The following is a 72,089-nucleotide window of genomic DNA, read 5'->3' as shown; positions in this document are numbered from 1 at the left end:
CCAGTGGTATCAATGTTCATGTACTCCTGAGCAAGAGTGGGATTTTTATGTGACTAAGAATTGCTATTGTAATTATAAATTCAATGATGATATGGATCCTTGAGATGTAGATCTGGGAGAACTGCTCAAAGAGAGAACAGAGGTTAGCAAAACACATTGTTCTGTTACTTATAAAAATTAAGGACAGTCCAATTAAACAGTGCAAAATGTATAAAGTTCAACAGGTAGGAAATGAATGCATGCAAAAAATCAGTGAAATCCAAGTAAGATCTGTTGATTTTATTGTGTCAATGTTAATTTCTTGGATTTGGTAATGTACTATAGTTAAGTAAGATGTTACCTTTGGGGGAAGCTGGGTGATCAGTACATGTGACCTCTCTTTACTATTTTTGCAATTTTTTATTAGTCTAATTTTCTGAAATAAGAAGTTTTAACAAAAGAGTCAACGCTTTATGACTAAAGCACAGACAAAAGATTTGCAGAATGGTGAAATCGGGGGGCAGTGTGCTTTAAATTTATGGGAAATAAGAGGAAATGTTACTTAGTGTTGTGAATGTTAAGTCTGCAGAACTCTTTAGAACTCTTTAGGAGATAGAAGGGGCTGAAAACAGGTATAAGAAACAGGTATAAGAAAGGCATAGACAAGTTCACAGGTGATTAATTAATGATTTACATATAAAGGCAAAAGTGCTGTTTGGACTGTAACTCATAATTCTGTTGATGACATTTAACAATAAAATATGCCACTAGAAGAAAATACTGAGATCAGGTGTCCGGTATGGCAATATTATCCAAAATGGAAAAATAAGGTTCAGTGTGGAATGTCCTCTGGAGTCAGGAGTCTGGATTTGAATCCACACGCTGACAGCTACTAAATTATTTCACTTTTCTGAGCTTGGTTTTCTCACTGAAAATGGAGAAAATAGTGGCATCTACATTGTAAGTTTCACATGAAGAGTAAATGAAGGAACACACATAAATCAGAGTTTTTCACACTATTATGCTAAAGAACCATTTAAAAAATTTCTAAACTGTCATAAACCAATACTTTTGTAAAATAGAATAAAAATGAATTATGGAAAAATTAAAAAAGACAAATGACAAGCCTGGGTTTTTTGTTATTAGATCCATAGATATGAAATTACGCTCTCAAATTGCTATGAATTTTAACTCTTAGTCTCAAATTCTGTTCTTAACTTGCTGTGGGCTGGTGACAAATAGACACGTTAGTGGGAAGCACTGAAAAAGAGTCTTTAGCTCAGAACTTGGCTCTAATAATTAAACCTACCAACAGTCTCCTTGTAGACTATTTAGACTTAGTCTTGTCTTTTTCCAGTTTCCCCTAAAAACCAAAATAAAGCAGATTCTCCCCCTCCTTTGAGTATTTGCTTGTTTTTGATCAAGCCTCATATCCTTAGTTGCTAACATTTCTTTCCCATGGAAGAAAGTCTCACTCTCAGAGGTCAATTCCCTTGTCAGTCTGGCTTTTTCAGTGCCTACAGTTGGGCCTGAGGAAGTACTATTTAAAAATATTCTCAAAATGTAAAATATTGGCTTTAAGAGCTGAGTCAGGGAAATCTGTGCACTGGAGCTCTACAAAAGACAGCACTTAATAGGGAGTTGGCATCTGGAAATTCTTTATTGTATAAGTCCATGTTGAAAATTTACGTGTATGAATAAGGCAGCATGGCACACAGCTAGACATGCTAAATTTTAAGTCTGTGTCTTTTACTTGTGGTTGTGACTTTGAATTTATTTCTTCTTGAGTGCTCAGGTTCGCTTTTGTATTCCTTGGGGAGAGAAAAATCATGCTTGCAGGGAACTCTGTTTAATGATTTTAAAAGTTCTATTGAAGGTTTAATTAAAACTTGAAAAATAAGAAATTGTTGGGAATCCAACAAAAATAGAATATTTGAGTTGTGTACATTTTCAAAGGCATTTATTAAGATAGGGGAATCGAAGACAAGTGGCTTGGTTGCAATATGATAGGTATATATTCACAATGCTTTGTTTATTTTGCCATTTGTTGATAAAATATTAATAAATATTGAGCACAGTTCCATCAAAAGTCTTTAAAATGTAAGTTCTTTAACTATGTGAAAAGCTATTTACACCTTAGCCAATAAAAGAACTGGAGAAGGGTTGCTTAGTTTGGAGTTTTTGAAACTGTGTTTATTTGTTGATTGACATCTGAAGAGCAGACTTTTGCTTGTGTGTGTTATGAAACTGCCTCAGCACTGCAAACTTGGAATTTCCTAATTAGCTACCAAAAATGCCATAGTTTTCCTGAATGTGTAGTGTTTTATAGTTTTGTTTTTCTGGGTATTATTTGTATTTTATAGTAGTTTGGTCAACAAGTGATTTGAAATTGCATTATGCTCTCATAAATCACAAATACCTTCTACTTCTATTTTTAATTCATGTTAATCTGTTAATATGAGCTTGTTGATTATAAGTATCATCAAGTAAAAACACTTTAAACTGAGAAATTTTATTATTTACCCTGAAAATAATAATTTTGTTTTTGGTATCATTTGAAATTAGATTACTTTTGAATAATTTTAGCAAGAGAGTTTTTCCTTAGTATGATTTGATATTATATTATATAATCCAAAGTTATTGTCCTGCACACTTTGCAAGTGTCTTCATAGTAATTTAAAGGACTAAATAAGTGTGAACATTTATAAAAGTAGACTTATTCTTTTAAGTTGAAATTTGCTCAAAGTAAGTGCAAAAGTTTTTGACAAGTTGACATACAAGAAGAAACAGAAAGATAAAACTAAAAGATGGTATTCATGTATTACAAAAATCAGTTTATATTTTAAAATCATATTTGAGACAAAGAAGAAATACATAATAAAAGATAGACTTTTATTGGGGGAAAAAACTCAGGCAATCATTTGAAATCATAAAAGTCTTTGATTCAGATAGCACATAATTTAGGAATGACTTAGTGGTGAAAAAGGAGCTTCTTGCTTGTTTGGCTTGCCCCTAGGTGGTGATAAAAGTGCTGCAGAGTAAAAATGACAAGACAGAAAGACAGATGTAAGCAGGATACTCAGTTCTTTCAGAAGATCCTGGTTTTGAGTCTTAGGGTTAAATTGACTCAAGTTATCTGCTCTTTTTCATATTTTTGCTCATATGAACAAGGATAGTGCTTTTTAAGAGCCTTATGTCTGGGTATTTTCCTGACTCCTTCTCTTCTCCTGCCTTCTGTCGCCCATGAAATCTGGCACAAATACAGACTGTGGAACCTATTTTCTGAACTATCATCGACTCACCAAACTTCAATTTTGTTAGAGGTCTATAGGAATAATAAAGGCTTCTCAGACTAGGCTCTATTCAGAATTGTTAAATGAGGGATTATACTGCATATTCAATCCTATGCTTACAGACATAAAAAGGAACCTGCTAAATAATTACATATCTTGATTATCACATCACAAGTTACACCAAGGCTTCATATTCCTTTGAAGATGTATCATTCAGCTGGAAATCCTATGAGAACTGAGGAAACTGATTTTCAACACGTGTTGCCAAAATTGAATACTATTTCCTTTTTTAACAAGTAAAAGTTTCTCAAGGAAAACCACTCTATTATTTTTTTGTTGTTATTTTTGAATTCAGATGCATTTCCATCTTGTATTTTCAACATAGCATGTTGGCTGAGGTTTTTCTGTTAGTGATAAGCCTGACATATCATTTATGAGACTAACAAAATTTTAGGTACTCAGTCACCTAAAATCTAACCTAAAAAAATTTAATATCCATTTTGGATAAAGAGACAAAATTGCAAGTCCTATTCAATCTGAAGAAAAATAATCCAACATTTTAGCAAATATTCACCAACATTCTGAAAATGAAAAATATTTATTTGATGTCTATCTTTAACAAGAAAACATAGGCAACAAAATGTTGACTCTATATTTGCTATTCTGATATTGTATTAATTATTGCTTGTTCTAAGATAAAGCGATTATTAACGAGTAAAGGAATTGTAGCTCATGGCCACTGTGTTATTTGTTAAAAGCACAAGCTGAAACAAAGTTGCTGCACGCAGGCATGTAGGCTGTACACTGCACAACCCCAGGGAGCACCATTTCTATGGACTACAATGTAAATGGCACTCCCTGGATTTGGATGGCACCTTGAGCTGGCGTTCTGCACAGAATGACCAGTGAGATGCTTGTTTCTCAGAAAAGGCTGTAGAGATATTTTCTGTTAATCAGATATAAATTTGTTAGGTGGAGTAGCCCAATTTCTTGAGATTAGCTGTTCTGTATAACAGGAGCCAGAATTTACCATTACCATTTCTACTTCCACAGACACTAATTGAGCATGGAGTGTGTGCCTGGCATTGTGTTAAGTAATTTACATTTTTCTTATTTAATCCTCACAATAATATTATGAGGAAATTGAGGTTGGATAGATAACGAACTTGTTCAAGGTAATACAACTGATAGGTTGAAGGAATTAGAACTCACCCAGGTTTCCCTGACATAGAGGCAGGAGCTTGTAATACATAGATACCATGATACCACCATGGTGCATTAAACAGTTCCAGTTGGCCTGCACTGAAGTTTGTACCATGGTCAGTAAATACCTGAACTTGTTACTTTGTCTGAAACTTGAGTACTTTTATTTTGGGAATGTTATAAAGAATATCAAACTTCAGAAACTTCCTGATAAATACAAAAAAATTCTTGTCTCTAGATGTCAGAACAAGATTTTCAGGCAGTGGATGATTTCTCAGTGGTATATTTTTGAGAATTCTTCCTCCTTTTCCCCATTTGTTTATTCTTCTTAGATTCAAACTGTAGAAAGGGTCTCTGGCTGACAATTAAAACATGCATTTATTGAAAGGTAATTGGGATCTCATGAAAGTGCTATGAAGAGCAAAGAACCAGACCCAGAGAATGCTCAGAAAAAAAAAAGACGTTATGCAGCCAGTATCATAGCCAAAACTGGCCCTGCAAACAATTGAGGGCAGACCCCACAGCTAATAATAGTTTTTATCAAGTGACATTTAGATGGTGATGCCCACGGCTGTGACTAGAATGAAGCATGTGCAGCACTTGTCTTGGGCTCAGAATTTAAGAGGATCCCCAAACTCAGTACTTAAGCCAAATAATATTTTAATGAAACATTAAAAAAATCGAAATCAATGCAATAATTCATCATGAACAAAATATCAAAATTTTAAATGAAGAAGGGATGACGATATAATAAAGTGACTTTGTACTTTGAGTAAGAGATGTCATATTCCTTTGTGGTATAGGCACCATTCATTTCAGTGTCAGAAAAGTAGTATCACAATGGAATCTCTGAGCATATTATTCTCAGGGCCTTAGAACCTGCAAAACATGACCTCTAGCAAATCATCTTACATCAGCACTTCAGTGTGAGATAATATACGACATACCCCATCTCCTTTATAATTTAGTCATTTGAGTTATCATTTGCTGCAAATCACTGTTTTGCTCATAAAGGAGAGTAAATAAGAGCAAAAAAAAGGGCTTTGAAATAAGTTTTCTTTTTAACTCTGTTAAAATGACGTCCTTTATTTCATGTGGTAGCATATGGTCTTGATTCTCTTAGTGCAGTTCAAGAAGTAGCCTGTATGTAGATCACTTTAATAACGTGCTGCTAGTTTCATTTGGTACTGAGCACTTTCTTGCACCGAGTGCGTGCTCAGTATTTTTAAATGTTTGTCAAATGACTATAAAGCAGAGAAAAACCAAAAATAATATGGTTGTTATTTATATGACATTTACACGATACTGAAAAAACTTGATTTCTGAAAATTATACTTATGAAAGTATAGAGTCAAAATACAAGCTAATATATAGCATCATAATGATATTTTGCACTTACAGAAAAATACAGGAGATTTTAAGTAATTTGTATTTTCCCTATACATATTATAGATACCTATAACTTATTTAATTAATTTAACTTTGTGTTGTAATATAAGATTAGAAGTTATTTATATTGATATTGCCTGTGCATGCCAACAAAAACAACATCTTAACAATAGAATTACAGATACAAACTACATATATTGACTTTTCTGATGAAATTTATCATTACCTTTGGGATTGTTTCATTAAACCATAACACTTGGGATCTGTATGTATCTTTTATGGAAGGAATTGAAAACCCTTTGCAAATGTTGAGTATCATTTTGGATACCAGTGACAAATGACGCTTTATAGTAATTGATCTTCATAGAAGTAGGTTTAGTTGCTGTGTTATTCTGGCACTTATTATAGTTCTTTACAGATGTTTTTTTTAGCATCATTATCAATTAAATGTCACCAAACCTAATATCTAGTAGCTAGTTAGTTTTTTAAAAGAAAAATCCCAGATGTTCTGCATGATGGCTACCTTCTAAATTGATTTCCCCATAAAATACATTCAGGAGAGAAGATTAACAAAGGTTGATAGCTTATGAACAGTTTGAATTCCACTGACAGTATTTTATTCTTCAATGCTCTCTGTTAAAGGATGAGAACACCACTCAAATACATTAGAAAGAAAGCTAAGTTTTATAATTATTAGTTTCTATGCAAGAGGGAACTTTTTTTTTTTTTTGGTAGAATACACTCTCTATGAACAAAGCAAAGAGTGACCTTATAGTGGGTTTTGAGGAAGTATGGAGTTTAGGTACTGCTGACATTAAGAAGTACTGAAGGGAATCCATGACTGGTAGACTTGGGTGAGTTTAAAACTGTTCTGTGGGGCTTCCCTGGTGGCACAGTGGTTGAGAGTCCGCCTGCTGATGCAGGGGACATGGGTTCATGCCCTGGTCCGGGAAGATCCCACATGCTGCGGAGCGGCTGGGCCCGTGAGCCATGGCCACTGAGCCTGCGTGTCTGGAGCCTGTGCTCTGCAATGGGAGAGGCCACAACAGTGAGAGGCCCGCGTACCAAAAAAAAAAAAAAACAAACTGTTCTGTGGTTAGTAATTTATGACTTGAAAAAGGCCAAAGAACAGTTAGTCATGTGTACCTTTTTTGAATTTGGAAAAGAGAAACTTTTAATTCTCACTCCATACTCAATTTAAGATAAAAAACAGTTTAATGTCATACATATCTAATTTTTGATTGCATTTGATCAGTTGAGAGAGTTCTAGGAAATGAATGTTGTGCAACAAAATTTGAGGCATGCAGTGACAGATGGCACAGAACATTAGTGTACCAATTAAGGTTTTTGGCTACATGCAGCTGGAACCAATGCTAGGTATTTCAGGGGGGAGAAGGGAGAATCGATTGGAAGGATATCACGGATCACAGAATCAAGGGGAGGTTCGAAGACTATGCTTGAAAAATAGTCAGAGACCAAGGCAGTTTCAGAGGTGTCAAGATGCTGGATGTGAAAGGCACAAAGTTATTTTCTAGCAGGGACAATCTGTCTAGGATGAGATTGCTTCCAAGACCACTGCCACCGAATCAAGACATTCATTCTTTCATATGTTTAATCAGCAGATATTTATTGAGAACCCACTACATGCTAGGTTCTGTTTCTAGGTACTAGAAATACAGTAGTCACTGTTCCCTTGAAATTTACACTCTGAGGAGGGAGACATGATAAATAAAGAAGTAAATATATGTCAGGTGATAATAAATACAACGGGGAAAATATGTTCTGTCCCTGAGTGTAAAAGGGTTATGAAGTGTCAGGAGTTGGAGACACTGAGCTGCAATTTGATACAGGATATTCAAGGTGGCTCCCGCAGATTGTGTGGCATTTTTTTGCAGAGAACTGAAGAAAAATATAGAAAGTCATGTGAATGTATGGAGGAAGAGTGTTCCAGACTGAGAAAATAACAAATGCAAAGGCTGTAAGACACAAATGTGTTTGAGGAACAGCAAGGAAGTCAATGCGGTTGGAACAGCTAGGGATTGGGAGAGTGGGGAGAGAGAAGGTCAGAGACCAATAAGGGTGGGGTAGGGATTAGAAGGACTGGGTTAGAGGGACTTTGAAATGCATTCTAAAGACCCTAGCATTTATTTATTTTTCTCTAGCTTTATTAAGAAATAATTAACATATAACATTATATAAGTTTAAAGTATACAACATAGTCATTTGATATATGTATATATTGTGAAATGATTACTACAATAAGTTTAGCTAACACCCATCACCTCACAGTTACTGTTTTTTTTCTTGTGATAAGAATTTTTAAGATCTACTCTCTTAGCAACTTTAAACTATATAAGAGAGTATCGTTAACTATGGTCACCAAGCTGTGTATTACATCCCCAGGATTTATCTTATAACTAGAAATTTGTTCCTTTAGAACATTTTCATCTTATATCACAAATTTGGGAATGATATTCCACCACACCTATGTAATTGGCACAATAGGGAATTCTCCAAAACTAGGAAGAGGAGTTAGATACTGTGTGGACAAAAACACTAACACATGTGTACTAGAGTCAGCAATTACAAAGTTGTTTTAGCTTGTCATGGGTCCTAAAAGCATATGGTATGTGTAGCCACAAATTCTTCTCATCCTTTATGACTCTTTCCACGGTGACTTTGCGAGGAGATTTTTTTCCTTTGCTCCTTGAATCTGAGCATATGAGATTGCTTCATTCAATGGGACATTAATAAATACATCACAACAAGTGGGTTGGAAAGTACTTGTACATTGGGACTTCCATCGTTGCTGCTTTTGGGACCCTGAAAGCACAGTTATGTGAATAAGCTCAGGTTAGCCTGCTGGATAGTGAGAGACTCATAGCGCAGTTAACCAACCCATCACTCCACTGACAGCCAGCCAGATGACAGACATGGGGAGAGGCCATCCTAGATCATTTAACTCCCAATCAGTTTGCCAGCTGGATCCAGATATGTGAGAGAGCTTAGTAGAGATCAGTGGAACTGGCTTAGCCAACCCACAAAATTATAAACTAAATAAAATGTTTGTTGTTTTATGCCACAAAGTTTTGGCGTGGTTTGTTATATAGGAAAAGCTTACTGATGATCTGTAGATTCAAGGAAATTCCAATCAAGATTACAAGTTATGGGCTTCCCTGGTGGCGCAGTGGTTGAGGGTCCGCCTGCCGATGCAGGGGACATGGGTTCGTGCCCCGGTCCGGGAGGGTCCCACATGACGTGGAGCGGCTGGGTCCATGAGCCATGGCCACTGAGCTTGCACGTCCGGAGCCTGTGCTCCACAGCGGGAGAGGCCACAGCAGTGAGAGGCCCGCGTACCGCAAAAAAAAAAAAAAAAAAAAAAAAAAAAAAAAGATTACAAGTTATTTTATGGATATTGACAAAGTGTTCTAAAGTTTATATGGTGGGGCAAAAGACCTAGAATAGCCAACAAAATATTGAAGGAGAAAAACAAAGCCAGAGGACTGACAATATCCAAACTCAAGGCTTACAATAAAGTAACAGTAATGAAGACAGTGTGTCTTGGTGATATTGGTAGTGATGAAAGAACAGAGAAATAGATCAATGGAACAGAATAGAGAGCTCAGAAATAGACACACACAAATATAGTTGATCTTTTACAAAGGAACAAAAGAAATAAACAATGGAGAAAAGATAGCCTTTTCAACAAATAGTGATGGACATCCACATGTTGGAAGATTTAAATAGACATTTCTCCGAGGAAGACATACAGATGGCCAAGAGGCACATGAAAAGATACTCAACATCACTAATTATTAGAGAAATGCAAATCAAAACTACAATGAGGTATCACCTCAAACTGGTTAGAATGGGCATCATCAAAAAATCTACAAACAATAAATGATGGAGAGGATGTGGAGAAAAGGGAACCCTCCTACACTGTTGATGGGAATGTTAATTGGTACAGCCACTATGGAGAACAGCATGGAGGTTCCTTAAAAACTAAAAATAGGGCTTCCCTGGTGGCGCAGTGGTTGAGAGTCCGCCTGCCGATGCAGGGGACACGGGTTTGTGCCCTGGTCTGGGAAGATCCCACGTGCTGCGTGGAGTGGCTGGGCCCACGAGCCATGGCCGCTGAGCCTGTGTGTCTGGAGCCTGTGGTCCACAACGGGAGAGGCCACAGCAGTGAGAGGCCCGCGTACCGCAAAAAAACCCCAGAAAACTAAAAATAGAGCTACCAGCAATCTCACTCCTGGGCATATATCTGGAGAAAACCATAATTCGAAAAGATACATGTACCCCAATGCTCATTGCAGCACTGTTTACAATAGCCAGGACATGGAAGCATTCTAAATGACCATTGACAGAGGAATGGATAAAGAAGATGTGGCACATACACACAATGGAATATTACTCAGCCATAAAAAATGAAATAATGCCATATGCAGTGACATGGATGGACCTAGAGATTGTCATACTGAGTGAAGTGAGTCAGAGAAAGACAAAAATCGTATAATATTGCTTTTATGTGGAATCTAAAAAAGTGGTACAAATGAACTTATTTACAAAACAGAAATAGAGTCACAGATATAGAAGACAAATGTATGGTTACCAAGGGGGAAAGGTGGGGGAGGGATAAATTGGGAGATTAGGATTGACACATACACACTGCTGTATATAAAGTAGATAACCTACTGTATAGCACTGGGAACTCTACTCAGTACTCTGTAATGACCTATATAGGAATAGAATCTAAAAAAGAGTGGATATATGTATATGTGTAATGGATTCACTTTGCTGTACAGCAGAAACTAACACAACATTGTAAATCAACTATACTCCAATAAAAATTAATTTAAAAGAGAAATAACCAGTGGAGAAAGATAGCCTTTTCAACAAATAGTGATGGAAAGCCACATGCAGAAAAATGAATCTGGGCACAGACTTTATGCCCATCACAAAAATTAACTCAAAATGGATCAGCCACCTAAATGTAAAACACAAAATGATAAAACTTACATAGCATAGAATAGGAAAAATATCTAGGTAACTTTGGGTATGGCTATGACTTTTTAGATGCAACACCAAAGGAACTATCCATGAAACAGTTGATAAGCTGGACTTCATTAAAATCAAAAACTTCTGCTCTGTGAAAGACAATGTCAAGGGAATGAAAAGACAAGTCACAGACTGGGAGAAAATATTTGCAAAAGACATATTTGATAAAGAACTGTTATCCAGAATGTACAAAGAACTCTTAAAACTCGACAATAAGAAAACTAACAACCCAATTAAAAAATGACCCAAAGACCTTATCAGACACTTCACCAAAGAAGATATACAGATGGCAAATGAATGTATGAAAAGATGTTCAATGTCATATGTCATCAGGGAAACAATGAGATACCACTACATGCCGATTAGAGTGGCCAAAATCCAGAACACTGACAACACCAAATACTGGCGAGAATGTGGAGCAACAGGAACTCTTATTTACTGCTCGTGGAAATGCAAAGTGGTAGGGCCCCTTTGGCAGATAGTTGGGCAATGTCTTTTTTTCTTTAATGTTTATTGATTTATTGATTTTACATCTTTATTAGAGTATAATTGCTTTACAATGGTGTGTTAGTTTCTGCTGCATAACAAAGTGAATCAGCTATGCGTATACATATATCCCCATATCCCCTCCCTCTTGCATCTCCCTCCCACCCTCCCTATCCCACCCCTCTAGGTGGTCACAAAGCACGGAGCTGATCTCCCTGTGCTATGCGGCTGCTTCCCACTAGCTATCTATTTTACATTTGGTATTGTATATATATCAAAGTTTGGCAGTTTCTTGCAAATCTAACCATATTTTTACTGAACAATCCAGCAATCATGCTCCTTGATGTTTACACAAAGGAGTTGGAAAGTTATGTCCACACAGAAACCTGCACATGGATGTTCATAGCCGCTTTATTTATAATTGCCAAAACTTGGGCGTAACCAAGATGTTCTTCAATAGGTGAATAAATAAATGTTGGTACATTCAGACAACGGAGTATGATTCGGCACTGAAAAGAAATGAATTATCAAGCCATGAAAAAACATGGAGGGAGTTTAAATGCATGTTACTAAGTGAAAGAAGCTGATCTGAAAAATCTACAACAGTTTGATTCCAACTATATGACACTCTGGAAAAGGCAAAACTGTGGAGACAGTAAAAGGATCCTGGTTTCCAGGGGTTAGCAGGGAAAGCAGGATGAATAGGTACATCAAAAAGGGTTAAAACAGTGTAACTATTCTGTATGAGACTACAGTGGTGGACATTTGTCATTATACATTTGTTAAAACCCATAGAATGTACAGCACCAAGAGTGAACCTTAATGTAAATATGGACTTTGGGTGATAATAATGTAATAATGTGTCAGTGTAGGTTCACAGATTGTAACAAACCACTGTGGTGGCAGAGTTGGTAGTGAGGAAGGCTGTGTGTATGGAGGGGCAGGATATTGGGTCATAATAATATGTCAGTGTAGGTTCACAGATTGTAACAAACCACAGTGGTGGCAGAGTTGGTAGTGAGAAAGGCTGTATGTATGGAGGGGCAGGGTGTAAATGGGAACTCTGTACTTTATGCTCAATTTTGCTGTGAACCAAAAACTGCTCTAAAGTTTTTTATATTAAAACTAAGGTAATAAATATTCAAAGTTAAAAATGAAAACAAAAAGCTAACTGTACTTGCTTTTACTTACAAATTACAAAATATCTGTGACTAAAGATCTTAGTAACCTAACCGTAGACATGGTTGTGTAAATTATTAATAGAAGCAAGATACTCGTTTTCAACTTGAAGAAAGAATGTGATAACAGGTCTTGGTTGAAAGAACAGAGAAAAAGCATGTTTATTTATTTGCAAACATCATTGTGTCCGATACCAAAAAGGAAGACCCATAGACTCTTGATTGGAGGGATGATGCCTCATCTTTTTTTTTTTTTTTTTTTTGCGGTACGCGGGCCTCTCACCGTTGTGGCCTCTCCCGTTGCAGAGCATAGGCTCCAGACGCACAGGCTCGGCGGCCATGGCTCACCGGCCTAGCCACTCCGCGGCATATGGGATCTTCCCGGACCGGGGCACGAACCTGTGTCCCCTGCATCGGCAGGTGAACTCTCAACCACTGCGCCACCAGGGAAGCCTGATGATGCCTCATCTTTAAAAAAGAAGAGAGGGGCTTCCCTGGTAGCACAGTGGTTAAGAATCCACCTGCCAGTGCAGGGGACACTGGTTCGAGCCCTGGTCTGGGAAGATCCCACATGCCGCGGGAGCACCTAAGCCCGTGAGCCACAACTGCTTGAGCCCACATGCCACAACTACTGAAGCCCGTGTGCCTGGAGCCTGTGCTCCACAACAAGAGAAGCCACCACAATGAGAAGCCTGCGCACTGCAGCAAAGAGTAGCCCCTGCTCGCCGCAACTAGAGAAAGCCCACGCGCAACAATGAAGACCCAACACAGCCAAAAATGAATCAATAAATAATTTTTTAAAAAAGAAGAGAATAAAATATTCAAGGCCTTGGGATAGCAAAATAAACCCACTTTGGATTTTTACCCATTAGCAGCGCTGGACAGGCCATTAGGCAGAGGTTCTGTGGCCAGAAGGTCCGGTTTAATTCTTTCCTCCCCTCCCCTTCCCCAGAACAAATTCCCCAAATAAACATTACCTCACATGCTCCCAGAAGTGACTGATACTACCTCTGGGCTATTTTCATTCTGAAGAATTCACCTGGACGTGTCTGTGAATGGATGAACACGTTGACAATCATCATACTATAAACTCATCAATTATAAAAAACAATTTAATATAATTTTATAATAAAATATCCTAAGTGATTTTTTAAAAGCAATTAAACAATTTATTTGAGGGAGTTCTGTTTTGAAGATTAGGAAAAGTAGTATTAGAAGAAATTGCTTCCAGAAATTCTGAAGTGTTCACTCTCAAAGAGTCATAAGATCAAAGGGCACAGGGCTGCTAAAATAATCCAGAGATTATTCCAGAGTGTCTCTTGGAAAATTGAAGCATAAATGCCTTTGCTGGTGAGTTTGATAGAGGAAAGACATTATCTTATGGTGCCAGCTTCAAAGTGAAATTTGTTTCATATTTATGAAATTAAAGTGGTCAGTATTTTATTTTTTCCAGCTTTATTGAGTTTTAATTGACAAATAAAATTGTAACTTGATTGTGGGACTCCTTTCACAGTGTATGAGTATTTTAAATCATGATTCAATTTATGACAAATCTGTTAGGTTATGTGGCTACAAAATGTTCTGTTGTTATTATGTGTATATATGTGTATATATTATATGTGCATATTTTATGTAACATGCTATATCATATAAATGTGCTCTCCATTCCAATTTTTTTCTCTGTTATCCATTTTACTGTGCACATTTTCCTCTTTATAGGAGGTAGTTCTTCTTTATAGAGTCGAAATATGAACTGTGCCCCGCCCTTCCGCAAGTCAAGCAATTTAGGATTTATCCAAAGACAGTTTCCACTTGTTTTTGAAAAGCAAAACTAGAAACTGTGTATAATGTTCCCGCAACAGAGATGGCTAAGCAGCTCAGAGGTGTTTGGGCTAATATTCTGCCTAATGCAGTCTTCCTGTTATCAGCCCATCATCAGCTCATCATCCTTTCAATAATGTAATATAAGTGGCTAAACCCCTTAGAGCTGATTGTATCACAAAGGGATTACCCCAGTCCCATTCTGGGAATTAAACCTACAAAGGGCAGACAGCTGGGCCGCCTGCATCAATTTGACATCAGTTATTTGCTACGTACATTAGTACAATCTGCTGCCACAGGACAGAATTGTAAACATTCTAGCTGTAGTCTCAAGACCCAGTTTTTAAAATATTAACATCCTTCAGTAGGCTTTAAGAACTCAATAATATAGTGAAATTCATAGTAACTGAAGATGTAGAAGGAAAACTCAGTGAAGCTGGAAAGGCTCTGGATTCTGCAAGACAAGTGTTTGTGACTCTGAAAATTACAGGCACTGAGTTGAAACCTTGACAAAGAACAGAAAGTGTCCTCTAATCACTCAACAGTGATGCATTTTCCCCCACTCAGCTTCTTAAGAACTTTTTCCTTCCTGTTAATTACCTTACCATTTGGAAAACTTGATTGCATTTGAAATGGGAATTGCAGTAAACAGTGTCACTATTTTTACTTGTGTTTCCTGGTTGTCTTATACAACCAGTTGAACAAAAATTCATGTATTAAAGGGTTCCTGCTTTGGAAACATAATACTAGAGGGGAAGGTTTTCAGATATAATCCAACCTTATTATCTTATTAGAATTTACTAATTGTAAGTAATTTACACACTTGCATGCAAATATTAGGGCAAAATTTTAAGATATTTTTGTTACTGCCCAGTGTGAGAATCTGAACTTCTGAAAGGCTGTCAATTCCGTGCCATTCCAAGATGCTGCATGTTCACCCTTTAATCATTTTTCAGTCTTAGTGCTTCGTGCGAAACTCCTTTGTCAAATGAGGTTACATATTAAAAGGGACTACATTTGAAATAGCTTTCCCAAATAATACAATTTGATGGTGTCTATGATGTGCCTGGCAGCTAAACAGGAATCTTATTTAAATTGAACTCTATTTAAGACCTCGAATCAGGATGTTACACAGTTAGCCTTTAACGCAATCAGTCAAATTACCCTATCCCTAAAGGTCCAGGATCTGAGAGATACTGAGTGAGGGTTAAACTAAATCATGTTAAGAGTAACAATATTAATGAAAACAGAAAATTAGACTTACAGTTCTAGAATGAATTTAGATGTTCTAGAATAAATGTATCTTTAGATATGTTAGGCAGTTCACATTGTTTGTGTTGATTGACAAAGCAGTAAATATTGAGGAATAAAGTGGATCAAACTTTTTCTTGCACTGAAAATCTTTTGATAACGAGGTACCCTTAAGGTTAATTTAAGCCCCATATTGAAAGAAGGGCACTGAACATTTCATTCAAATTTTGTTACAATTTTACTAGCACAGGTGATGACTGTGAAAATGAATTTTTATCTTAAACTGATAAAAAATATTGAATTTAATTTGGAATTACGATTTAAAAGACATTCTGGAAAAGAGACATACGTGCATCTCAGTGACAACAAACACCAGTGATACCAAGCACGATGTGTCCCTTATTTCCCAGAATTCCTTTACTTTGTCTGGTTTATAAGGGATAGTCCTCAATTAGTTGTGCTGTTTTCTCTTGCTTAGTAAGCATTTTTGGTCAAACAAGGAATGGCAGAGTTCCACAATTAGATCAAAAGATCAATCCTAATGTACCATTTTCTCCTCACCCTCCTGCTGTAATAAAGTGGCTGCAGCTCTCCAGGGGACAACTCCAAATCCTAGGACTGATATTTCTAAATTAGCTGACTCTCTGACCTTGATGGTAATTGCGTTAGTTTATCAATGTTCAACACAATTTATTACTCTCCAATATGTACCAAAGTGTTTATCTCTCAACACTAACAATATTAAAAAATCTAAACTATCTATTGCAGCACAAAGAGGCATCCTTTCATTAAGGAAAAACATAAATAAGTGGGAAATGTCACATGACCTGCCTTAGCCCAGAAAAGTTACAACTCCTGAAAGGGAGAGTGCACCTGCCGCCTCTGATTTGACAACGTCATGTTTGTAATATCTGAAAGAAGAGAAATCAAGTTTTATTTCCATTTGTGTGTGTGTGATTCAGGAATGAAGTGGTGCTTTCTGCATTAGTAAAGTAATGGCCTCATTCTAAGAAAAATAACATTGATAAAGCCTTATCAAAGCATTTAAAAGCAATGGGAGTACAGATAGCATCTCACTTTGACTTTCAACGTGCTACATTTTGATGAGGAAAAGCATTAAGTTCATGGGTCTTATTTTAGGATGAAGGAAATCAACAGCATTCTTTCATTACCTTCATCTTAATCATTTTATTTTACATTATTTAAATCTTGTGTTTGATTAGGATAGTGAACAAGCTGTGACAAAATTCTGTGTATGTTAGATTAACTAAAAGTAATGTTGCATTGAAGTTTCCAAAGAAATGTCTGGTTTTAACATACACTATTAACAGGGAAATGCGGCCTGACCTGGCTGTGAATGATGTTAATAACCTGCTCAGGTAGAAGTAGGTATGATAAAGATCCTGCTGCCCAACTTTAAAGAATGAGCTGCCTTTTATCTACTCTACTTCCACCCAGAACTAGACTTTTCTCTACTGTTTCTTCACAGATGATACAGAAGTTGGGAGGTGTCTAGTCACATCCATCCACTCACCCACCAACTATATCCCATTAAATTGAATCCCTGTGTTCATTCCTCACTCATAAGAAATAAGTTTCAGGGCTTCCCTGGTGGCGCAGTGGTTGAGAGTCCGCCTGCCGATGCAGGGGACACGGGTTCATGCCCCAGTCCGGGAAGATCCCACATGCCGCGGAGCGGTTGGGCCCGTGAGCCATGGCCGTTGAGCCTGTGCGTCCGGAGCCTGTGCTCTGCAACGGGAGAGGCCACAACAGTGAGAGGCCCACATACCGCAAAAAAAAGAAAAAAAGAAGTTTCAAAGGCAGCTCGTATTGGAATAAACTGATCTGAAGACTTGCAAGGCACTTCTTAAGATCTTGGGGTCTAAATTATATCTCATATTATTATTACTGTTATTTACTTTATTAATAACTGTTAGGCTAATGTTCTTTCAAAAGCAGATTTGTTTTAGTGTCTTTTGTTCACCAGCTCATTTTAGTGCTGCGAATACAATTTCTTTAGTAAGGGAATTGTTAAATCTGCCTCCTCTGTGCAGTTTAGAGTTTTCCATAGCTTTTTAAAATCCATATTAGGGAAATTTTATTGTTTTAATTACATGCCAAAGCCAAAAAAATTTCTTTTAGTTTTTAAAAATCTTCAGTTTCTCTGACCTCCCTTTAGTGTTTGAGTGTATTTATGTTACATTAACATTGCCAACCCGAATCAAGAAAGCCCCAAAGTGGGTCTACTCTGTGCATTACTCAAACTAAACTACACGTGCAGTCTTCTATATTTTAGATTGGGACTAAACGGTCATTGAGCACCTATAAGAAGCCAGATTCTGTTCTGTCCATTTCATGTGCATATTACATCCTTTGTAATCACTTGGAAAATATAATAAATGAATTTGTGTCCACTTTAATTTTACTCAGGTGCTTTGACTAGCCTCATAGCATTTTGTTTTAAATAAATAATGATGTTATTTTCATTCAGGTAAAAATGAAAAGTTATCATTTTGAGCAATAAAAGTCTCTGTATTTTATCAAAATAGCAGTTTTTTGTAAGTGTAAAAGACCTCCTAGGGAAAAAGGGTGATGAACATTTATTGGCTGCCTACTGTTTGCTCCCAGTACTTTAAATATGTTACCCATTTTCCCCAAAGTATTCACCGAGCATTTATTTTGTGACAGGCACTGCGCTTAGTACAGGGGACATGAGTGTGAATAAGGTAATGCTCCATGCATTCGAGGGGATATGGTGAAGTGAGCAAGCCCTACTTACACAAGGCGCTATTTGACACACAGGTGGCAAGTACAGAGTGTCACACAGGAGAGTTGCCAGTCAGTCTTTGCTCGGGAAGGCTGTGCAGACAGAGTACATAATGCTAAGCTGGAGGTTCTACAGCTGCTTAGAATATGCCCCCTCACCCTCCCTCTTTCCTTCTGTGCCTCTCTCCCTTTCTCCCTCTTCTTCCTCCTTTCCTTTTCACTTTACTGGATTTTTAAAAATTACAAAAGCATTACTTGATTATTGTAACACATTGAACAATGCAGAGATACAGAAATATACAATACAGAATATAGAAAGCAAAGGTTAATAAGCTCCTCATTACATTATTCCAGATAATGATAATTCTTTTAGGTAACTATAGAGAAGGGATATTATATGTGTTTTTTTCAAAAAGTGGGGTCATACTGTACAGATTATTCAGTAACTTGCTATTTAAAACATTTTTTTATCAATTGTATTTTTTTGATTTACAATATTATTTTAGTTTTAAGTGTACAGCATAATGATTCAGTATTTTTACAGATTATACTCCATTAAAAGTTATTACAAAATAATGGCTGTATTTCCCTATGATATACAATATATCCTTTTTGCTTATCTATTTTATACATAGTAGTATGTATTTCTTAATTCCTTAGCCCTATGTTGCCCCTCCCTGCTTCCCTCTCCCCACTTGTAACCACTAGTTTGTTTTCTATATCTGTGAGTCTGTTTCTGTTTTGCTATATACATTCATTTGTATTAGTTTTTAGATTCCACACATAAGTGATATACAGTATTTGTCTTTCTCTGTCTGACTTATTTCACTAAGCATAATATTCTCTAGGTCAATACACATTGTACAGATGGCAGAATTTTATTCTTTTTTTATAGGTGAGTAGTATTCCATTATAATATATATAGTATTTTATATATATTGCATGTCTTCTTTATCCATTTGTCTGTTTATGGACACTTGGGTTGCTTCCATATCTTGGCTGTAGTAAATAGTGCTGCTATGAACATTGGGGTGCATGTGTCTTTTTGAATTAGTGTTTTTGTCTTTTCTGGATACATACACAGGAGTGGAATTGCTGGATCATATGGTAGTTCTATTTTTAGTTTTTTAAGGATACTCCATACTGGTTTTCATAGTTCCTGCACCAATTTACATTCCCACCAACAGTGTACAAGGGTTCTGTTTCCTCAACATCCTTGCCAACATTTGTTATTTCTGGTCTTCTTGATGATAGCTGTACTGACAGGTGTGAGGCAATATCTCATTGTGGTTTTTATTTGCATTTCTCTAATAATTAGTGATGTTGAGCATCTTTTCATGTACCTGTTGGCTGTTTGTATGTCTTCTTTGGAAGAATGTCTATTCAGGTCTTTTGCCCATTTTTTGATTGGGATATTTGTTTTGTTTGGGTTTTTTTTAATGTCAAGTTGTATAAGCTATTTATATATTTTGGATACCAACCCCTTGTCAGTCCTGTCATTTGCAAGTATTTTCTCCCATTCCATAAGTTGTCTTTTCATTTTGTTGATGGTTTCCTTTGCTATGTAAAAGCTTTTAAGTTTAATTAGCTCCCATTTGTTTATTTATTTTTATTTTTATTATTTTATTATTATTTTTTTTGTGGTACGCGGGCCTCTCACTGTTGTGGCCACTCCCGTTGTGGAGCACAGGCTCCGGACCCATTTGTTTATTTTTAATTTTATCTTTTCTGCCTTAGGAGGCAGATCCAAAAATGTGTTGCTATGATTTATATCAGAGAGTGTTCTGCCTATGTTCTCTAATAGGAGTTTTATAGTTTCAGGCCTGACATTTAGTTCATTTTTTTTTTTTGGCATTTAGGTCTTTAATTCATTTTGAGTTTATTTTTTGTATATGGTGTGAGGAAATGCTATTTCACTTATTGAAGAGACTGTCGTTTCTCCATTGTGTATTCTTGCCTCCTTTGTTGTAAATTAATTGACCATAGGTGTGTGGGTTTATTCCTGGGCTCTCTGTTCTGTTCCCTTGATCAATGTGTCTGTTTTTGTGCCAGTATAATGCTAATTTTTAAATTTGAATTTTATTTAATTTATTTTTTGATACAGCAGGTTCTTATTAGTCATCCATTTTATACACATCAGTGTATACATGTCAATCCCAATGGCCCAATTCATCACACACACACCCTCATCCCCCTGCTGCTTTTTCCCCTTGGTGTCCATACGTTTGTTCTGTACATCTGTGTCTCAACTTCTGCCCTGAAAACCGGTTCATCTGTACCATTTTTCTAGGTTCCACATATATGTGTTAACATACAATATTTGTGTTTCTCTTTCTGACTTACTTCACTCTGTATGACAGTCTCTAGATCCATCCACGCCTCTACAAATGACCCAATTTCGTTCCTTTTTATGGCTGAGTAATATTCCATTGTATATATGTACCACATCTTCTTTATCCATTTGTCTGTCGATGGACATTTGGGTTGTTTCCATTACCTGGCTGTTGTAAATAGTGCTGCAGTGAACATTGGGGTGCATGTGTCTTTTTGAATTATGGTTTTCTCTGGGTATAGCCCAGTAGTGGGATTGCTGGATCATATGGTAATTCCATTTTTAGTTTTTTTAAGGAAACTCCCTGCTGTTCTCCATAGAGGCTACATCAATTTACATTCCCACCAACAGTGCAAGAGGGTTCCCTTTTCTCCACACCCTCTCCATCATTTGTTGTTTGTAGATTTTCTGACGTTGCCCATTCTAACTGGTGTGAGGTGATACCTCATTGTAGTTTTGGTTTGCATTTCTCTAATAATTAGTGATGTTGAGCAGCTTTTCATGCGCTTCTTGGCCATCTGTATGTCTTCTTTGGAGAAATGTCTATTTCGGTCTTCTGCCCATTTTTGGATTGGGTTGTTTGTTTCTTTAATATTGACTGCATGAGCTGTTTATATATTTTGGTGATTAATCATTTCTCCGTTGATTCATTTGCAAATATTTTCTCCCATTCTGAGGATTGTCTTTTCGTCCTTACACTATTTGGCATATGTATGATTGCCTCTTCATCTGACAATGCTTTTTTAAAATATTGTTTTTAATATTGTTTATGGTTTCCTTTGCTGTACAAAAGCTTTGAAGTTTCATTAGGTCCCATTTGTTTATTTTTGTTTTTATTTCCATTACTCTAGGAGGTGGATCAAAAAAGATCTTGCTGTGATTTATGTCAAAGAGTGTTCTTCCTATGTTTTCCTCTAAGAGTTTTATAGTGTCTGGTCTTACATTTAGGTCTCTAATCCATTTTGAGTTTATTTTTGTGTATGGTGTTAGGGAGTGTTCTGATTTCATTCTTTTACATGTAGCTGTCCAGTTTTCCCATCACCACTTATTGAAGAGACTCTTTTCACCATTGTATATCCTTGCCTCCTTTGTCGTAGATTAGTTGACCATAAGTGTGTGGGTTTATCTCTGGGCTTTCTATCTTGTTCCATTGGTCTATGTTTCTGTTTTTGTGCCAGTACCATAGTGTCTTCATTACTGTAGCTTTGTAGTATAGCCTGAAGTCGGGGAGCCTGATTCCTCCAGCTCCGTTTTTTTTTCCCTCAAGACTGCTTTGGCTATTCAGGGTCTTCTGTGTCTGCATACAAATTTTTAAGACTTTTTGTTCTAGTTCCGGAAAAAATGCCATTGATAATTTGATAGGGATTGTATTGAACCTGTAGCTTGCTTTGGGTAGTATAGTCATTTTCACAGTATTGATTCTTCCAATCCAAGAACATGGCATATCTCTCCATCTGTTGGTATCATCTTTAATTTCTTTCATCAGTGTCTTATAGCTTTCTGCATACAGGTCTTTTGTCTCCATAGTTAGGTTTATTCCTAGGTATTTTATTCTTTTTTGTTGCAATGGTAATGGGAGTGTTTCCTTAATTTCTCTTTCAGATTTTTCATCATTAGTGTATAGGAATGAAAGAGATTTCTGTTCATTAATTTTGTATCCTGCAACTTTACCAAATTCATTGATTAGCTCTAGTAGTTTTCTGGTGGCATCTTTAGGATTCTCTATGTATAGTATCATGTCACCTGCAAACAGTGACAGTTTTACTTCTTCTTTTCCAGTTTGTATTCCTTTTATTTCTTTTTCTTCTCTGATTGCCGTGGCTAGGACTTCCAAAAGTATGTTGAATAATAGTGGTGAGAGTGGACATCCTTGTCTTGTTCCTGATCTTAGAGGAAATGCTTTCAGTTTTTCACCATTGAGAATGATGTTTGCTGTGGGTTTGTCATATATGGCCTTTATTATGTTGAGGTAGGTTCCCTCTATGCCCACTTTCTGGAGAGTTTTTATCATAAATGGGTGTTGAATTTTGTCAAACGCTTTTTCTGCATCTACGGAGATGATCATATGGTTTTTCTTCTTCAATTTGTTACTGTGGTGTATCACATCGATTGATATGTGTATATTGAATCCTTGCATCCCTGGGATAAATCCCACTTGATCATGGTGTATGATCCTTTTAATATGTTGTTGGATTCTGTTTGCTAGTATTTTGTTGAGGATTTTTGCATCTATGTTCATCAGTGATATTGGCCTGTAATTTTCTTTTTTTTTTTAGTATCTTTGTCTGGCTTTGGTATCAGGGTGATGGTGGCCTCATAGAATGAGTTTGGGAGTGTTCGTTCCTCTGCAATTTTTTGGAAGAGTTTGAGAAGGATGGATGTTAGCTCTTCTCTAAATGTTTGATAGAATTCACCTGTGAAACCATCTGGTCCTGGACTTTTGTTTGTTGGAAGATTTTTAGTTACAGTTTCAATTTCATTCCTGTAATCTCTTCAAATATTTTCTCGGGTCCTTTCTCTCTCTCTTCTCCTTCTGGGACCCCTATAATGTGAATGTTGTTGCATTTAATGTTGTCCCAGCCGTCTCTTAGGCTGTCCTCATTTTTTTCATTCTTTTTTGTTTATTCGTTTCTGCAGCAGTGAATTCCACCATTCTGTCTTCCAGGTCACTTACCCGTTCTTCCGCCTCAGTTATTCTGCTATTTATTCTGTCTAGTGTATTTTTCATTTCAGCTATTGTATTGTTCATGTCTGTTTGTTTGTTCTTTAATTCTTCTAGGTCTTTGTTAAACATTTCTTGCATCTTCTCAGTCTTTGCCTCGATTCTTTTTCCGAGGTCCTGGATCGTCTTCACTATCATTCTGAATTCTTTTTCTGGAAGGTTGCCTATCTCCACTTCATGTAGTTGTTTTTCTGGGGTTTTATCTTGTTCCTTCATTTGGTACATAGCCCTCTGCCTTTTCATCTTGTCTATCTTTCTGTGACTGTGGTTTTTTTTTCCACAGGCTGCAGGATTGTAGTTCTTCGTGCTCTGCTGTCTGCCCTCTATATAATGGTATTTTGATTACTGTAGCTCTGTAGTATAGTCTGAAGTCTGGGAGGGTGATCCCTCCAGCTTTTTTCTTTTTTTCCCAAGATTGGTTTGGCAATTCAGGGTCATTTATTGTTCCATATGAATTTTAGGATTATTGTATTTCTGTGGAAAATGTCACGTTTTTTTTTTATAGGGTTTGCATTCAATCTGTAGATTGCTTTGGGTAGTATTACCATTTTAACAATATTAATTCTTCTGATCCAAGAACATAGGATATCTTCCATTTCTTTGTATCATCTTCAGTTTCCTTCATCAGTGTTTTATAGTTTTCAGAGTATAGATCTTTCACCTCCTTGGTTACGTTTTTCCCAGGTATTTTATTCTTTTTGTTGCAATTACAATGGGATTTTTTTTTACTTTCTCTTTCTGATAGTTTATTATTAGTATATAAAGAGCAACAGATTTCTGTATACTAATTTTGTATTCTGAAACTTTGCTGAGTTCATTTATTCTAGTAGTTTTTTGGTGGAGACTTTAGAGTTTTCTATATAAAGTATTATGTATCTGCAAATAGTGACAGTTTTATTTCTTTCCTTCCAATTTGGGTGGCTTTTATTTCTTTTTCTTGTCTGATTGTTGTGGTTAGGACTTCCAATACTATGTTAAATAGAAGTGGCGAGAGTGGGCATCCTTGTCTTGTCCCTGAATTTAGAGGAAAGGCTTTCAGCTTTTCACCCTTGAGTATCATGTTAGCTGTGGATTTGTCATAAATGGCCTTTATTATGTTGAGATATGTTGAGATATATTCCCTCTATACCTGCTTTGATGAGACTTTTTATCCTGAATGTATATTGAATTTTGTCAGATGCTTTTTCTGTATATATTGAGATGATTGTGTGAATTTTATCCTTCCTTTTGTTAGCGTTGTATATCATGTTGATTTGAGAATATTGAACCATCCTTGCATCCCTGGAATAAATCCAACTTTATCATGGGCTTTCATGATAAAGTGGTAAGTGGCTGGTGTAGGCAGTCAGGAATTTGCTGTACGATATTGGGCAGCTCACAGAATCAGTAGAAGGTCTTGAGTAACACACTTGGGACCAATTTTTCAGGAGCAACACACGAAACAGCACTGAAGAACTGGCCTGAGGAGAACATTCACTACTATGGTATGGCCTCTGATGCCCTCTCAACCCCTCTTGGGTCCTACAAAATCAGTTAGCCACACAGAGCCTGTTCCCTCAGGTGGTTTAGTTCTGAATCTTAAGATTCACGCAGCTGTATGTAATTGGCTGAATATAGGTAGGATGGCTGTGGCCCATCTGCAAGGGGTGCTGGGCAAGTGGGGTTTCTGAATTCCACTGTATGAAGGTGGGTTAAAATTGGTAATGTGGTAAGCTATTAATAATGTATCACAAATTATAGATATCCATTACACCTTTTATCCTTCTTATAAGTTGCAAATATTTTTCTCTAGTGTATATTTTGGGTTTGTTTATATCTCCTGTCATATAATCACAATAAAAGATACATATGAGAAAATTATGTTTCTCTCCCTTTATGGCTTCTAGGTTTTCTTTGTTTAAGAAGTTCTCTAGGGCTTCCCTGGTGGCGCAGTGGTGGGAAGTCTGCCTGCCGATTCGGGAGACACGGGTTCAGGCCCTGGGCCCGGGGTGGGGGGTCCCACGTGCCGCGGAGTGGCAGAGCCCGTGCGCCACGGCTGTGGAGCCTGCACTCTGGAGCCTGTGAGCCACGACTGCTGAGGCCTGTGTTCCTGGAGCCCATGCTCTGTGGCAGGGGAGGCCGCCTCGGTGGGGAGCCTGCGTGCCACAGAGTGGAGTGGCCCCAGCTCACCGTGGGTAGGGGGCGCCCGTGCGCAGCGGCAGGGGCGCAGCTCAGCCAAGGATAAATTAATTAATTAAAACAACAACAACAACAACAGCTTTCACTTGAAAAAAAAAACTTAAAAAAAAAAGTTCTCTAACATGCCAAGGTTATAGAAATATTAAAAAGTCTTTTCTTTGTTTTGTATGTGAAATAAATTGAACTCTGAGTTTTTTTTTTTTTTTTTTTAGGTTAACATCAGCACCCAAAAAACTATTTTTTCTCCCCGTGAATGGAAATGCCAATGTATTTTGTAATACATTACATTCTTATATAAGTGCATATATTTCTTGACTTTCTACTTTCTTCTACTTGTCTATTTTGTGCAAATCTAGACTGTTTTGATTATAAAAGTTTTTAATACTTTTTATAGTTTTAATAGTATGCTTTATTTTAATGGTGGTTTTATAGTAGAGATTTTATTGCTATCTCAAAATTGTATTTTTATATGAAATTTAAAATAATTCTGCTCAGTACTAAGAAAACAAATTGGAATTCTGACTGAAGTTTCATTGCATTTGGTAAGGGTTGGCCACATTATGAGACCAAGTCTTCCCATCCAAGAACATGGTCTGTCTCTATTCAGTTATTTTCTTCATCTTTTAATGAGACTTCTTAGCTTTCTTCCTATAGGTATAGGTCATGTATCTTTCTTATTAAATTAATTCCTGGTAAGTTATAAGTTTCATGGTTTTTATGAATGGAACACTCTACCATTTCAATTAATAAATGGTGACTAGTAGCATAGACAAAAGCAATTCATTTTTGTGTATTTATTCTGCACCAAGACGTCTTCCCAAATTTTCTTATTGCAGCTTGATAGTAGAGTTTCATGGGTCAAGTAAAGACATTTTTGTTGTTCTTTTTCTAATATTTATATGAATTATTTAATATTTTTTATTTTATTGAGTAAGTGGAAATCATCTAAAAGCTTACTAAAATAGTACAAAATGGAAAATACAGATAAAAATTTGACTTACGATACAAATAAATGTTCTAAATAAAATGCTAATATATGAGTCATAAGAAATATAAGAAGTAGGGTTTAGTCCAGGAATGCATGAATGATTCAACACCATAACGACATAAAAAAATTAAATGAGGGGCTTCCCTGGTGGCGCAGTGGTTGAGAGTCCGCCTGCCGATGCAGGGGACACAGGTTCGTGCCCTGGTCCGGGAAGATCCCACATGCCGCAGAGCGGCTGGGCCCGTGAGCCGTGGCCGCTGAGCCTGCGCGTCTGGAGCCTGTCCTCCGCAATGGGAGAGGCCACAGCAGTGAGAGGCCGCAAAAAAAAAAAAAAAATTAAATGAGATAACTCATATGATTATATTTATAGTTGTTAAAGTCACTTTAAAAAAATCAGCAATTATTTCATAAAGAATGTTAACTATAAAAGAAATAGAAGAAAATTACTTGTATGATACAAACTATTACAGAAAATAGCTACAAAGATCATAATAAACAGTTATATGCTTAAATAATTTTTTACTGAAATTAACAATAAGAGATGATACTCATTTAATTTCAGCGTGTGGTTTGTCTAGGAAAGAAAATTACTCTTCTAATAGTATGGTGTTTTAGAAAGTATCTTCCTTTACATAATTCTTAGGTTTTTTTTTGTTTGTTTTTTTTGTTTATTTTTTTGCGGTGCACGGGCCTCTCACTGTTGTGGCCTCTCCCATTGTGGATCACAGGCTCTGGATGCGCAAGCTCAGCGGCCATGGCTCACTGGCCTAGCACTCCGCGTCATGTGGGATCTTCCTGGTCCAGGGCACGAACCCACGTCCCCTGCATCGGCAGGCAGAGGACTCCCAACCACTGTGAAACCAGGGAAGCCCCATAATTCTTAGTTTAAAAAAAAAAAAGACCTGTTTTTTAAATGCGGTTTTTTTTCATTGTCTATTTTGGACCCTTTTCTGCTCTGCACGTATTCTCTGGGTAGTTTTAAACATTCTCTTGGCTTTAATTATCATCTTTTTGCTGATGCCTCTCAAACAGCTCTCTCTTCTGAGCTTCAGATTCATATATGTACCTGCCTACTAGATGTTCCACCTGGAGATCCCACAAGCATCTCCACTGAAATACAGCCAGAATGAACCCACCATGCCTAAGATGTTACCCTAGGATTCTTTCCCTTCAGTATTACTGGTCTCAAGGAATTAGGCTACTCTCCTTGCTCCAACCAGAAATAGGGAGTTGTCCTTGACTCCTCTATTCTCTGTCCCCACCTCCACCTCTAATTCCCAAGTTCTAAAATATTCCTCGAAGCACTCCATCACTCTCCGTCTCCACCGACCCTCCTCTAGTTTTGGAAAACATTTACAAGACCTCCCTGTTAGTAATGAGCCACAGTTCTGAAAATGCAGATCCAGTGGCTTCAAAATCATTTTTATTCTCAACCCTCCGACTCTGTTCTCCGGCCACCATGAATTTCTTTTAGTTACTTGAACACACCATGCTTTCTTGGTTCTGTGTCTTTGCGTACCGGAATTCCTAACTAGAACACTCCTGTTTATTAACTAGCTTACTGCTCTTTATCCTTCAGGTCTCTGCTTAACAAAAGCAACACCAGCAATAATGTCAACGAAAACAATAATAATGACAGCAGACAGAGTCTGCTTACCATGTGCCAGGCACTCTGATAAATGCTTCAAATACATCCTCCCACTTTATCTTCTCTGCAGCCCTGTGAGATGAGAACTTTTATCCCATTCTCACACATGAAGGATCTGAGGCTTAGAGACGTTAAGCATTTTCCCGATGTCATGGAGCCTTTATGTGGAGGGGGTTACGATTTTAACATAGGTCTCTCTCACTCCCTCTGGAGCTTATTGTCTTTAGATATCATCTGCTCCAGAAGGCATTCCTCCACAAGTGTCCTTTCTCCTGTATGTTCATCTGCACATCCCATTGCCTCTCTCCTAGTCTATTTGGGCTGCTACAATAACATGCTATAGACTGGATGGTGTATCAACAACAAGCATTTATTTCTCATAGTTTTGGAGGCTGGAATGTCCAAGACTGTGTCACTGGCTTTGTTGTCTGGTGAGGGTCCACTTCCTGGTTCATAGGTGGCTACCTTTTCACTGTGTTACATGGTGGAGGGGGCTAGGGATCTCTGTCTGGTCTCTTTTATAAGGGCACTAATTACATTCATGAAGGCTCCTTCCTCATGACCTAATCATCCCCCAAACCCCCATATCTTAATACCATCACATTGGAGGTTGGGATTTCAAAATATGAATTTTAGGAGGCACAAACATTCAAACCATAGCACTCTTCTAACACACTCACCACTCTTAGGATAATCACTTATTCCATTCTCTGTGTCTCCAACTAGTTTATAACCACTGTAAAATCAGGGAATGTTTGTCCTTTTATTCCTAGCACCAAGTACAGTTCCTGGCACATAGTAGGTGCTTAATACATACTTGATATATAACCCAGATGTCACTGGGGCCTCAGTGTCCTTTTGCCATCCATGGCCTTTGGAGGTCTAGCATTCTTCCTGCAGTTCCTTCTAATTCTAGCCATTATTTACACATCGGTCCCTTCTCTCTCTGCTTCTGCATAGTAGCCTGTCATCTTGGTTAACCCTATGTCCCATCTTTTTCTGTTTTCTCTCAAAAATCCTACCTCAGTTATGATTTCATGAGTTTGTTAATTTTACTAAAGTCTTGAGGACCTTAGGGAGGGATCGTGTTACTCACAGCCTCCCATCCTCTTTCTTCCTGGTTTTCTTCTTATTCTCTGCTGCCTTGATTCCTTAACCCATGACTCTCCCTGCTGTGTCAACATCCAGGTAGGTATGACTTTTTATGACTTCCTGGAATTCTGGTAATAAACATGCTGCCAGCCCATTACAGTTGAATGAATGAATGAAGATGTAAATGAATGAATAAGTCCAGGCTGAAGCTTTGGGCCTAGGTCTACCTCGGATGATTTTAAACCACCCCAAAAAAATTTCTTTAAGGCTGAATCATTGAACATATAGATAATACCACATGTGGCAAAAACATATCAGTATATATTTTCATGGGCAATTCTGTTTAGCTGTCCTTTAGATATTATAAGGGATAATTTTTTTTTCAAAGTGTATGTTCATCTGTTTTGGGCTCTGCGACTGTGGGGAATGTGTCTTATAATTCTTTGCTACACGATGAAGCAAGATGCCTTGTGTAGACTAGGCACTCACTTAATGGTGAGTTGATTGATTAAATAATTATTCCACCTATAGACACTTCTGTAGTGCATTACCTGATGAGTGTCTATTTCAATATGACGATGGCTATGACCTTCGTGTAGTTCATTAGCAAATGAAAAGTATGCTCATTTCCATGGAAGGAAATGAGGATATTAAAAATGTGGTTCTATTTGTAGTGCCGTTACTGTCTTACTGTTTGATTAAGAACAAATTCTTAACCTTTTAATGCTACCAGTTACCTATGACTCTGATCTCAAGGGCTACTGCAGTACCAAAACCCTGGGGACGATAGGATAATAACCCTGACCTATTTGAAGGTATAAAAATAGACCACAAATGAGGGAACTCATTGACCAGAATTAATCAGAAGTAGAGGAGAGGTGATGGTTTTAGAAACAAACAAACAAGCAAAGAAGCAAACAGGCAGTTTCAAAATCACATTTTGTAATCATAACGATTCCCTGTGCGATATCACCACTTTGTTGATAAGGATATCGAGGCTGAGAAATTCTAAGTAATTTGAGTCAAGTCATGTAACTAGTAAGAGACAGCTCTTCCTAGTCTACTATTGTCTCTCCTCCCGCACCCTCCTACATCAACCCATTATTCATTGTCACCTTCTCAGTTTTGATGTTTGTGGTAGGATGCCTAGCTACCTACCACATCTCAGTTCTTCAGGAAAAAGAAAACAGATTTACTCTGAACTGAAGTGGCAGCTGAAAATGAGGAACCTGTTAATGAAATCTTTGAACATTACTTGTTGTCATGCATCTGATGTGCATTTACTGAACCCCTTTTCTGTGCCAGGCACCTTGCTGTGTCCTAGGGATGTGCACAGAAGAGAGAAGCAGGCTCACTGCCTTTCAAAGGATTCTGAGTCTTGAAGGGTGAGAACTTTTCCAGATGGACGGGGGAGGAAGGATATTCCAGGTGGAGGGAAAAAGCAGGCACAATGGCAGAGAAACAGGAATGTCTGCATTTGGCAGCTATGAGTGTTTCAGTCTAGCTGGAGAGCCAAGCACCATTGTGGAAGTGGAAGCGAAGGAGAGTGGAAAGACAGTAGAGAAAGAATCAAGGACAATCCTGAGTTGAGTAATTTGGCTTTACTTGGGCTTTACCTGTTGGTAGTGGAAAGCTAGCAAAGAATTTTAAATGGGAAACTCTTAGGATCAAATTTACATTTTAGAAACAATGCATTGATATTGAGGAGGAAAGTGGTAGGTAGTAGGGATGGGAGGAAGAATGGAGACTGTTGAGGTGCAGGAAGCTATTGCTGTGAATTGGAAGTTGAAAGCCACTTTTCCTTTGGCATGTAAGTGGGGATGTTACATTATTAGTTTTACTCAGTGATAGATTTGGGTAGTAGACTCAGGAAACTTGGTATATTTTGGTATTTTAAAGTTGTCACTGAGCAGTAATTCCAGTTGTTCTTTCTTCTAAATTGAAGCTTACCCAAGTGATTTTATGGCCTTCTTTGTACTAAAGGCTGTGATGTTTCTTTTTGCTAATGTCTTTTCTTTTTTTGCTTGCATTGACTGTTTAAATCCTTTTCTGCCCATTTACCATTTATATCATAACCTCCTGTGTTTGTTCCTAATGTGTTATAATTCTTCATAATCTGATCTTCGCCTGATCCCAGTTCTCTCTAATATTTCTTTTTTCTCCCTTGAGGAAAGTATATCCATTTTTGGTTTCAGATGCTCATCACCTTTTGTAAATATTGAGGCAACGATTCAATTTAATTTAAAAAATAATGTTTTTCTATTTCTTCCTCTGTCAATAAATTACCTTTGTCATCTTTTAAAGCTGTATTGTCTCATAATTTTCTTCTGTGCTCTTCTTGTTCCATTTTTTTGTTCCCCAGAGGATGTAAGAACATATATTGATATAATGAACAATGTGGAGATAAAGAAAAAAAAACAAGAAGAATTTAGGGTCATATTCGTACTCTATAGTGTTTACTAGTGATCCATTTCAAAATAAAACATATATTTCCGTCCTGATGAATCAAATATTTAAGAAACATTCTTTAAGTGGAGAAATATACATGGAAAAAATCACTACTGACCCTGAGAGGCCTCTTTGGAAGATTATAGCCATGGATGATTTAACTTCGATTTTAGTCCTGCTTCTTCTACCAAGGGTTATTGTAGCAAACATTGCTCATGAGGGTTCTGGGAGTATCAGCGGGGGTCACAGATCAAAAAACATAAGATATAACATTAGATAAAATATTAGCAGCCCTGGAAATATTCACAAAGTCATATATTATATTAGAGCTACTGTATTCCATAGGAGAATAAGAATGGGAAATTGCAGAAGCCACTTCCTTTTTTATTATGGAAATTAAAGGTCTAATTTACAATGATAAATTAATGTAAATAACCATTGATACCATTTTATTAGTTCAGGTGCTTGGTGTACGAACATATAACAGGATTTTTATAGAGTCTGCATTAGTAATTAGTAATTATATATATACATATATATGTATATAGATCATATATATATTATGAGGTTTAAAAAATTTACAGAACTACAAAGATGCTCTGAGCAACCCTTAAAGTTCATATTAAACCATGTTTGTGAAAGTTAATTAATATATACTTTCGCTTCTTCTCTACCAATCACATGGTGGTGTGTGATGACGCTGGTGCTTACGATAATGATGGTAACAGCTATCAGTTCTTTGTACCTAATGAGCCCGTTGGCACTTTCTGCCATGTATACGTTGTGCCACTTAACCTTCCCATCCCTGCAATTTAGGCATTATTCTCATTATACAGATGAAGGAAAAGAGGCACAGAGAGCTAGAGGAACTTGTCCAAGGTCACATAAGTGTGTCATAGAACTGGGCATAAAGGTTAGTTCTGCCTGTTGTCAAAGGTTGTTTTCTGCTGTTGACCACAGGACATTGGCCATAAAGGGACGTGGAGTGTGAAAAGAGGTAGAGAATGACTCCATTTAACTCATAGTAAGCTTTTTTTCCCACTGGCAGTGTTTACTAAGAACCCTTATGACAACTCTGCATAGTTTCTTTTTGTCTTACATGATATGTTGTATAGGTTTCCATGTTATATGACCCAGAGGGTCATTATGTGCTTCATAAACATTTGTCTGGGCAAAATGTGACAGCCTTTGTTCTTGTTCTTTATCATCTCCCTTGAGCTTACTTGAGAATGTGTGCCTATACTGGTGAAAGTAGAGAATTAAATCATTATTGATTCAGTAAACTTGAGCTGAATTGTTTAGATTATTTTCTTTCCTTGTTTTACTTTTTTTAACCTTTAAAAAATTGACATATGTAATATATATGCAAAAAAGTAAAAAATACATACATGTAATTTAAAATAATTAGAAGAGGAACATCCATATACTCATGAACCCAGCTTACCAAATAGGACAATACCAGTATCTTGATCTTTCTGGAGCACATCTCTCTCCCTCCCTCCCAGAGTGAACCATTATCCTGAATTGTATACTTAAGACTCCTTTGCTTTTATTCATGATTTTATCATATGTGTAGTTATTCCTGTATATTTATTGTGATGTTTTACTTTTGAACTCATTAGACATTTGAGATTCATTTTAATGCTCGTAGTTTTTCATTTTCACTGCTTAGTATTTTATTAATACTATGTGAGGTATCAATATTCCACAATCAACCCATTCTATTATCAATAGGCACTGGATTTTTCACATTTTTGCTGCTCCATGTATGGTTGCTATGAACATTTTTGTGCATGTCTTCTGATGCACATATATAAGGGTTTCTTCTGAATATTGTCTAAGAAGGAAATTGATGGATCATACTATATATACATTTTCTCATCTAGTAGGTCAGGCTGAATTATTTGCTAAAGTGGTTGTACCAATTTTCATTCTATTTTTATATGATTATTGGCCATCTATGTTTCCTCTTCTGGTAAAATGTCTATTCCTGTCTGTTCCTCATTTTTCTAATAGGTGTTAGTTCTTTCTTTATTATTCCTGTCCCATGAATTAAAAAAATGTATCTGGATACTAATTTTTTGTCACTTGTATGTGTTGTCGCTCAGTTTTTGGCTTGTTAAATAAGAAGTTTTTGCACCAAGTCCCTCTCGTGCTGCTTTTCCCCAGAATAGTCAGAAAGCTTGGGTAACGAAATGAGAAAGGAGAAGCAGGGAGAGACAGAAAAAGCTGACCACACCCCTTACCTGTCAGAACTTTCTCCCTGCAGCAGGCCCCAAAATGAAGAAGATATAACTTGAAATAAAGATGGAAGCTTTGGCAACAACATGGGACCACAAATTCAAAGTGCAGAGCTGAGAGTAGCTATGGTGACTTAAAGTCAGTGTAGGACTTTGAATTACCTAAGAGTGACTGGCATAGACATAAAAGACTGCCCAAGGTTTTAAACGGAAGAGGGGGGAATCTTTCCCTGCATCATATATTTTAAAGGGCTAGTAGGAGACAAAATTAGGTTGCATTATAATTAAATTTCACAAGTCCTGATTGTTCAACATACACATTCATTTGACACAGATTTGCTGAGGACCTGTCAAGTATTGGCCACTAGATCGGGCCATGTTTATAGAAGGGAGTAATGTAAGCACTGCTTCTGCCCTGGGGGAGCCTGACATCTTGTATAGATCAGAAAACCTTTGGAAAGTAGAAAGTGATTGCCTGAATCTCTCCTCCTGGCAGAAGTCCCTGGCAGAACTTTGGCAGTGCTATTTGTGGGAAATACAGCTTCCATGGCTAGCCACCTTAGTTTAAACTTGTATGAGGATAAAACTTAGAAAGAAGGCTAAGGTGGGAAGAAGGCTAAGGGGTCTTGTATCTCTCCCATATCTGCATGTTTCTCTATACAAGAAGGAAATTAACCAAGGGAATGTGAATTTATTCATTGTCACACAATGATTCAGCTAGTTTTAGCTGTACATCATGAATTAAGTTGAAAATCTCAGTGGAACTGTGGCAATAGGACATAATTGTAACTAATCACTTGCTCAGAGACTAATAATGTTTAATGTCAATGAGCATAGCCCTTTCTGCAGATAATCGTGTTTTAATTTCAAAAGTAAAAGTACTAATAGAATTAAATGAGAAACCAATAATAGTCTACTGCTGACAGATTAGTGTCAGGATAAAGTGACTTGGTAGTAGCTATAAGGGGAAAAAACATTTATAAATACTGTAATTTAAGATAATAAAAATACTAAAAGATAAAGTTTTTTGTAGCTTCAGTGTCATTGAAACAGATACAGCTAAGCATGTACTCTGTGCAACTCCTTTGGAAGTGAGTTAAATCAGAATATTAAGTTGAAGTTTTAGGCAAGGTACCAAGTTACAATAATTGCTACATCCCAGTGGATATGTTGGACCATATGCAGGATTTACCAAGGAGGCATGAGAAAATTGGTTAGAAGTCTCTTGAACTACTTCATCCACTGAGGGTATAAAATTATTGAGAGAGTACAGATGGAGAGAGCTATTTGTAAAAAATTTTTTTTCTGGAGAGGGAGAGCTTTTCTGTGAATCCTATCGTCTACAGGGGGAAGATGTGGCTAAGTGCTATTTCCTACACCCAGGCTTGAGGAGAGTGGCCTCATTAGATCTACCCATAATGCTTACTGCGTAACTCATGTATTTGGGTATGCATTCTGACGTGCTGCCTTGGAAATCCAAATGGCAAGAGAGATGGACTGTTGAATTATTTTGGCAGCAACAGGAGTGTGGCTGCTGGGTGGGGACTGACCTGCACCCTAGAGTTGATCAGGATTTAGGGTATATGAATGTTTCCTTTGGGCCAGGTGAGGGTCATGCAGGAGCTGGCATGGAGCCATTTTGAATTTTACTCAATAAAATACAGACATACAAAGAACCTGGGAATTGCTTTAAAATATTCCTAGGGAAAAAAGGGAGGTAGAAAAATGTTGATAATTGTTGAAGCTGGATGTTTGGTGCATGAAGGTTCACTGTATCATTCTCTCTACTTTGGGAATGCTTGCAAACATCCGTAATAGAAAGTTTAGAAAATTCTGCTCAAGAGGACTCCTAGGGAAAGGCAATGAGATTCCAACAGAGAAAGTCTGGCATGTACCTCCCAGCAAACTGAGGGTTGAGGGAGCACAGTGGCTGGAGGAATAAAATGCATTGTCTTTGTCAGGAGAACTTCAGGAGTCTACCTAATGCTTGGGAGTCTGTGTAGAGTGTGTGAAAGTAACCCACATGGGGAAATTTCCCTTTAAACATTTCTCTGGCCCAGACATTGAGAGGCCATCATTGACAGTACCAGTCAAGTAATAACTATCCTGTCCCCATTCACTTGTCCTTTCTCTCTTTCAAAAACAGGGCTGGCAAGTGGAAGAGAAGATAAGTGAGAGAAGAAACATGGAAGGAAGGAAGGAAGAGAGGGAGAAGAGGAGGTAAGTAAAGGGGAGAGAGAAGCTTCACACCCTACTGCAAGGTGGGGCAGGCAGCTTACGTGCAGTCAGCTCAGTTAGGAAGAAGTGGAAACATCAGATGGAGAAAGAGAACAGGAAGACCACACCTCTCCCACCATGTCAAGGGCCTGCATGCTACAGGGTTTTATTGGGAAGGGGAGAACGTTTTTAATTCTTAAATCAAAATCATAGTTTTGATTAATACATGAGACTGGACAATTTTAATTACTGAATTGACATTTGGTTTGTGAACTAAAGTATTTACAGGACTTTATAATATCCAAGAGTGGCCTACAAAATAATGAGACTGTCCCTGGGTTTTCCTCCAGAGAAAGGAGAATAGCTACCTGTATTGAGTCCACTGAGAAGTTTTAAAGAGATAGATTGAAAAAGAAAAAAAAGACAAACCAAGAGGCTTCTGGTTTAGATTGCAAGTATTCTGCTTGTTCAGTCTGTTTTATACATTACTCTCTCATTTTGACCTCATATCCACCCTCTGGATGACCAGGGGAAGTATTATTCACTGCATTTTACCAGTAAAGAAATTAACTTGGAAAGAAGATGAGTGATACACCCAGGATCACTGTGTTATTAATTGTCTGAAGCAAAGCTAGAACTTGCGTCTTTAACTGTTTTCTGGTCCACAGTTTTTGCACGTTGTCTGGTAATGTCCTGGGGATTTAGAGAAACCCTTAGAAATGGGCTAAAAGAGTTAAGGAGTCTTCTGGAGTTATGGAGAATCACTGGGGCCAACTTGTGGGTTCTTCCCTCTCCCTGGAACCTGGCCCCTCCAGGTTCTGGGGCTTTGTCTTCTCTCCAGGGATCTTGGAGGTTGAGAGTTGATTCATATCTAGAGAAAGCCACTGGGGCCAACCAGTCCAGCCTTTATTTCCTGGAATTAAACATCAGAGGAGGTTCTTGGAGGTTGTGATTTTCTCCTGTCAGCCCAGCATTGATCAGTCAGTCAGTCAGCCAGTCAATCATTGAATTGCTCATGGAGCATTAATTGAACACCTACTCTGCTAAGCTCTAAAATGTGCATGTTCCTTGCCGTCCGTACTGCTGGAGAGTGTACCTGTGGAGCGACTGCCCTATGTCATGCATCCACTAGATTCCTAAGGTGGAGATGTGGGCATTAATTAGTTAGTTCAGAGATAGATAGTTGTTGGGTAAATTAACGAGCATCTACAATGTACCACTACTGTGCTTGGCACTGGAGATGTAATGGTTAGGGGGAGAAAAGAAAAGAAAAGAAAAAAAAGAGGAAAGGAAAGAGAGAAAAAATGCAGTCCCTAGCCTTATGGGATATACAGTCTAGGAAGACAAATAGACATTAATGAAAGACTCACACAAATAAAAGCTGAATGTTAGCTGTGATAAGTGTGAAGAAGAAGAGGTACATTGTGTTATGAGAATCTAGTACGTACAAGGACTTGAGCTCTGGATAGCTGAGTCGGGGCAAGTTGAAGGAATTTAACTTTTCATTAGCACAGATTAATTCAGTGCCTTCTGTTGGGGTCAGGGAGGGGGAAAGAGAGATGATTTTTAAAGACTTCCCCTCCAGAAATGTTGTCTTTCTTCCCTGAGAAAAATAGACTATTAATACAAATAGAATTAAAATTGAATTATTGTCCATGGGGATAGCATCTTACTTACATTGATCTAGGACACATGAAAAATCTGAACTTAGTACTTTTGTAACTTCTGTGCTTTTAATTTCTGTGTAATAAGCTCTTTGTTATGCTGTAGGCTTTGAGAGAGCAGGAATTAAGTCTGGGACTTAATTTCTTTTTAATGAATATGGTGACAAAAAAAAAAAAACTTTGGCAGGACTCAGCAGCAGTCTCCCCTTCCTGAGACAGAGGAGGGGGTGGCAGAGAAGACAGGAGGATATGAGTCGAGAAGCAAACAATCCCCCACAGCAGCCTCAGGGGTTGGCAGGTCTTTGTGAAGAAGGTAGAGCACAAAAGACGCAGGGTCTCAACAGGACTATTTATGATCCAGGGGTAAATCTCCCTGGTCGCTGGGATGTTCAGTCTCTCTCTATTATTTATTCCCATGCCTAGCACAGTGCATGGCACAAAACTGGTCCTCAACACATGTTAACTGAATGGATGATGGCACCCAAAACTATTTTTAAATGTCTTGAAACCAAGAACTCATATGAAGTAAAAGTTATCAAAAGAAAGCGAGGACCCTGGAAAGAATGAAGAAAGTCCAAAGTTGCCGAATAGGAAGGCTGATACAGTGGTTGTAAATGACTGAATATCCGAATCGGCCCTCAACTTCCTAGCCAGCTGTACCTTGTCAAACATTGATTTTTGGTTTAATGCTCAGGTGAATCAGTGAGTTTCTACCCTTCTTTCTCAGGAGTGCACAAGCATGACAGTTCTCAAAGACCTGGAAAAGCCAGCTCAGCCACTGGAGTGGGGAGAGCAGGCTGATGAATCAGGATGGCTACTGTCAGATTACTGATCTTGGAAGTGGCTCTTGTAGGCTGCTGGCCAGGAGACTCAACAAGACCCAACTCCTCCTGCACTCCAAGTAGTGGAAAAAAGCGGGGAGGTTGAGGAGGAGGGGCTGAGAGCCCCCTGTTTCTCTTCTGGTTCTGGTAGAAGGAATGATGACGTGGCTCCATCACTTTCTTTAAGACTTCTGTACGTAGTCACTGGAATTCTAGTTACTAGTAGCTGTCTCACGGCGGCAACAGTCAATGGAGAGTCCTATGTGCACTGAGCCGTCATCCTGACATCAGATCAGTGACTTGCTGCCCTCTTGGGAATATTCGTAACTCCACTGCAACCTCATATAAAGTGCGTTAATCAAATCAGAAAAACATCGCAATAAATCAAAAGATGAATTGCAGAAATAATAATGTAACAGTCTGAGAAGAGAGGAAGAGAACTGTTGCTTACTGAGAAGTTTGCAACAAATTTCAGCATCTATCATTTATCTCGCTCTCAAGATAATTTTGATGCCTAGAAGAGTGCCTGGCAAACTTAAGTGCTCAATAGATATTTGTTGAATGACTGCTGAATTTTCAGACCCTGCTTATACTCATACTGTGACTTTGTACTAATTTATAATTACAGTTACTTCCCTGAAGTAATAAGGGACTCATAGAAATGAACCCCTCATCTTTGAACCTGACTTTGGTCTACGTGTGGCTTGCTCTTCGGGTTGAATGGGATAAGTGTTATTTTTCAGGGTACTTGTTTTTGTGTTCTTTATTTGCTCTTATTTTTGTTGGGTAGATTTGTTTAAAATTAGCCTGGATATCAGAGTAGTACATTTAAATCCATAATATCAAAAAAGTTACTTGAATGCGTATATCTGGGCCATTAGGGAGTCCGCTGCTCCTAAAGCTGACCAAGGGGCTGGGTGGGTGGGCCCCCTCTTTAGGCAAGTGTGGAGCTATTGGGCAGCCCTGCTCCATATCCATTGCTAATTGCAGGTAAGTTCTGCGGTCCTTGAATGATCCAGGTGGAGGGAGGGCAGCTACACAGGAAAAGGCCTCACAATTTGTCTCCCTTGCTGCATCCCAAAGGAAACTTCCAGATAAGTCAGGGAATTTTTGTCTCATTAAGGTGGTACAACTCCACTACAGCCCATCTTATCTACTGACTACAACTGAAACCTCTGAGAAAAATACAAAAAACAACTATCAAAGACCCAAGAATCAAAATTAACAAAAGCAGGCAGATTGTGAAGGGGCAATTCATGGGGGGAGAGACAGTGAGCTATTCGTTGTTTCATTTATTTTTTTTCTTCTATGGCTTTGTCCTGAGGGTAGGCCTCAGTTGCAGAGCTCTGATAAAAACCCTGTCTTTCTGGATAGAATAACCAGAGAAAGGAGCATCTGTGGGCCAGAGAGTATGGGGGAATCTTGGAGAGAGGAGAGATGGAAAAGGAGATCCCTTTATTTCTGTGTGAATGCACACAGGTCTCAGATTAACCCCTAAACTATGCATGTGTGGTTCAGACCCAAACCAGCATACCACAGGCTTAGAGACTTAACGCTGAAATTTGAACCACTGCTCACAGAAGGTGAGATAAAATTTATAATATAAACCTAAATGAGTTGATTGCCTGCTAAAACAAAATTATAATATTTTGGGTTGTAATAGGACCCAGAGTCTACAAAATATAACATTCATAAAGTCAAGCATACAATCCAAAATTAAATACAGAAGAGCCCAGGAAAATGTAATCAACTCTCAAGAGAAAGGACAATCAACAGAATGGACAATCAAGATAAAGCCAATCCAAGATGATTCAGATGTTGATTATAAACAAAGACTTTAAAGCAGTTATTATATCTATAAAAAGACTGTATTATTTTAAGGTTTTTCCATTTTACAGGAGATGGTAAATATTAATTCTCTGTAGACTGTGAAAGGTTAGATACATATATTATAATATCTAGAGTAACCCCTAAATATAATACAAAGAGATATTGCAGAAAGGCTAGTAGATAAGTTAAAATGGAATAATAAAAGTTTTTAAAAGAACCAAAAAGAAGGCATCAAAAAAGGAACATAGAAACAAAACACAAAGGGACAAATAGAAAACAACAAAATGGTAGAGCTAAATCCAAGCATATCAATAATTGTATAAAATGTTAATGACTGTTAATGACTGAGACACTAAAATTAATAGGCAGAGGATGACTGAGTAGATAAAAACAAGGGCCTACTACATACTGCCTACGAGGCATACATATTAAATATGAACACAGGCTGAAAGTAAATTGTGGGACAGTATACCATGAAAACAGCATATCAAGACGAAAGTGCCTTTTTAAAACTTCAGATTAAATAGATTTTACGACTCAGAGTGTTATCAGAGATAGAGATATGATGATAGACAATTCATCAGAAAGACATAACAATTATACATGTGTATGCATCTAATAATAGGGCTTCAAACACACTCTCCAGATCATTGGGGCACCTTGAAGAAGGCAATGCCAAGCCTGCTCTGTCCCTGCAAGGCATCCTCAGCATGGCTTCAGTGATGATGACACCCGTGGGCTCTAGTCACAGCCGGGTCAGGCATAAAGTCAGGAGGGCTGATATTCTCTCACCCGTGGCTAACTAGCTTTTGAAGGACACTTTATTCATGACATTGTTAGTTTCCAGGCAGTAATCTCTTCTAAGAGATCACTTTTCTTCCCAGTAGGAGAACGAATGAAATCAAGTAAAAAGTAGTCAACTTTTCACTTCTAATTTTTCAGGCGTTTTACAGTGGTGACTACAAATGCAGTGAAGTTTTTTTCAGGGAAATTCAAATTAAAGATAAATGAAAACCTTAGCTTTTATTTGACCTCTTCTGCATTATTTTATAAATTTACCAGGCTTATCTCTAGGGCAAACTCCAATGCCTAGTGACTTAGAAATAGGTGACGTAACATTTTGCAAATGGAAAATAATTTCCAGGTTTTAGGGACTGAATTGTGTTCCCTGAGATTCCTACGTTGATATCCTACCCCACAGTATCTCAGAATATGGGTATAAGGAGATAGGGTCTTTAAAGAGGTCATTAAGTTAAAACGAAGTCATAGGATAGGCTCTCATCCAATATGAATGCCATCTTTATAAGAAGGGGAAATTAGGACACAGACATACACACAGGAAAGACCATGTGAAGACACAGGGAGAAGACAGCCATCTATCTACAAGCCAAGGAGAGAGACCTCAGAAGAGACCGATCATCCTGACATTTTGATCTCGGACTTGTAGGCTCCAGAACTGTGAGCAAATAAATTTCTGTTGTTTAAGCCATCCAGTCTGTGGTACTTTATTATGGCAGCCCTAGCAAAGTAATATACTAGGTAAATGTCAGGGTAGCAGCAGGAGTAAAGTGGAGGCCTTCTGGAACTAAGCAACACCTAAATAGTCTGTAATAGAAAACATTTCTATTCTGTGAAGGTGGTCATTCATATCCCAGGATTTTATTGTTAATATTTGTGCAGTTTTTCAATATGCATAAGTACATATATAGGATTTCCTTGTGTAATGAGAATAATGGAAGTCATAATAAATGTGGAATGGATGTAGTTATGGCTGAAAGGATGATTTTATTATATGGGAAAGGATACTGTTGGCTAGAACCAATTCATTAGACTGCTCTGGCAGTCTGTTATTATTATTTCTAGCCCTTACTAGATTTTATTCTTTTAGATAAAAACATGCATATCAGCTTTGGAGTTTGATTGCCTTATGGGCATAAAGCTTTGCATATTTACTGCCCATGAATCATACCAGTATGTGAAATCCAGAGAAGATTCAATTTTTCCTGTTAGATGCACCTCCAGCCGTTTAATTAAAATATGTATTATTAATAAAACTATATTTAAGTCATATTTTTTACAGATATGACTGAAACATTAAGTGCAAATTGTTTCATACTTTCACAGTAATTTGCTTTTAACGTTTTGTGCCTTAATCAAGGTAGCTCACGAGTCAAAGGTTTGTGGCACTGCAGACTTCTCGATAGTGAAGTCGCGAAAAGCAGGTGGAAAGTGGTGATTAATGAAAGGACATATTTACTTTCAGAAAGACTTCGTGGTTTTATTGCAGAAGGGATCTGTACTGAATAGGAAAGTGCATTAAAAGAAATAGCAGAAAAGAATATTTAGCCCCTAGTTCAGTGCATAGTAATGACATTTTCCATTTGCACGCTGGCTTTTTTCATGGTTCTGAACTAGCGCTGTGTTTCAGCCTGGCCGCCTGCCTTTAGATGTCACAGTTGTTCTTCCACTGAACTGAACCAGCTTCAGTTCTGCACTTTCACAATTCTTCCACTTTTCAGAAACCTTGTAAAATCAGTAACACTGATTAGAAGCACTGTAGCTTGCTTACAGAACTCCTAGCAAGAGCCTGATTCAAAATAGTCTTATTAAAATAGGTGATGAGAGTGACGGCTGGCTGACTCTGTTAGACACTGTATAGCTTTGCTGGAAAGTGTACCCATGGTTTATGGAATTTGTTCTTTCAGATGACGAAATTTCCAAACTCTCGCTTTCAGTCCAAGTGGTAATGGTGAGCAGTGGGGCAGAGAAAGCAGAAAGGAAGAAAATTAATATGTAATGACTATCTGCTATGTGCCAGACCCCATGCTAACCCATTTGCCAGTTATGTTATTTAATACTCATACAAAGCTTCAGGAAAGAAATGCTTGTCTCATGTGTTTCACATGAGGAAATAAGGCTCTGAGAAGTGATTGGCCCAGCTTCATAGCTGGTAAATGACTGAGACTGAGTTCAAACCTTTGGCTTTTTCAGTCCAAAGCTCAAGGGAGACCACTGTATATTCTCTTGCATGTTGGGCCTCTACAAACATGCATTTGTCATGTCCACCTCCAGCTGGTTATACGAACATTCCCTGCCCCTCCCCGACCCGCAAGTCTTCCAGAAAATCCACTTAGCTTCTTTCCCTTCTGCTTTACTACTCTAGTCCTTTCATAGTCCTTCCCTTCCCCTCACTGGTTTCTCTCTCCACCAGTGCATGAAAATTCTAAGTTACGTGTAGGTGGAGTGAGGTGAACTTTCTATTTTGACATCTTCTTTAATGTAGGATCTTACATCCATCATGCTGTTTACCATTTTCAATTGAATTTCATTATAATAGTTCTTTTCTAAGCGTACTAACTGCTAAAATGTAATTTGTAAAAGTAATTTGTGACTCCAGAGCCTGTAATTATAAAATTCACATTAATGAAGCCCTTTCCTTTACTTTAAAACTATTGATACTATAATCGGCAGTTATTAGCCCAGCTAAAAAAAGGACATTTTTACATGTTTCCTTTCCTTGAGATATATGTATATCTGTACAGATATATGTATATCTGTGATTCTGTTTAGATGCCATTGGATTGGAGAGTTCTCCTTTAAGGAGAAATAAGAGCTTGGATCTGACTTAAGCCTTAGAATAAAAATCCACACTCAAATGTGTTTAGTATGGTATAGAAACCTCTTCTAACACTACGTTCACATTATAGAGATACTTAAATATGCCTTTTTACTTTCAATTTTCCCCATTCCTTCACGCTAACTATAGAAACTGAACCGAGCATTCTACTGCCACCAGAAAAATAGATTCTTCTCTCCTTTGCCTAACCAGTGGGAGAGTTGGCCTTTGTTTAAAATAATCACAGTGATCATGCTTGAAAACCAAGGGAAGCCAAGCAAAATCAGGTCTAATTTTCAATAATTACAAAACAAAGACTAGGCAAAGAAACAGAAAACCCCCAAAGCCCAGCACAATCTAAATTCCAAGAAATAAGTGGCAAGTTCCTGGGTCTGGTTTGGCAGGGTGCTGGTGAGTTTCTGTGCACTGTATAATTTTTTATTTTGTTTTTCACTGAGCATCCCTGGAGAGAACTCCATTGGCTTCCCAGAGGAGGTGCAGCCCCTTGACTCCGCAGAGCTCTTGGCGTGGAAATTAACCAAACTCCAAAAGCCCTTAGTGCTCTGGAAAACAAACAAAACACACTCTGAGGGACCTATTATTTGCAACACTCAAATTCCAAAACACACTCATGCACACACACATGCTCACACACATGCACAGACACACAGTTATACATATTTCAAAGTATGAAAACTTATTTTAAAATTTTTGTAGCTGGGCCCCCAAAGCAGCATGATCTCTCTCAAACTAGCCTAACACATACAAAGTAGAAAATACCTAAAATAAATACAATTAACTGAGCACCAGATTTGCACAAACACCAGTCTCCAAAGAAGAAAAGCCCGAGAAGAAATAAGCTAGAGAAAGCCAGCAGCTCTGGCAAGAATGGGTAACGGAGAAGCCCTTTGTGAAGCAGCAGCTGTTAAAACACCCACCATACCAGATGGTCCATTTGAGGGAGGCTTGGCCTCTGAAAACATTGCTGGGTTAGGTGATATTTTTTCCAATGGGCCCCATTCATTTTCAGAATTAGGATGTCCCAGGAGAACCTCATGGCAGCAAGGTGGCTGAGATCTGTTAAACAATGTGTTGTCTGCTGCTTTCCTTATTTATACTTTTTCATTCTGGTTTTGGAGCCAGGGGAATTTCACTAGGCCTTATGAATGGGCAGATGTGAATGGGGTAAGACTGAAAATTTACTTGAGTGAGTTTAATCAGTTTTGCTTTTAAAATGACATGTGATTGAATAAAATATTTCAAATGATCTAGTCACTTTCTTTTTGCCCAGTGGCAGTTAATTCTATGAGGTTGGACTTTGTTCTTCCAGATCAATCTCTGTTTTCCTCCAAAGTACCTAGTATCGTGCTATGTACTGAGAGGGCAAGCAGCAAGCAGCCATTATAATGGCAACCTGCATCCTGGTCTTCTTTGCAGTCTGATGGTTGGAATGGTAATTTTTAGATTTGAAAAAAAAAGTAACATTGTGCTGTCATATGCTCGCACTTACCCTGGGCAGCTGTTTCTGAAAGCTCTACTCAGCTTTGCAGGGGCCTTGGAAGAGTGGTCCCAGTTCAGTCCCTACATCTGCTTAGGGCTACTAATAAGTAACTGGGTTTTTTTTTTTTTTTTCCTTTTCCGTTTTTTGAATTGCCTTGGGCAGTGCAATCAAGAAGTTGATGAATTACTTGTGAGCCTGTTTTAGATATTTCAGGGAAATCCAGAGACATTTAAATTCTTTAGCACATTTTGCTTAAATTGTGAGGGTTAGGTTGTGCATAGAAAAAGTAATTTGATACCTTGGAAAACTTGGATGACCCTTTCTTTCAAAAGCCATTCTTGAACTCCTGGTTGGAACAAGTGTCCATCCTCTGTGGTCCCATAACCCAAGGGAAAACTTCTGTGCACTCACCACATTTTATTCAATGGATACCTTTTTGAGCTTATGTCTCAGTAGTCTGAAGGCTCTTTGAGGACAAGGCACTGGTCTGACTCATCTGTGTGCCCCAGTTACCTATTTTGGTATCTTGTACATCAAAGACCCTTAATACATTTTTGTTTAACAGAACTGAAATAAAAGTGGGGGGTGAAGGTAACTGCATTTTCTTCTAAGAACCGCCAGTCACTCTGAAGCAGCCTTTATTTTAAAAGTAAGATTACATTTTGACTACAAATACCTGAGAGGTTTTTGCCAGACTTTTTGTCTTGGATTTGCTTGTTCTTTTGTCCTTGGACATTATGCTCAGTCTGTTGATTAAAAAAATTTCCTGGTTAGACGATTTTTTTTTACAGTAATTCTTAGTCATGAAAATTAAGTTCCAGACCTTGCAACATAAATTTGCACAGGGTTCTTCTTACAAGCATCTTTACTGTGCCTAATCTTGGTAGTTTCTACCACCTGTAGAAGCCAAGTATGCTTATTTGAATATTCACTTCTAAGCATCTTCCAATTTATGTTGTTCTTATGTAAGCAATGAATTCTTCAGAACACTTTTTTTTTTACTTTACAAATGATTTTTATTTAAACTACATTTTGTGGTTGATACCACTGTTGATATTGCTGTCATAGAATATCATCTATATGGTATGAATTCCTTTTTAGAGCAGTTTTAGGTTCACAGAAAAATTGAGTGGCAGGTAGAGAGATTTCTCAGGTAGCCCTCACACCCACATATACATAGCCTATCTCAGCGTCCCCCAGCAGAGTGGTCCATTCCTTACAATTGATGAATCATTTTCACCCAAAGTCTATAGTTTATTGAGAGTTCACTTCTGATGTTGTATATTCTATGCGTTTGGGCAAATGTAAAATTACATGTATCATCATTATAGTATCATACAAAGTAGTTTCACTGCCCTAAAAATCCTCTGTGCTCTACCTGTTCATTCTCTCTCCCCCTTAGCCCCTGGATGATCTTTTTTACTGTCTCCTTAGTTTTACCTTTTCCAGAATCATACAGTTGAAATCACACAGTTGCAGCATCTTCAGACTGGCTTCTTTCATTTAGTAATATGTGTTTAAGGTTCCTCCATGTCTTTTTATAGCTTGATAGCTCATTTCTTTTTACTGCTGAATAATATTCCATTGTCTGAATGTACCACAGTTTATTTATCATTCACTTACTGAAGAACTTCTTGGTCATATCCAGGTTTTGGCAGTTATGAGTAAAGCTGCTATAAACATCCATGTGCATATTTTGTGTGGACATGTTCTCAACTCCTTTGGGTAAATACAAAGAAGTGCAGTTGCTGGATTGTATGGTAAGAGTATGTCGAGTTTTGTAAGAAACTGCCAAACTGTCTTCTGAAGAGGCTGTACCGTTTTTCATTCCCACCATCAATGAATGAGAGTTCCTGTTGCTCCACATCCTTGTCAGCGTTTGGTGTTGTCAGTGTTTTGCATTTTGGTCATTCTAATAGCTGTGTAGTGATATCTTATTGTTGTTTTAATTTGCAATTCCCTAATGACATATGATGTTGAACATCTTTTCATATACTTACTTGCCATCTGTATATCTGATTTGTTGAGTGTCTGTTCAGGTCTTTGGCCTGTTTTTTAGTCACGTTATTTGTTTTCTTCCTGTTGACTTTTAAGAATTTGTATATTTTGGATAACAGTTCTTCATCAGATATATCTTTTGCAATGACAGTCTGTGGCTTGTCTTCTCATTCTTTTGATATTGTCTTTTGCAGAGCAGAAGTTTTTAATTTTAATGAAGTCCGGCTTATCAATTGTGTCTTTCATGGATTGCATTGTATCTAAAAACTCATTGCCAAATCCAAGGTCATCTAGATTTTCTTCTATGTTATCTTCTAGGAGTTTTATTGTTTTGTGTTTTACATCTAGGTCTGTGATCCATTTTGAGTTAATTTTTGTGAAGGCTGTAAGGTCTGTGTCTAGATTCAGTTTTTTGCAAGTGGATATCCAGTTTTTCCAGAACGATTTGTCGAAAAGGCTCTCTTTTCTTTGTTGTATTTCCTTTGTTCCTTTGTGAAAGATCAGTTGACTGTATTCATGCGGGTCTATTTCTGGGCTTTCTGTTCCGTCTTACTGGCTGTTTAGTCTATCCTTTTGTAAACACCACACTGTCTTGATTACTCTATATAAAGTCTTGAAGTCAGGTAGTATCAGTCCTCAGACTTTGTTCTTTTATTTTAATGTTGTATTAGCTATTCTGGGTATGTTGCTTCTCCATATAAACTTTGAAATTGGGAGAATTCAGATTAAAACAACAATTTATCTATAGATTCAGTGCAATTCTAATCAAAATCTGAGCAAGTTATTTCGAAGATATGGACAAACTGATTCTAAACTTAAAAGATGCTCTACATCATATATCATTGGGGAAATCAGTTCTTTTTTTTGTTTATTGATACTTCCTTTATCACCTAGAATATAGTCAGTCATTAAAAGTACTCCATGTATGCCTTAAAAAATATGTGTCCACTAATTGTTAGATATGGGGTTTTATATTGGGCTGGCCAAAAAGTTCCTTCGGTTTTTATAGTAAAAATAAAAGACACATTTTTCATTTTCACCAAGAACTTTATTGAACAACTTATTTTACCCTTCCATTCCACTACCTTCTGCCATTTTTCAGGCAACAGCATAATTCCATCTTCCCAAAACTTTTTACCTTTTTGAGCAAAGAACCGGTCCAGATGCCTTTTACAGTCTTCCAGGGATTTGAATTTTTTTCCACTAAGAGGTATTTTTCTTTTTTTATTCAAACAGAAAGTCACAAAAATTATAAGCATCCTCATCAGTTCACTCAGTCCCATGTAATTAATTTTTTTTATCTTGATCTTTTGTTAGCACTTTTATGAATTCATCAGTTTTCCATTAGACTCCTGAAAATGCTTATTCATTCAGTTCAGCAGTATAGTCAGTTACTAGAAACCTGTACTTGTCAGAGACTTTTCCATGAGTTCCTTGAAGATGAAACCCTTTTATAGGAACATTTTTGCAACAGTATCAGAGTACACCCAGAACTGTCATTTGTAAATGACAAAAGACTTAAAAATGACTGTGGTTAAAGATTTGATGAAAGTTCATAATAATGCAATTGACAAGGAAATTTAGTTATTTCTGATATACATTTTAAAATAATAACTAGAATTATGACTTATAACATTATACCAGAACATATAAGATTTTTAGGAATTTCATGTAATGTCTGAAACATTTATATTAACATATTTCCATACAAATAACCCAAAGAAAGTTTAGTATTAGTTTTTTGAATTTTTGAATTTTATTTTATTTTTTTATACAGCAGGTTCTTATTAGTCATCAGTTTTATACATATCAGTGTATACATGTCAATCCCAATTGCCCAATTCATCACACCACCACCACCACCCCCCGCCACTTTCCCCCCTTGGTGTCCATACATTTATTCTCTACATCTGTGTCTCAACTTCTGCCCTTTTTTTCCCTCAAGACTGCTTTGGCTATTCGGGGTCTTTTGTGTCTCCATACAAATTTTAGATGAAAACCGGTTCATCTGTACTGTTTTTCGAGGTTCCACATACATGTGTTAATGTAAGATATTTGTTTTTCCCTTTCTGACTTACTTCACTCTGTATGACAGTCTCTGTATCCATCCACGTCTCAACAAATGACTCAATTTCTTTCCTTTTTATGGCTGAGTAATATTCCATTGTATATATGTACCACGTCTTCTTTATCCATTCATCTGTCAATGGGCATTTAGGTTGCTTCCATAACCTGGCTATTGTGAATAGTGCTGCAGTGAACATTGGAGTGCATGTGTCTGTTTGAATTATGCTTTTCTCTGGGTATATGCCCAGTAGTGAGATTGCTGGATTATATGGTAATTCTATTTTTAGTTTTTTAGGGAACCTCCATACTGTGCTCCATAGTGGCTGTATCAATTTACATTCCCACCAACAGTGCAAGAGGGTTCCCTTTTCTCCACACCCTCTCCAGCATTTGTTGTTTGTAAATTTTCTGATGATGCCCATTCTACCTGATGGGAGGGGATACCTTATTGTAGTTTTGATTTGCATTTCTCTAATAATTAGTGATGTGGAGCAGCTTCTCATGTGCTTCTTGGCCATCTGTATGTCTTCGGGGAAATGTCTATTTAGGTCTTCTGACCATTTTTGCGGTACGTGGGCCGCTCACTGTTGTGGCCTCTCCCATTGCGGAGCACAGGCTCCAGATGCGCAGGCTCAGCAGCCATGGCTCATGGGCCCAGCCACTCCGCGGCATGTGGGATCTTCCCAGATCGGGGCACCCTGCGTCGGCAGACGGACTCTCAACCACTGCGCCACCAGGGAAGCCCTTCTACCCATTTTTGGATTGGGTTGTTTGTTTCTTTAATACTGAGCTGCATGAGCTGTTTATCTATTTTGGAGATTAATCCTTTGTCCATTGATTCATTTGCAAATATTTTCTCCCATTCTGAGGGTTGTCTTTTCGTCTTATTTATGGTTTCCTTTTGCTGTGCAAAAGCTTTTAAGTTTCAATAGTCCCATTTGTTTATTTTTGTTTTTATTTCCATTACTCTAGGAGGTGGATCAAAAAAGATCTTGCTGTGATTTATGTCAAAGAGTGTTCTGCCTATGTTTTCCTCTAAGACTTTTATAGTGTCTGGTCTTACATTTAGGTCTCTAATCTATTTTGAGTTTATTTTTGTGTATGGTGTTAGGGGATGTTCTAATTTCATTCTTTTACATGTAGTTGTCCAGTTTTCCCAGCACCACTTATTGAAGAGACTGTCTTTTCTCCATTGTATATTCTTGCCACCTTTGTCATAGATTAGTTGACCATAGTTGCGTGGGTTTATCTCTGGGCTTTCTATTTTGTTCCATTGATCTATATTTCTGTTTTCGTGCCAGTACCATATTGTCCTGATTACTGTAGCTTTGTAGTATATTCTGAAGTCAGGGAGTCTGATTCCTCCAGCTCCGTTTTTTTTCCCTCAAGACTGCTTTGGCTATTCGGGGTCTTTTGTGTCTCCATACAAATTTTAGGATTTTTTGTTCTAGTTCTGTATAAATTGCCATTGGTAATTTGATAGGTATTGCATTGAATCTGTAGATTGCCTTGGGTAGTATAGTCATTTTCACAATATTGATTCTTCCAATCCAAGAACATAGCGTATCTCTCCATCTGTTGGTATCATCTTCAATTTCTTTCATCAGTTTCTAGTTTTCTGCATACAGGTCTCTTGTCTCTGTAGGTAGGTTTATACCTAGGTATTTTATTCTTTTTTTTGCAATGGTAATGGGAGTGTTTCCTTAATTTCTCTTTCAGATTTTTCATCATTACTGTATAGGAATGCAAGAGATTTCTGTGCATTAATTGTGTATCCTGCAACTTTACCAAATTCATTGATTAGCTCTAGTAGTTTTCTGGTGGCATCTTTAGGATTCTCTTTGTATAGTATCATGTCACCTGCAAACAGTGACAGTTTTACTTCTTCTTTTCCAGTTTGTATTCCTTTTATTTCTTTTTCTTCTCTGATTGCCGTAGTGGGACTTGCAAAACTATGTTGAATAATAGTGGTGAGAGTGGACATCCTTGTCTTGTTCCTGATCTTAGAGGAAATGCTTTCAGTTTTTCACCATTGAGAATGATGTTTGCTGTGCGTTTGTCATATATGGCCTTTATTATGTTGAGGTAGGTTCCCTCTGTGCCCACTTTCTGGAGAGTTTTTATCATAAATGGGCATTGAATTTTTTCAAAAGCTTTTTCTGCATCTATTGAGATGATCATATGGTTTTTCTTCTTCAATTTGTTAATATGGTATATCACATTGTTTGATTTATGTATACTGAAGAATCCTTGCATCCCTGGGGTAAATCGCACTTGATCATGGTGTATGATCCTTTTAATGTGTTGTTGGATTCTGTTTGCTAGTATTTTGTTGAGGATTTTTGCATCTGTGTTCATCAGTGACATTGCCCTGTGGTTTTCTTTCTTTGTGACATCTTTGTCAGGTTTTGGTATCAGGGTGATGGTGGCCTCATAGAATGAGTTTGGGAGTGTTCCTTCCTCTAATTTTTTTTGGAAGAGTTTGAGAAGGATGGGTGTTAGCTCTTCTCAAAATGTTTCACAGAATTCACCTTTCAAGCCATCTGGTCCTGGACTTTTGTTTGTTGGAAGATTTTAAATAACAGTTTCAATTTCATTACTTGTGATTGGTCTGTTCATATTTTCTATTTCTTCCTGGTTCAGTCTTGGAAGGTTATACCTTTCTAAGAATTTGTCCATTTCTTCCAGGTTGTCCATTTTATTGGCCTAGAGTTGCTTGTAGTAGTCTCTTAGGATGCTTTGTATTTCTGCGGTGTCTGTTGTAACTTCTCCTGTTTTATTTCTAATTTTATTGATTTGAGTCCCCTCCCTCTTTTTCTTGATGAGTCTGGCTAATGGTTTATCAATTTTGTTTATATTCTCAAAGAATCAGCTTTTAGTTTTATTGATCTGTGCTATTGTTTTCTTTGTTTCTATTTCATTATTTCTTCTCTGATCTTTATGATTCCTTTCCTTCTGCTAACTTTGGATTTTGTTTGTTCTTTCTCTAGTTCCTTTAGATGTAAGGTTAGATTGTTTATTTGAGATTTTTCTTGTTTCTTGAGGTAGGCTTATATAGCTATAAACTTCCCTCTTAGAACTGCTTTTGCTGCATCCCATAGGTTTTGGATCATCGTGTTTTCATTGTCATTTGTCTCTAGGTATTTTTTATTTCCTCTTTGATTTCTTCAGTGATCTCTTGGTTATTTAGTAACGTATTGTTTAGCCTCCATGTGTTTGTGTTTTTTATGTTTTTTTCCCCTGTAATTCATTTCTAATCTCGTAGCATTGTGACCAGAGAAGATACTCGATATGATTTCGATTTTCTTAAATTTACTGAGGCTTGATTTGTGACCCAAGATGTGATCTATCCTGGAGAATGTTCTGTGCCCACTTGAGAAGGAAGTGTAATCTGCTGTTTTGGGATGGAACGTCCTATAAATATCAATTAAGTCTATCTGGTCTCTTGCGTCAATTATAGCTTCTGTTTCCTTATTTTTTTTCATTTTGGATGATGTGTCCATTGGTGTAAGAGAGCTGTTAAAGTCCCCCACTATCTTTGTGTTACTATCCATTTCCTCTTTTATAGCTGTTAGCAGTTGCCTTATGTATTGAGGTGCTCCTGTGTTGGGTGCATATATATTTATAATTGTTATATCTTCTTCTTCGATTGATCCCTTGATCATTATGTAGTGTCCTTCCTTGTCTCTTGTAACATTCTTTATTTTAAAGTCTATTTTATATGATGTGAGTATTGCTACTCCAGGTTTATTTTGATTTCCATTTGCATGGGATATCTTTTTCTATCCCCTCACTTTCAGTGTGTATGTGTCCCTGGGTCTGAAGTGGGTCTCTTGTAGACAGCGTATAGATGGGTCTTGTTTTTGTATCCATTCAGCAAACCTGTGTGTTTTGGTTGGAGCATTTAATCCATTCACGTTTAAGGTAATTATAGACATATATGTTCCTATGACCATTTTCTTAATTGTTTTGGCTTTGTTTTATACGTCCTTTTCTTCTCTTGTGTTTCCCACTTAGAGAAGCTGCTTTAGCATTTGTTGTAGAGCTGGTTTGGTGGTGCTAAATTCTCTTAGCTTTTGCTTGTCTGTAACGCTTTTGATTTCTCCATCGAATCTGAATGAGATCCTTGCTGAGTAGAGTAATCTTTGTTGTAGGTTCTTCCCTTTCATCACTTTAAGTGTATCATGCCACTCCCTTCTGGCTTTTAGAATTTCTGCTGAGAAATCAGCTGTTAACCTTATGGGAGTTCCCTTGTATGTTATTTGTCATTTTTCCCTTGCTACTTTCAGTAATTTTTCTTTGTCTTTAAGTTTTGCCAGTTTGATTACTATGTGTCTCAGTGTGTTTCTCCTTGGGTTTATCCTGTATGGGACTCTCTGCGCTTCCCGGACTTGGGTGGCTATTTCCTTTCTCATGTTAGGGAAATTTCTGACTATAATCTCTTCAGATATTTTCTTGGGTCCTTTGTCTCTCTTTTCTCCTTCTGGGACCCCTATAATGAGAATGTTGTTGCATTTAATGTTGTCCCAGAGGTCTCTTAGGCTGTCTTCATTTCTTTTCATTTTTTTTTCTTTATTCTGTTCTGCAGCAGTGAATTCCACCACTCTGTCTTCCAGGTCGCTTATCCGTTCTTTCGCCTCAGTTATTCTGCTATTGATTCCGTCTAGTGTATTCTTCATTTCAGTTATTGTATTGTTCATCTCTGTTTGTTTGTTCTTTAATTCTTCTAGATCTTTGTTAAACATTTCTTGCATCTTCTCCATCTTTGCCTCCATTCTTTTTCCAAGGTCCTGGATCATCTTCACTATCATTATTCTGAATTCTTTTTCTGGAAGGTTGCCTATCTCCACTTCATTTAGTTGTTTTTCAGGCATTTTATCTTGTTCCTTCATCTGGTACATAGCCCTCTGCTTTTTCATCTTGTCTATCTTTCTGTGAATGTGGTTATTGTTCCATGGGCTGCAGGATTGTAGTTCTTCTTGCTTCTGCTGTCTGCACTCTCGTGGATGAGGCTATCTAAGAGGCTTGTATAAGTTTCCTGATGGTAGGGACTGGTGGTGGGTAGAGCTGACTGTTGCTCTGGTGGGCAGAGCTCAGTAAAACTTTAATCTCCTTGACTGCTGATGGGTGGGGCTGGGTTCCCTCCCTGTTGGTTGTTTGGCCTGATGCAACCCAGCACTGGAGCCTACCTGGGCTCTTTGGTGGGGCTAATGGCAGACTCTGGGAGGGCTCACACCAAGGAACACTTCCCAGAACTTCTGCTGCCAGTGTCCTTGTCCCCATGGTGAGCCACAGCCACCCCCCGCCTCTGCAGGAGACCCTTCAACACTATCAGGTAGGTCTGGTTCAGTCTCCCCTAGGGTCACTGCTCCTTCCCCTGGGTCTTGAAGTGCACATGACTTTGTGTGTGCCCTCCAAGAGTGGAGCCTCTGTTTCCCCCACTCCTGTCGAAGTCCTGCAGTCGAATCCCACTAGGCTTTAAAGTCTGATTCTCTAGGAATTCCTCCTCCTGTTGCCGGACCCCTAGGTTGGGAAGCCTGACATGAGGCTCAGAACCTTCACTGCAGTGGGTGGACTTCTGTGGTATAAGTGTTCTCCAGTCTGTGAGTCACCCACTCAACAGTATGGGATTTGATTTTACTGTGATTGTGCCCCTCCTACCATCTCATTGTGGCCTCTCCTTTGTGTTTGGATGTGGGGTATCTTTTTTGGTGAGTTCCTGTGTCTTCCTGTTGATGACTGTCCAGCAGCTAGTTGTGATTCTGGTTTTCTCACAAGAGGGAGTGAGAGCACGTCCTTCTACTCCGCCAACTTCGTTCCTATGAAGAGAATTTTGTAAAGACCAAAATATATGGAAATCCAAAGGTACAATGTCTGGTGAATATGGCGGATGCATGAGAACTTCCCAGCCAAGCTGTAACAGTTTTTGCCTGGTCATCAAAGAAACATGCAGTCTTGCATTATCCAGATGGTAGATTATGCATTTTCTGTTGACTCATTCCGGACACTTTTGTCAAGTGCTGCTTTCAGTTGGTCTAATTGGGAGCGGTACTTATTGGAATTAATTGTTTGGTTTTACAGAAAAAGCTCATATAATAGGGGACTCCCTTCCAATCCTGCCATATACACAACATCACCTTCTTTGGATGAAGCCTGGCCTTTGGTGTGGTTGGTGGTGGTTCATTTTCGCTTGCCCCACGATCTCTTCCGTTCCACGTTATTGTACAGTGTCTACTTTTCATCACCCAGCACAGTTTTTTTAAAAACATTGTCATTATGTATAAGTAGAGAATCCTATGCAGAAATTCGGTCAAAAAGGTGTTTTTTGCTTAACTTATGTGGAACCCAAACACCAAAGTGATTAACATAACCAAACTGATGCAAATGATTTTCAGCACTTGATTTGGATATTTTGAGTATGTCGGCTATTTCCCACATGGTATAACATTGATTGTTCTCAATTAATGTCTCAGTTTGATTGCTGTCAACTTCAACTAGTCTACCCAACCCTGGAGCATCGTCCAGCGAGAAATCTCCAGCATGAAACTTCGCAGACCACTTTTGACATGTTTGATCAGTCATAGCACCTTCATCATACACGGCACAAATCTCTTTCTGCGTTTCAGTTGTGTTTTTACCTTTCTTGAAATAATAAAGCATAATATGCCAAAAATGGCATCTTCCATCTTCAATATTTTTTTCCATCCATCTTCAATATTAAAATGGCTACACAAAAATTCACCAATTTTGATAAGTTTTTTTAAAATTCACGCTGATATGATGGCTGTCACAATACAGTCTAACAAAATTGTTTCAAATGAAGTTACAGACCACTAAGTGCTACTGGAGCCATCTTACGGAAAAAAACGAATGAATTTTTGGCCAACCCAATGTATATGTCTCCTAGTTTGAGCTTTTTAAGGTGTTGTTTCTTCATTCTTATTTGTTTCTTGAATGCCTGATCTACATATTTTGGGGAGAAATGTCCTTTTTAAAAAGCCCAATTTGATTGTAGATTTATTAATTTCTCCTTATAATCAGGAAGTTTTGGCTTTATATATTTTGAAGGTCTATTGTTGAATGTATAAATATCTAGGATTGTTACACCTGTCTGAGAAATTTTTCTTTTATCTTTCAGAAATGTATCCCTTTAACCATAAGAATAGGTTTTGCCTTAATGTTTATTTTGTTTTATATTAATAATACCTGACCAGCTTTATTTTGGTTAGTTTTATTTTGTATATATACATATTTCATTACTTTATATTCAATACATTCATTTCATTGCATTTTGGCATATTTTTGTAAATAGACATGGATTTTGGATTCTTTCATATTTAATTCTAGTCTGAGTATCTCCTTTTTTTTTTTTTTTTATTTTTGTGGTACGCGGGCCTCTCACTGGTGTGGCCTCTCCCGTTGCGGAGCACAGGCTCCAGACGCGCAGGCTCAGTGGCCATGGCTCACGGGCCCAGCCTCTCTGCAGCATGTGGGATCTTCCTGGACCGGGGCACGAATCCACGTCCCCTGCATCAGCAGGCAGACTCTCAACCACTGCGCCACCAGGGAAGCCCAAGTATCTCCATTTTTTAACAAAGAAATTTAATCTATTTAGATTTAGTGTGAATACTGATTTTTTGGGGGACTAATTTATAATATATTATTTTGTATTTTATATTTGTCATGTCTTTCATTGTTTCCTTTTTCCCTTTCTATTTTTAATTCATTGAGTTTTGTTTTGTTTTTTAAATTTTCACTTATCTCCCTTTCTTAATTTGGAAGTTACACATTCCATGACTAATTTTTTGTAATTACCCTACTTTTTTACTATCCATAGTTGATTTTTAAATATTAAGAAACAATGAGTATCTGTCCTCCTGGAACACCAAGGTTCTTAGAATATTTTAATTCCAATCAACTGCTGACATATTTTATGTTATTGCTATTCAGTATTTTACTTTCACCTTGTTTATAATGCCTTCAGCATACTTGATGGCTATTATAAATAAGGTTCTTGAATTTTATTTTTTCTTTATATTTACCTACATTTTTATGATTCATTTCCACATCATGTTCCTTGCATACCATTCCTTCCTTCTGAGTTTAATTTCTCTTTAATAGAAATACATGCTTTGTTTTTTTGGTATGTGTCTAGTAGTGGATTATCTGTAGATAGTAAGATTTTCAGTGCTTCTTTGTCTTAGAGTATTCTTATTTTTGTTCATTTAAAGTTATAATTTTCTTGTCCATAGAATTCTAGTTTGACAGTTATTTTCACCAGCTATAAGAAAATATTATTTCAGTGCCTTTTTGGCTTCTATCAGTATAATTTGTTCTTGTCTTTTGTATGAGTAATCTTTTCTTTCCTCCTCTGATAGCTTTTAAGATTTGTTTCTAGAAATTCTGTTTTGTTATTATTCAAGTCTGCCTATTTTTAGTTCATTGTTTGGTCCTATTTCATCATGGTTTCTCTTTGTTTTATGCTTATTATTTTAGATGTACATTTAGTATTTTTCTTCAAATTGTGTTATTTGTAGTGCCACTTCTCATTTCCTATACCTGCTGATGCTCCATCATGGTGATTTGTTTGTTTGGTTTTTTATTTTGACCCCATGTTTGACAAAGGATTTTGTTTTTCTTGGAAATTTTCATGTGCTTTGGGTTAAATATTTTTTAATGTGGTAATTGTACATTTTTTGCCAGAATCCTAAGGGTTTTAAGTTTTCAACTTGGGATTCCCACAGCATAGGGAAAACATAAATTTCGCTCTCCACATCTCTGCAAGGTACAAAGGTAGGAATTGTCATTTTTATGAACACTTTTTTTTTTTTCCTTCTGGGAAACAAGGGCATATAGCAATCTTGTTTACTATGTCTACCAGCAAGTAGGTGGGGTTTTTCTAGTCCTCTTCACTAACTGGGTGAGCTTTTTGAGGATCCTTGTTTTATAAGTTCCTCAACTCAGCTTCTCTCCTACGATCACTTTGCTTGTCCCTACATTGGCATTAAACCCACAGATCCACAACTCCTAGCATCATATCTGGCTTTAAAATGTATCTGGATACCTGAGCTTTTGATGTAAATGCCGCCTTGACTTTGAGCTCTCCCTTCATTCCTGTATCTGGAAGACTTATCCTTTTTTTCTTTTTTTTTTTTTCCAGCTTGGCTATGTTTTCAAACTTAATTTTTAGTATCTTTAATCTAGCCTATCAAATTTTATTTCATCTATGGGTTATATGCTTGCTATCTCAATCTGCCATGATGCCAGCACTGGAATTAAACAGTTTTTTAAAGAAAATAAAGTAGATTTTGCAAACTTATTTTCTTTAAAGTATATTAAGGAAAGAAGTAAATTTCCAGTGATTTATTTATGATCTACTTTTTTGTTTTGTATTTTAATCAACAATTCACCTTGCTCTGAGTATTTGCTCAAACTGTTTGCTTTTGTTCACTTAGAACAGCTAACCTCCTGCAATTAACTTGAGAGACAAAGAGTTTACTGTTTTGGGGGGTACAAAGGGCTAAATTGAGGGGAACTTGCTGTTACATTATATTCTGTCCAGGGAGAAGGAAGGAATACATCATGCATTTTATATTTGTTTTCTTGTTTTTTTAATTGGTGTTTAAAATCCTTGGCATTGTTTACCTACAGGAATCATTCAAAGAATTTGTTTTCTAACTTAAGCCAGTGATCCTAATACACACCTAGACTCAAGATTGTGCACATTTGTTCACCACTGTAATTCTATGCCTGGCACATGGTAAATACTCAAGACATATGTCTTAAATAAATATCATGACATGACTAAATGAATGTACCCACAGTAGCTCTCCAAGTACAATAGCAAAAGGGTGGTATATAAGTTAGTCACTGCCAGAGAAATGCTGCTTAGAAAATGGTTCGTGGTTTAAAACAATAATCGTTTATTGGCTCCTCTAGGCTGGGTTCAGCTGGATGCACTCATGTGTCTGTGTGTCGAGAATTGAAAATCTAGGCTGGGCTTACTGAAGGCAGCTTAGTTCTGCTCCAGGTGCCTCTCTTGGAGCTACTGGGATCAGTGGTCTAGTCCAGATGCGTTCTTTTAAGGTCAGCGGCAGAGGCGAGGAGAGCACACCAACAGCTCAAGAGTATTTCATGCCTGTGTTTGCCTCGTGTCTGCTAACATCCCATTGCCCCAAACAAGAAACATGGTCGGGCCCAAGATCAATGAAAGGGTAAGTGGATGCCTCTTTTAGAAGTGACCGGGAGGGAGAGGATTTTTCTAAACAATAATCCAATCTACCTCATGTGGTAAAAACTCAAAACGTATTAAGCCTGGTTCTCTAAGGCTCCCTACTCCTGCAGACATCCATTCACAATTGTAGGAAGTGCAAAACTTTCTTTTTAAGAATCTACACCATCTTCTCTTATTAAGCATGGCTACTCTTTGAGAGCCTAGCTTGTGCAAGTGATTTATATGCACTATTAAATTCAATCATTACAACAAACCCCTCAAAGTAACTATTTTATTCATCTTTACTTTTCAGATACCAAAAGTGGCTCAGAATACTTAAATACCTACCTGGCTTTAAGTCAAACAGTAACTGGTAGAGTTGGCATCCAAATCGACATCTCCCCAAAGTCCACACTTTATGCATTCTATACACAGCCTAGCTGCATAGCTGATCCCCTCTTAAAATCTGTGCCATGTTTTCACCAATACCATCCTGAAGCTGCTTCTGAGGAATGAGTTTTGAGTTCTGAATAAAACAACTGATATGAAGACAGATTTATTTTTTAGGAGGCTGTGTTTTCTTAACTACCAAAAGAGGAATTTTTAAAAATAAGTGTATCTGAGTCATCGTTGGTTAGTGTTGGATTAGCTACTGACCTTTTCTATAGCTTTTCCAAAGTAATATCACTTTGTTGCCACTGTCACCTTTACTTCTTTTAGCAATAGTGTCATCTTATCGAATATTTGTACTTCTGATTATACTTTTTCCTAGAAAACTGGCTTATATTTTTCAAATATAATATATTTTAGTTCTGGATGTTCCAGAACCTCAGGACTTCATATAGTTTCAGATGTCAAAAATACATGTACAACTTTTAAAAAGTACTTTTCTTAGCATAAATCATAGCTTATCTATGTTTTCTACATTTTCCTTGTTGGGAAATGTCCTCAGTAAACACATGTTGTCTAACAATTTTACAACTCCAGGAAAAAAATAAGTGTAAAATTGCCAGTTTACTATTGGGGAGACACACACACACACACACACACACGTATATAGTTTTTCAAAATGGTGGAAGTGTTAATTGCTGATGTTTGCGTTGATGATGAAGTGTGAGCAGAGAGATGTGAATTGATGACTGATAGAGAGGTATGAGTATAGAGTGGTAATTATAGCTATTTTGGCTCTGCTATCAAATTTGCCTCCAAGTATCTCTATAATCTTCATAAAGCTATGTTACCGCCCCCCAGTAAACTATAAATTCACAGCCTCTTCCATGAGATTATGAACTATCTTGTTGCTTATTTTGAACTCGCCACTGCTTCCTAGCGTTAACTTTGGTAAAGAAATACTTCATCTTGAAAGTTTATCTCTTCTTTTTCATGTAGAAAAAGGGAACTAGGCTGCTGGATAGAGAGATCCTACTGTGGTTTTTCAAAGAGCTGTGTGGAATGGGGTGTTGTAGTGTCAGACATGAGGGGTTTATTGATTTCAAGGGAGGTTTTTGAGAACATTCTCAGAAGTCGAAGTATCCCTAGGCCCCGTGAGTCCCACTGTAGGAGAGCCATCCTCCCTTCCTTCTTGCTAACAGAATTCCAGTGTTATTTGTATAGCAGTGTTGACAGTTCCAGGCTTTTGTCCTGCTCACCTCCCTGTTCTCTGAGTATGAGATGCTTGGGACTGAAGTAGTTCTCTTTCTGTGACAAGTGCCAGCTCCCTGACTTCATTGAGCTCTTGAGCCAGTTCCGGAGCCATTCACCTCCAGATTGATCGTTATGAGATCATGAAATACCTGTCATTATTTTAGCCTCTATTCATTGGGCTTTCTGATAGCTGTAGTCAAATGCATCTTTAAATACAGTATATGTGGGCAATCCTAATTTCATCATTGAATAAGTTCATGTGCACTTTTGGGGCATTCTGAATGCATCACTATGCCTTTCATGTAAATTCACTTTCTTATTTGTTAGTGAATTGGTGTAGGCATTAGAAAAAAATTGATGAGCAATTCTGACTCCTCTGTTTACATGGTACTGGGTAGAGTGAAAAGTACTCTCTTTGGACCATAGTCTTTTTTATCAAATAGCATAATCATATTTAGTGTGCATTGAGGACCTTATTTGGCACAGGATAAACTGAAAAAAAATTTTAAGTCTCAGTTGAAGACGAATTTCCCCCTCCAATCCCTCTACTATTTATTTATATTTTAAGTAGAAAAATTGTTGAAATACACAGAGAATGTGCCAGAGCCACGATAGCCAATCAAGTTGTGATGCGGGGAGGATGGTCAATACCAGCTCGCCTTTGAGGCACTCCGCCTGGTCACTTAAATCTATATGGATCAAATCTCTCCCTCTAAGAAACCTGATTATGGAGATGAGCAGTTGTGTTTATCTGACAACTATCTCCTTCAGTTGGCTCAGATTGCCAATCACCAGGTCAGGTTGTGCTGCAGAAGACTGGACTTGAGAGCAGTGGGCACCGGAATGACCTTTGTGTAACCTGCGCTAGACTTACAGCTGACATGTTCCCTGTGCCTATATAAGTAATATTGTAAAAGTTTGTGGCTTGAATGGGATTCAGGGTTATGTCTTAGCTTATTTGTGTCACCCTATGCCACATGCTCCATGACATGTCATTTTGCATGACACATACCAAGTGGTGACTTAGTCTTCCCTTTTCCAGGCAAGTTATCATAATTACACTCACCTTACCTGCATCAAGCAAAGCATATTCAGGTACAGGGTATAGCATCTTCCTTAAAAATCACATCACATTTCCTACTCTTACATATTGAAGGAGCCTGAAATTTGAACCCAATATTTACTTTAAAATTGCTCCAATCAATCAGGTTTAAAAATTGTACCGTTTTGCACGGATGCTGATATTTGAGGGCTTATAGTTCATTATCAAATCTTTCTAAGTTGTGATTGCATAGCCTACCAATATTAATCATGAAGTGACTCCACAACAAAAGCTTTTAGTAGCTGCTGCTTTTATGAAAGAACCAACATAAGAGGTCCAGAGCCAAGGTGATTTCAGCTCAGATCCCAAGCAGGAAATGATTCTTTTCATCAGATGAGGTGTTAAATCCCTTCCTGGTTCTGTATGAAGGAATCTTGTCAGTGACTAGGAGAACACAGGCTGGGCTGCATGCTCAGCTAATGAATGCTTGGGTTGGAGAGATAGGCAGATAGCTATGGCATCACAGAGCTGCTCCTTAGACTTGGTAAAGCAGATGCCAGCATTTTGTAAAGCATATTGTAGAAAATCAAAACCTATTGGAGAGACAGAATCTTTTCTTGGAATCTGATTGATATAGACTAAGTACTTAGTGACAGTCCTTTGAACAAGCACATTAGCAAAGCCTAAGAAACTTCTGCAGTCATTATTAGTATGGAGGCCAGAAGCAGATGTCCCAGTATAGACCTTTGAGAGGCAAGAAGCAGTTTGGTACCCACAGGAGAGCATCCACATGGAACTCACACTGGCTAAGCATCATCAGCTGTTCTTTGTGAGGAGGAACAGGAAACTGGCATGAGACCCCATCCTTTGTGCTTCGTATTTTGTATATATACGTGATAAGTGAAGTAGTATTGTCATCAGAGAGTATGGGTTCACTTTTAGGAATGTAATTATCACAGCAGAGTGCATGTTCCATCATCTCATCGTCTTCACAGAGTACCAAGTAAAAAGACCCCCGAGGTATGGTTTAGAGAGTTCCCTGGGTTGTCTAGTGCTGCTTTAGTGGGGAATGGAATACTGAGTTTCACAGAACTCTTAAGACTTTAAGTCTATTTCTGTTAGCCTCACCACATCTCTAGCTGTTAGCAACAGTACAGTCGTGAAAAGCAGCATATTCCCTGTCTTGTATTTACAGTTAAACTTGTCCCTCTTCAACTTTAATATCTGTTGATTAGTGTGCCATTCATTTTATCATTAATTAATTCAGCTAACACTTTTTGAGGACCTATGATGGGTCTGGTATTCAATTACATGTGGTATGTCCAAAGGACTCCATGGTCCAATATAGGAGAGAAAAATCCACAAATAATTATGTGACAGGATCACATATGCTGATTAATGTGTGAGCAGAGTCAGAGAAGCTTCTCAAGGTAATAGCATTTAAACTTCACACTGAGGGATGGTGAGTTCTTAGGGAGAACAAGGAGGAGAAAGGGCACTGAGGAAGGGGGACGGTATTGATGACACAGACGGGGCATTGGCTGAGCTGTGGGCTGCCTGTGGAGGGTATAGTGCTGGAAAGGTAGGTTAGACTAGTCTCACGATACTTGACTCATAGGTGAGGTTGTGGGATTTGGACTTTTATCTTACAGGTTAAGGGGAGTCCGTGAAGGCATTTGAGCAGGGAAAAGGTATATTTTTATTTGTGTTTTAGAAAGCTGTCTCTGATGGCAGTGTGCAGAATTGGAGCTGTAGCAAGCAGACAAGTTAGGATGGTTTTAGACTCACCTAGACAAGACAGGGGCTTAAGGTAAGACAATGGAAGTAAAACTTTCCTAGCTGCCATCACCCAGCCTACTAGGCAGCAGGTAATGCATACTGAGCATTGCTCTCTCCTCCACTGGACCAAGATTTCCTTAGATGTAAGAATTGTATGTTATTCACCTTCATATGATCAGTAATGCATGATCCATGATCCAGCTTTTTTGAATTAGGCTCAAGTTCAAATTTCACTTATAGAGATGTTATAGAACTTAAAATATATAGTTATAGAACTTAGTAAATGGTCTCAGCTTAGTCATTTTAAAAAATAATTTCCAATCTTTTTGCAATCACGACCATTACATAATAATATTTAACACTCTGAATGCAAAAATGAAGAAGTCTGATAATACCAAGTGTTAGAGAAGATGTACAGTGACAGGAATGCTAGAAAAAATGTCAGTTGCTACATCCATTTTGAAAAACAGTTGACATGATTTTGTAAGCTACAGACGTGTTCTGTGGTTGAGACATTTCCCTCTGAGGTACACATCCATGAGGAACTCATTCAGCTAAGTCATTTTATCTTCTCATTTGTTAAATGGGGATAATACTTTTGCAGAGTCAGGACAATAGTGTAAAATACAGGGCACATAAATAGGTTTTATCACATAAAGCAATGATTGTTCCCAGAAACTTACAATTTGTTTAGGAAAACACAATATGCACAAGCATAATTCTAACGTGGCTCATATGGAAACTCCACGAGTGTTAGGGTACTTACAGGAAAGCCACTTCCCTTCACATATGCTTTGCTGTTCACACCCTTGTGTCCAGTGTCCTCCACCAAAAACACCTTTTCCCTCCATCCCCTCCTGCCCAAATGCTGCCTGTCTTTCATTTCTAAATGCAAATGTCACCACTACTTTGTCCAGCTGAAGGGTTCTGTCCCTCCTCTGAGCCTCTTGGCATTCAGCAGCTCTTTCTGTGGTGCTTCTCACTTGCTGTCTTCTACTAGAGAGAGAGTTAAGAACTAGCCTTGTCTGCCTCACAGCTCTGTGACCTTGAGAGGCTTTTCCAAGCCCTTCTGTTTCATCTTCTCTTGCTGTCTAAAGTAGTATCCTTTGCAGAGTACACACGGATTAAACAAATATGAATGGATGCAAGAATAAATAGTCATTTTTGAGTGGAAAGGTGCAAGAGGGGGAGACATTGCAGCTGGTCCTGAAATGGGTAAGATTTGAGTGAGGAGAGAAAGAGAGAGGCCCTTTCAGAACATGCGCATTTACCATGCACAGTTAAAGGGATCTCTATCGCGTGAGGCCAAGCATGCGGGAGTGAACTTGTAAGGTGTGTGGGGAGTGATGCGTGACGAGGGACAGGGAACTTGTGGCTAAAACGGGAGGACAGCGTTTTATATTAGGAAAGATGGGGGTCAGATTGCAGTGCTTCGGAAAGGAGACTGAAGTGTTTGGATTCTGTAGTCGGGACCGAATCTTGCAGGCATGTGCAGGGTAAACAGTGTTGGGGGCACTGGAGAAAAAATTGGAGGCCAGTCTCTTGGGACATTGCTTCTCTATTAAGTAAAGAGGGCTGAGCCACATTGATATGGTGGAAATAAAAAGAAAAGGAAACATGCTAATCATCATGCAACATTTAATAGGAATTGGTGGTATGTGATTGCTGGGGTGAAGAGAAAACGATGGAGAAGTAGAAGTCAGGATGGTAGTGCCATCAAGAGAAACAGGCAGTTGACCAGTAGACATCTGTTTGGTGGAAAGTGATTTCTGATCCCAAGGTTGATTTTAAAGCCATTTTGGTAGAAATCAAAAAGGAGATAGTAATCTAGGAAGAGAAATCAGTGCTTGAGTTGTAGCTTTGAAAATCTTTTATATTGGCATCATAGTTGGAATGCAAACAGCTAAATAAACGCTCTCTATTTGTACACTGGCTTCTCAGGGCAGTTTTGTCTGGGAGTGGGTCACGTAAAGTGGTAAAGCTGAGGAGCTGAGGTGTAGAGTGGGAGCAACTAAAGCCTGGATCTCGTGCAACCCTTTTTTTTTTATGTTTTTAGCCCCTATGTGCTGCGAGTGCCAAACTGGACTTACCCATCTTTAGAAGTCCAACTGGAATAAGACAAAAAAATAATTTTTATTTCCACTTTATAGATGGGACTAACAAGGCTACTGAGAGTTACAAATTATCCTCAACTCCCTTGAGCCTTAGCCTCCAGAATTCAATTTTCCCACATATGAGGAAGATGTATTACTCTGGGGTATTAAACATTTATAATATAGCTTTCATTTTAAGAACAAATTCCTTTTTGCTGTCTTAGTTGTCTCCAGGAAAATACTCCTTAGGCATAGGTGTAAGATGAAGTTCTCTTAACAAGTAGTTGCTTCACCAGAAATTTGCCTAAGTGATCCCCTACTCTAATATTTAATAGTCCCCACTGACTGTTACAAATTGTGCCTTTGGTGCATACAACTATTTTTGGTGATTTTATTTTAACATTGTTATGATAAGTGAAATTTATGAAATAAGGTCTATTAGCAAAAAATGTAGGAACTAATGTTTGAATTTTGAACATTCTTAATAATTGAGGGGAAGCTTAGGGATTTTAGCTTCTTAATACTGGGGAAACTGATTAAGAAGAAAATAAAATATCGAATCCATGTGCCAATTAAGTTATATCATTATGTCATTTTCCTGTTTTGATTTTTTAAAATACAGTTCAAAAATTTTCATCTGACCCTGTGCAAAACCTTTTTGTATTATGTAGTCCCATTTGTTTATTTTTGCTTTTGTTGTCCTTACCTAAGGAGACTTATCCAAAAAAATATTGCCAAGACTGATGTCAACGAGCATACTGAGTTTTCTTCTAGGAGTTTTATGGTTTCAGGTCTTAGAATTAAGGAAACCATCAACAAAACGAAAAGCCAACCTATTGAATGAGAGAAGATATTTGCAAATGGTATATCTGATAAGGGATTAATATCCAAAATATATAAATAACTCAGCTAACTCAATATCAAAAAAAAAAATCTGATTGAAAAGTGGGCGGAGGACCTGAATAGACATCTTATCAGGGAAGACAGACAGACACATGAAAAGATTCTGAACATCACTAATCACTGGGAAAATGCACATCAAAACCACAATGAGCTATCACCACATACCTGTCAGAATGGCTATCACCAAAAAGACAACATCCATTGGGTAGGATGTGCACTGTTGGTGGGAATATAAATTCGTGCAGCCACTATGGAAAAGAGTATGGAGTTTCCTCAAAAAGTTAAAAATAGAACTATCATATGGTCCAGCAATTTCACTTCTGGGTTTTTATCTGAAGAAAATGAAAACGCTAGCTGGAAAAGATATCTGAACCCCTATGTTCATTGAAGCATTATTTACAATGGCCAAGATACGGAAGCAACCATGGTTCCATGCATAGATGAATGGATAGAGACGTGGTATATATATATATACAATGGAATATTACTCAGCCATGAAAAGAATGAAATATTGCCATTTGTGAGTACATGGATGTACCTAGAGAGTATTATGCTAAGTGAAACAAGTCAGAGCAAGACAGATGCTGCATGATCTCACTTATATGTGAAATCTGAAAAACAAATGAACAAACAAAACAGAAACATTCATAGATACAGAGAACAAACTGGAGGTCACCTGAGGGGAGGATGGAGGGAGTGTGGGCAAAATAGGTGAAGGGGATTAAGAGGTACACACTTCCAGTTATAAAATAAATACGTCATCGGGATGTAATGTACAGCATAGGGAATGCAGTCAATAATATTGTAATAACTTTTTATGGTGACGGATGTTTAGTAGTCTTACTGTGGTGATCAATTCATAATGTGTATAAATGTCAGATCACTGTGCTGTACATCTGAAGCTAATACGGTATTGTATGTCAACTATACTTCAATTTAAAAAAAGGAGAAAATTCCATCTTATGTTTTTCTCTAAGAAATGGCCTAAAAGATAATAAATAATTTTCAGGTATTACAAAAATAAGCATAAAATTCATATTTATCTTCTTTTCTTGTGGGAGGGTTTTTATTTGCTTATTTCTTTTCTATGAGGAATTTGAGATAGCTAGGCTAATTTCAGAGACTAAATTTAATTGAAGTTTTCTTTCTCCCTCCCTCCCTCCTTCCCTTGTTTCTGTCTTTCTCTTCTTCTCTTGTCTGTCTGTCTGTCTGTCTTTCTATTCCTTTATTTTTTAAGGGCTTGGGAGTGGTTGAGGTTTACATGTGAGAAGGACCAGGCGCTTCTGGAGGAGAGGAGGAGAGGAAAAGTCTTTCACTTGAGAAACTTGGTTCTTGCTCTTGTAACCAATGAAGAACATAATTGGGGGCTCAGTTGAGAACACCAGATCACATATTTTGATAAAACAGTTGCCCGTAGGAACCAGACAGTACATCCTCTGCCCTGTTAGCATTTTAGTAAAAACATTGTTCAAAACATTGCCCTGGGAGTCAAGTGACCTGGTGGGCTAGTTCTCTTTCTCTGCTTCTGTGTTTCTTTCTCCAAAAAATGATGAAAGGGTTGGACTCAGTGATCTATGGTCCTTTTCTCTTTTAGAGATTCTGTGAAGCTGTGGTTTCAGGAGAGTCGGATCTCTTCAAAATGTTCCCTTTTCCATTAAAGCAATGGCTGAGAGCCACTTACAGTACAGAGGGAAGATCTGGACAGTTCCAGGTAAGGCAAGTTTTGGAGTCTATTCTGAGAAATCTGCACAGACAAAGCAGTTTGACACATGCCATTTGTAAGCATTGCTAACATTTGCAATTATTAGCTAAAAAGATCTTTCCAGATTTATTTGGTTATGTTTCCTGGTGTTTGTAAACATGAATTTTAAACAAGATATTAATGTTTAGAATCTAGGTTTATGTCTGGTAAGGAACTGTCACAATTAACAAGCTGCTCTCATATCAGAGAAACGGCAAGCTGTCTTCTCTCTGTTTGCTGTGCTCAAAGATGCAGTTACTAGAATTTTGAAATGGGTCAACTGCTTTTAACCTAGCTACTGTTATTCAATTTTACCAATTCTTCATTTTCTATTAGCAGAAGATCTGTTTCATGACTTCAATATATAAAAGGTAGAAAGATCACAAAGCAGCCCCGAAGCAGATAAATATTGACCGACTCAAACATGCATGCTGCTGAGACTTAGAGTCTAACTCAGACTTTTGCTCTGGGACCAGGCCAGATGAATGTTGGAGTTGTTCATGCCTGACTTAACTCAGTTTATCTCAGTTGTCTCCATTTGTTTGTTTGTTTTTTGTTTAGTAAACATCTGCTTTCTATTAGATTGTTTTATCCTCTTAACCTTTATAAATGACAATTAAGTCCATCTAGCCCATCAATAGAATGTCATTTATTTGTTGCTACAGCTGAGCCTGACCTTCATTGATTTTATTGGAGTAATTTGCTGGAAATGATTTTTTAATGTTAGATTTATTACTGAGGCACTTCATTGTCAGATAATTGAAGTGAATTGTAATTTTTTTCAAACCAAGTGCAAGAAGTACAGGAAAGGGATATATTGTTTTCAAGGGTTATTTCTCATTAAGATAGAAACATATATTATATACGATGTCGTACACTTTTCAAATTTGCACACATAGATTATTTTTGAGTGGTGCATATTTTTTCTGCTTTTTGGCTTTTCCTTAAGAATAGCTGAGGTAGCAATAGGAGCTGGTAATGAATTAGCATTCAAAAGTGACGTTGCCAATTAGATTAGATATCTACATAAATCTATCAAGTGACTATAAGTCCACCCGTTATGTAATGGGCCTTGCTAGTTTAACTGCAGGTTCAATTGTGAATGGACTAATGTTGCATAGTTAATCTTACCCTTTAGACAAATAGTGTCTTATTCCCCCAGTATTGATGTTAACAAGGGTTTTATCATATTGTGCTCTTGGCTCTCCAGTGAATTCTGGCTTGAAATAAACGAAATGGACTTTCAACCTCAACTTTAAATATAAGCAAATGACACATGCTGTTTTCACACTCTATATCATGGTGCCTCGTTACATGGGAACTAGTTAAGGGAAAGTGGAGCAGGGCTTCAGCCTTGCCCTTTAGTGAGCGCGCCCTTTCCGTCCTCCCACGGGACCAGAATGCAAAGCGAGTCATCTGGTAACCAAAGGCAAAGAGAACATGAGAATGAACGTCCCTGGCTAATTGCAGCATTTTCTCCACTTCTTCACAATCGTTCTGAAGCAAAAGGAAAGTAAAAAATAGGATTTTAAGGCTTTTATATGTTCTGTATAGATAAAAGATTGCTGGAAACGATACCCCTCTTGTCAGTTTATAAGCTAAAACTAGGACAATACGAGTGGATATTGGTGATGGAGTAGCTCCCACTTAAGTTACCAGTGACTTCCTGTCGCTTCATCTATTTTAAAGTAAAGTTTAGCATCAAGTTTAATGAAGAGCAGATAGATTATCACATCACCAGTTTTTGAAAATTCAAACTTGCTGTGTCTTCAAAGGCTCCTCCACACAGGCTTAGGAATAATTGTTCCAAGGAATATTCATGGAATAAAGTTCAACAGAGGTAGAATCTGATTTCACAGAAGAAGTCTGATGTAATAATCTCAGAGTAAGAGAGTAAGCAGGCAACAGTGTCCTTCTCAACAGGCTGGACTCTGAAATTCAATTTTAATTTAAGTAGAAATTACAGGGGAAAAAACTGTAAGGACTTGAGGGAGAAACTTCCTGCTTTTAAATTGTCATGCTTCTTTCCTGTCTCTGTTCCTGTCACTATTATTGATATAAAGGATCCATCAACATATTTTTATGCGTGATTAAGAAAGGCTGACCTTTCCTTTGCAGGTACAAATAGATAGTTCTTCAGAGGCTATAACTGAATGACAAGATAATTCTATCCATTTAATATTGAAGTGATGTTGATAGTATCATTCTTCTCATGTTGGAAACAGGACAGTGTAGAGGCCCTTTCTGCCTCAGCCTGTTCTGCCCTCGGTGATGGATTTTCACTCTGACTAATCGCTGTCACATTAACCTGCACTATTTCATCCTTCAGAGCTGTCAAGATAATGACGATAATCCAAGTGGCTCATTGTAGGTAAAGGAAATTATATGAGCAAAGTAATATCATAAAACAGTGTTTAAATATTTTAATTTCATTTGTCAGGGCTGCCCCAACACTTCATTACACATAAAACCATCTCTCATCAGTGGAATTAGTGCATTATTCATTACTGTTAATTATTTTCACATAATGGCTGCCCTGATATATTTAACCTCCACATTATATCTCAGATAATGGGTCTGTAAAATTGAATTGTGTGAAGAGTGGAGTTCTAAAGCTCATTTGCAGAACATCAAAGAACAAAGAAGGGAAAAGAATTCTAAATGGGACATTCTGCCCAGCTGGGACCAAACATTTGTTTCTGTCTGATTTGCATACAGAAAATAGGTGGTGTAGAAGTGGCTTAATACTGTATAGGCTGTCTGCTCCTATTATACAACCAATTAGGATTTGTTAATATCGCACACATCGGAAACAACTTGAGAATTACAGCATGGAGAAAGGAAACAGTTAAGAGGGTACTCTTATACGATATAGAGAAAATGGAATT

Source organism: Mesoplodon densirostris, chromosome 17, assembly GCF_025265405.1.
Source record: "Mesoplodon densirostris isolate mMesDen1 chromosome 17, mMesDen1 primary haplotype, whole genome shotgun sequence".
NCBI lineage: Eukaryota > Metazoa > Chordata > Mammalia > Artiodactyla > Ziphiidae > Mesoplodon > Mesoplodon densirostris.
The sequence above is the reverse complement of the archived record's forward strand: the minus strand, read 5'-3'. Positions refer to the sequence as shown.